The 70,213-nt window shown below is 53.5% G+C and overlaps 2 protein-coding genes and 1 non-coding gene across 4 annotated transcripts; all 3 read left to right on the plus strand.

Annotated features, from left to right (window-relative positions):
• Nucleotides 1-3,721: 3,721 nt before the first annotated feature.
• Nucleotides 3,722-30,756, plus strand: FAIM2 (Fas apoptotic inhibitory molecule 2). 2 transcript variants are annotated; one of them, XM_029072784.2, is made up of 12 exons: nt 3,722-3,892; nt 8,975-9,170; nt 10,867-10,970; nt 11,354-11,418; nt 12,176-12,229; nt 14,813-14,863; nt 15,157-15,196; nt 15,829-15,866; nt 16,295-16,382; nt 17,214-17,309; nt 19,549-19,602; nt 30,582-30,756. In XM_029072784.2, the coding sequence occupies exons 1-12, from the start codon at nt 3,878-3,880 to the stop codon at nt 30,729-30,731; spliced, it is 951 nt and encodes a 316-aa protein (XP_028928617.1). In that variant the 5' UTR covers nt 3,722-3,877; the 3' UTR covers nt 30,732-30,756. The 2 variants fall into 2 exon arrangements, with proteins under 2 accessions (XP_028928617.1, XP_028928618.1); XM_029072785.2 differs by having other exon boundaries at nt 3,725-3,892; nt 8,975-9,107.
• An 8,984-nt stretch (nt 30,757-39,740) lies between these two features.
• Nucleotides 39,741-45,042, plus strand: BCDIN3D (BCDIN3 domain containing RNA methyltransferase). Its single transcript, XM_001516522.4, has 2 exons — nt 39,741-39,991; nt 44,143-45,042. Exons 1-2 carry the CDS (start codon nt 39,743-39,745, stop codon nt 44,707-44,709), a joined length of 816 nt encoding a protein of 271 aa, XP_001516572.3. The 5' UTR covers nt 39,741-39,742; the 3' UTR covers nt 44,710-45,042.
• Nucleotides 45,043-61,203: 16,161 nt separating this feature from the next.
• On the plus strand, nt 61,204-61,341 carry LOC114814848. Its single transcript, XR_003762644.1, has one exon. It is a non-coding gene; the product is annotated as a small nucleolar RNA SNORA7 (small nucleolar RNA).
• The last annotated feature ends 8,872 nt before the right edge of the window (nt 61,342-70,213 follow it).

Below are 70,213 nucleotides of genomic sequence, written 5' to 3' on the forward strand. Positions count from 1 at the left end.
GATGAGGGAACTGAGGCACAGAGAAGTGAAGAGACTTGCCCGAGGAGACACAGCAGACAAGTGGCAGAGCCCATGACCTTCTGACTCTGAGACCAGTTCTCTGAGAAGCCACACTGCTTCTCCAAGAGACAAAAATAAGGAGACACAAACTCGGCCCTCCAGAATTTTATAGTTTAGCTGACCCTGGGAGACTCTGAGGGAAGATGCAGAGAAAGGGGAGACAAGGAGAGCGGAGAGTCAGAAATTTAAACCCTTCTTGACAGCAGGGTGTGGTGGGCTCGGCCCTTCCCTAGGCCCACTTTCCTTGACGCTGCTTGTCCAACCCCTTCTTGACTCATAACCTGTGTCCATCGAAGCCACCAGTTTCCCCTCCACCCAGCCTCTACCCCCATCATCCCCAACACCCCCAGCTCTTCCCCGTGGCCCAGCGCTCTGCACAGAGTAAGCGCTCAATAAATACATTTGCCTGACTGACTTCCCTAGGTCTGTGGGACTGGGAAACTGGGGAAGTGGAGGGTGGGGAGTGGGGGAGAGCAGTAGTAACATCAATGGTGAGCGTGTATCTCTCCCTCTGCTCTCTCCCTCCTCCTATCCAGTGCTTAGAACAGTGCTTGGCGCATAGTAAGCGCTTAACAAATGCCATTATTATTACCTGCCGCCCCTGCTTCCTCCAGGAAGTCTTTCCCACTTTCCCCCTCCCAATTCTCCCTTCCATCAATACCAACATATCATTCGTATTTATTGAGCCCTTAATGTGTGCAGAACACTGTACTAAGCACTTGGGAAAGTACAACAATAAGCAGACACATTCCCTGCCCACAACAAGCTTACAGTCAAGAGGGGGAGACAGACAATATCAAGAAATAAATTCCGGTTACATACATAAATGCTGTGGGGTTGGGAGATGATGAATAAAGGGAGCAAGTCAGGGTGATGCAGAAAGGAGAGGGGAGAGAGGAAGAGAGGGCTTAGTCAGGGAAGGCCTCTTGGAGGAAGTGTGCCTTCAAAGAGATTTTGAAGGGGGGAGTGTAATAGACACTACTTGGGGGATCTATCTGTCCATTTGGGTGGGAGGAACTGGGGAGGGATGTCTGCCCCAATAATAATAATAATAATTGTGATATTTGTTAAGAGCTTACTATGTGCCAAGTACTGTGCTAAGGGCTGGGATAGATACAAGGTAATTAGGTTGGACACAGCCCCTGTCCCACATGGGGTTCACGGTCTTAATCCCCATTTTCCAGATGAGGGAACAGAGGGCCAGAGAAGTGAAGTGACTTACCCAACATCACCCAGCAGACACATAGCAGAGCCGGGATTAGAACCCACATTCTTCGCCTCCCAGGCCTGTGCTCTTTCCACTAGGCCGCCCTGTCCACCCGTCAGGTGCGGGGGCTCTCTGAGTGCCTCAGAGAGAGCCGGCCCCACCTCCACTGGGTGTCCTGTGCAGACCTGTTGACTGATTGACGCAGGGGGAAGGAAAGTGTTGTGGGAAGGAAGCCTACAGGCTGAAGGTGGCGGCAGGATGCGGTGAGACTTGGGCTCTGGGCCAGCAGATTGAGGTTTGGCTAAATAAGAATAATAACAGGAATGTCTCTCTTGCTCCCTGTCTCAGCATCTCTGTGGGTTTGTCTCTCTCTCTCTCTCTGTCTCTCTCCCCTCTCTTTCTGTTATTCTCTCACTGTTGGTTTGCGCACGGTAAGGGCTCAATAAATAGGACTGAACGAACGAAATGGTTACTCGATGTACCTCTCTCTGTTTCTTTCTGTCTTTAGTGGATAGAGGACGGGCCTGGGAGTCAGCAGGACCTGGGTTCTAATCCTGGCTCTGCCACTTGTCCGCCGTGTCACCTCGGGCAAGTCACTTCACTTCTCTGGGCCTCAGTTACCTCATCCGGAAAAAGGGGGATAAAACTGTGAACCCCATGTGGGACAGGGACTGTGTCCAACCCAATTTGCTTGTACCACCCAAGCTTTTAATATGGTGCCTGGCATATAGTAAGTGATGAACAAATACTACAATTAATATTTATTATTATTATTATATAACTTGCTCTCTATCTCTGATTCTGTCTCTCTTTCCTCTCTCTGCCTTTTTCCCACTCCACCTTTCTCTCACTCTCTGGCTCTCTCCGTCTGCCTCCAAGTCTCTTCCCCCTCCTCCATTCTGCCTGTGTCGGTTCTGATTCCTTCTCCCCCTCGGTCTTTCTCTTAGAAACCGATTTTCAGGAGTCTCCTTGGCCATACCTATCTGTGCATCGGTGTCTTGGTGCCCGCCGAGGCAGAGGCTGACGTGGTTGAGTTTGGCAGGGCCCGTTTCCCCTGGAAGCTTCCACCATCTGCAGAATGAAGGTCTTTGCTGCTCAGAGTGGAGACAGCTCACCCTGCACCATCCACACTCTCTCTGGAGACAGTGATTTCTCTCTGCAGCCAGTCCTCCTCCTTCTCTTCTCCTTCCCACCCCCACGCTAATCAATCACTCATATTTGTTGAGCATTTATGATGTGCAGAGCGCTGTATTAAGCACTTGGGAGAGTACAATAGAACAGAATTAGCAGACACATTCCCTGCTCGTAATGAGTTTACAGTACCCACCCCCAGGAAAAGCATACTGGAAGGAGCCCCCCGCCCCACAACCATCTGACCCGACCCTCTTAGTGACCAGAGCTGACCCAGTGGAACCCCTGAGCTGAATCAACACACCCTGAGTCTTGAGACAAAGAGGGGAGGAAGGAATGAAGAGAACGTGGATTGTTAACTTCCATGAAGGCATGGATGGTGTCTAGGCTATCGGTGCTCTGCATTCAGTAAGTGCTCAATAAATACTGTTGACTGATTATTTTTTAACCGCTTAATTGACTGGGGGTGAGGGGAAGGAGAGCAAGAGAGGAGAAAGGGGAGAGTCAGAGAGATGGAGTCCTAGAGAGACAGAGACCCAAAGGGGTAGAAAGTGAAACCGAGGCATAGCAATCAATCGTACTTACTGAACGCTTACTCTGTGCAGAGCACTGTACTAAATGCTTGGTAGAATAAAACAGAATAAGTAGACCTGTTCCTGTCCATAACGAGATTACAGTCTAGAAGGGGAGGCAGACACTAAAACAAATAAAAACGAGAAACAGATGGCCAGAGACGGAAAAATCCAGAGCCATAGTGAGGGCTAGGGGGTGAAAGACAGGAGAGGCACAGGTTGGCAGAGACAAGTAGAGATAAAACGGGAGGTCGGAAGGGACGGAGAGAAAGGCAGCGGCTGAGCCGATGGCCCCTCAAGAGGAAGCTGTATCCATCTGATGTAGTGGATAGAACCCGGGCCTGCAAATCAGAAGGTCATGGGTTCTAATCCTGACTCCGCCACTTGTCTGCTGCGTGGCCTTGGGCAAATCACTTCATTTCTCTGTGCCTCAGTCCCCTCATCTGTAAAATGGGGATTGTGACCGTGAGCCCTACGAACGACAGGGACTGTGTCCAACCCGATCTGCTTGCATCCACCTCAGCGCTTAGTACATAGAAAGGGCTTAACAAATACCACAGTTAAAGGTCTGCTGATCCTCGCAGGGGGGATGGGGGAGGAGGGACGAGGTCCCCCTCCCTCCTGTCCCCCTCCCCCCACACATGGACTCCTCCAGAGCCTGCTGGACCATTCTCCCGGTGGGGGGGGGGGGCAGGAGGGGGGTGTCACGGGGCTGGAACCGGGCATCCCCCCCGCCCCGCAGTGCCGAGATGGAACAGTCCCCCAGCTGGGGCCGGGCTGCGGTGCATGGTGGTAGAATCCTTGCGAAGGTAGCAGCCGCCGAGGAGGAGGAAGAGGAGGAGCTGCCGCGGGAGCGGGTAGCGGCTACCTCGGGGACCCCCCCTCCCCATCCCAGAGAGACGACACCATGACCCAGGGAAAGGTACCCCGACCCCCCCGATCCCGCCATCCACTAAAATTCTTACTGACCTGGAGGGGAGGGGTGGAGGTCCAGCTGTGGTTTGGGATCATAGGGTGTAGGGTGGACCCCATTAAAAGGGAAGGACCCCGAGATGGGGACCGATCTCCTCCCCGACCCCGGTCCCCTGCTACAGCACGTCCTCCCCATCCCCTCCCCGGCATGTTCCAGAGACTGGGGGCAAAGGGGAGGGGGAGAAAGAGATCGGGAGGAAGGGTCGTGACCCCCTGCTAGCCCCACCTCAGGTTTCTCTCGCCCCCAGCAGGAGGACAAGGGTCCCGGTACCCCCAACCCTCCACCTGACCCTCTTACCCCCCCCCCCCCCGCTCCCCGCATCTGGTTGTGGTGCTGACGCTGGGGTTGCCATGGCAACTCAGCATCACGGGGCTGAAGGACTGACCAGGATTTTAGGATGGGGCTGGGGAGGGTGGGGGGGAGAGGGAAATGGGGTGCAAAAGCCCCTTCCCTTCTTTGGGCAGGTCGATATGACGTCGGTGGCCAAATGGGTGGGGGGTGGAAAAGAAGCTGGGGGGGGGGGGCGTGGTTGGCAGGCAGACAGATGGGCTAGAGGTGGGGGGCTTCACCCTCCGCCTACCAGACAGTGGCAGCCGGTCGGCAGGGAGCCACTGCCCTCCCCCCCGACCCCCAACCCCCGACCTTGGGGGCTAGCTCATTTTCCCCCAGACTGATGGGGTTGCTATGACGCCCCCTCCCCATTGGTCCGAGCTGGTAGCCCGGGGTCTCTTTTGGCTGGGAGAGGAGATGCCGTTTGGGTGTGACGGAGCTGGGGGAGGGAGAAGGTGGGATTGGACGGGGCCTGACATTATGTAAGTGTTGTTGTTCACGGTCCAGTGGCCGCGGGGAGGGGGGGGGGGCGGTTGCATCCAGAAAGGCCTGGGAGAGACCAGGGAGGGGAGGGGGAAGGGGTGAGGGAGAGGTGGGGAGGGGAGAGGAGGATGAGAGGGGAAGCAGCGTGGCGTAGTGGAGAGAACACGGGCCTGGGACTCAAAAAATCATCGTTTTAGTCCTGGCTCCGCCACTTGCCTGCTGGGAGGCCTTGGGCAAGTCGCTGCGCTTCTCTGGGCCTCAGTGACCTCCTCTGGAAAATGGGGATGAAGACTGTGAGCCCTATGCGGGACAGGGACCGGGTCCAACCTGATCTGCTCGATTTGCTGATTTGCCGATCCACTCCATCGCTTAGTACAGTGCCCGGCATATAATGTGTTTAACCAATACCACAGTTATTCTCATTATGAGAGGGCTGATTATTCCAGCTCACCCTGTAGACTGTAAGGTTTCCCTGTCGTGTGGGCAGGGAACGTGACTTCTAAATCTGCTGTATTGCTATTTATTGCTATTGTTTTTGTCTGTCTCCCCCGATTAGACTGTAAACCCGTCAAAGGGCAGGGATTGTCTCTATCTGTTGCCGATTTATACATTCCAAGCGCTTAGTACAGTGCTCTGCACATAGTAAGCGCTCAATAAATACTATTGAACGAATTGAATGTACTCTCCCAAGTGCTTAGTACAGTGCTCTTCACGTAGTAAGCGTTCATTAAATGCCGCTGATTGATAGAGAGAGGGAGGGACGAAGAGTCCTATCCTGATTATCTTGTATCTACCCCAGCGTTTAGAACAGTGCTTGGTACATAATAAGCGCTTAACAAATACCATAATTATTATTTGGGGAGTGGTACCCCTGGCCCAGGGATGGTATTTCTTAGAAGTGTCCCGGGTCCATGCACTTCTTCCCCAACGTTCTCCTATCCTCCCTCCCCCGACAGCCACAAGCCCTACAAATGGAGAAGCACCGGGAGCAAGTGGTTAGAGCCTGGGAGTCAGAAGGACCTGGGTTCTAATCTCAGCTCTGCCACTTATCTGCTGTGTGAACTTGGGGAAGTCACTTAACTTCTCTGTGCCTCAGTTACCTCATCTGTAAATTGGGGATTAAGACTGTGAGCCCCAGGTGGGACAGGGACTCTGTCCAACCCTATCAAGTTGTATCTACCGCAGCGCTTAGAACAGTGCCTGGGACATAGTAAGCGCTTAACAAATACTATTTTTTTAAAAAATCCTTCCCCAGCCTACCGAGTCACCCCATCTGCTGCCCTCTGAATGAAAATCCAAATCATAAGGGGTGGCTCAGACTCCCATACATATTTACGGTATTTGTTAGGCACTTACTATGTATCAAACACTGTTCTAAGCGCTGGGGTAGATACAAGGTCATCAGTTCTGTTGCAGGTATTTATTTGTTGAGCGCTTACTGTGAGTCAGATGCTGGGGTAGATATCATTTAATCAGGTTGGACACAGTCCATGTCCCACAAGAGGCTCAAAGTCTAAATAGACGGGAGAACAGATAGGAAGCAGCATATCTTAGAGAATAGAGCACAGACCTGGGAGTCAGAAGGACCTGGATTCTAGTCCCGGTTCTGCCACTTGTCTGTTGTGTGACAAGTCACTTAACTTCCCTCTGCCTCGGCTATCTCATCTGTAAAATGGGGATTAAGCCTGTGAGCCCCATGTGGGACAGGGACTCTGTCCAACCCGATTAAATTGTATCTACCCCAGCGCTTAGAACAGTGCCTGGCACATACCTTAACAAATACCATAAAAAAAACTGGTATTGAATCCCCATTTTGCAGACGAGAAAACTGAGGCACAGATAAGCGACAATCCCCTCCACAGCTGGCCTCTGACAGTTTCTCCCCATCCTCTTCATTCCAGAGCTCTACTTGAACGTCTGCTGTGTGATCTTGGGCAAGTCGCTTAGCTTCTCTGTACCTCAGTTCCCTCATCTGTAAAATGGGAATTAAGTCTCAGCACCACGTGGGACATGGACCGTGGCCCACCTGATTAGCTTGTATCTGCCCAGCGTCCGATACATAGTAAGGGCTTAACAGATACATTTTGAACAAAGAGAGAAAGGAAGGGTCGAATTCAGGGGGCAGGAGTAATAATAGCAGGGATGAGGTTTAAGCCTTAGTCTGGGAAGGCGGGGTCCAGAGGCGGAGAGGTGGCTCTTTCCCACCGGGAGCGGAGGAAAGTAATAGCTGCGGTGGAAATTAAAAGCTAAGAGATGCTCCCTCACTCTCTCGCGGCCACTTTACCCTGCTGGGCTGACTGGATCGATTCCACTGCTTTTGTAAATAGCTTGAAACGTGCTCTCTCGCTTTCGGGCTCCTTCTGTCTCTCACTCTGTATCCCCTCTCACTCTGCATTCTGTCTCTCACGGTCTCTTCACTCTTTCGGTGAGTCCATCTCTGTGCCTTTTCTTTGTCTCTCCCTGCCTTTCTATCTCTGACTCTGTGTCTTGGTCTCTGTCTCCCTCTCTTTTGTTCTCCATGTCGATGTCCCTGTCCCTCCTTCCCAGAAAGACTCCAAAGTTCAGGGGAGCGCTGGGGAGGAGAAGAGATTTCCACTGACTCGAGGCCTTAGGAGGAAAGAGGAATCGATCATTCAGTCGTATTTATTGAGTGCTTACTGTGTACAGAGCACTGTACTAAGCGCTTGGGAGAGTACTATATAGCAATAAACAGGCACATTGTGAGAGGCAACCTGGTTCATCCCTTAACCTCCACGCTCCCATCCTTCGGAGTCAGGAGAGAATCTCTACTGGGCCCAGAGACCTCCAGAGAAGAAGACTTCACAGCTTCCCCAGGTCCTCCACTCCAGGATGGAGCTGCCCTTCTCAGTCCCTAAATCTAACCTAAATCCATCCTGCTGCTGCCTGAGTCCACTTCTTTCTGTTCCACCTGCCGAGCGGAGGTGTAGAGAACCACAGACTCCTCGACCTCAAGGCTATTGGGAGACCGGTTCTCAGCCTTCTCTTCTTTAGCCTGGGGGACCCCGGTTCCTTTAGCTCTTTTTTTTTTGTATTTAAGTGCTTATTTTGTGTCATAATAATAATAATAATAATGTTGGTATTTGTTAAGCACTTACTATGTGCAGAGCACTGTTCTAAGCGCTGGAGTAGAACAGGGTAATCAGGTTGTCCCACGTGAGGCTCACAGTTAATCCCCATTTTACAGATGAGGTAACTGAGGCACAGAGAAGTTAAGTGACTTGCCCACCATCACACAGCTGACAAGTGTCAGAGCTGGGATTCGAACCCATGGCTTCGCTCCTGCACTCTAATAAGCGCTGGGGCATATCCAGGCTAGTCAGGTTGGACACAGTCCCTGTCCCACATGGGGTTTACAGTCGTAATCCCCATTTTACAGATGAGGTAGCTGAGGTACAGAGAAGCAAAATGACCCAAGGCCACACCGCAGACAAGCGGTTGAGCCGGGATTAGAACCCGGGTCCTTCTGACTCCCAGGCCAGTGTTCTATAAACTAGGCCACGCTGCCTTTCCTCCCACGATCTTATGGGAGACCCCAAAGCGGTGTTGAGGAGGATGGGTCGACTGATGCGGGATTGGAAATAGTCATGGCATCTGGTGGGGTGGGGGGACTCTTCTGGGCCCCACCCCTTTCTCTTCCCCCTCTTCTGTGGCAGAGTTTTTGGGAGTCACAGGCTCAAGGAAAGGAAATTAACAACTAGGATCTTTTATTGAGAGGCCTGAGGAGAGATTGTGGTGGCGGGGTAGGTCAGGGAAGAGGGTGTTTAAAGGTCAGGGGATCCCACTGGACCTCAATCATCATAATCTTCCTCCTTCACACCCCCACCCCCACCTATTTTCTTCCCATCCTCCTCTTCCCCCTCAGGTTTCATTTCCCCTTCTTGAGCATGACCTTGAGTCAGTTACTCAACCTCTCTGGGCCTCTCCTTGCCCTGCCTTACCCTCCTGGAGCTGGGGCGAGGACCCTTGAAGTCCAAGTGGCAACTGTAAGCTCACTGCAGGCAGAGAATTTGTCTGCTTATTGTTCTATCGTCCTCCCCCCAGCGCTCAGTACAGCGCTCTGCACATAGTAAGTGGTCGATAAATGTGATTGAATGAGCGAATGAGCAAATGGGATTTCAAGGACTTTTTCTGTGGCTCACGGTGTTTCTCTTTCCCACCCTCTCCCCACCTCCCCACCCCTCCCCACCCCCCCAACAGCTCTCGGTGAACAACAAGGCACCAGTGGCCGACGGGCAACAACAGACGAATGGCGAGAAGAAGGAGCCAGTGGTGGTCCCCTCCGCGCCCCCTACCTACGAGGAGGCGACGGCGGGGGAGGGGCTGAAAGCCGGTGCGTTCCCCCCGACTTCCCCTGCCGTCCCCCTCCACCCCAGCTGGGCCTACGTGGATCCCAGTGAGTCTTCACCGTCCCTTTGGGGGACGTTGCGGGAAGCAGCCGGAGAAGACGCGACTGCATTGGGAACATCCATTTGTTCATTCGATCGTATTTAAGCGCTTACCGTGCGCAGAGCACTGTTCTAAGCGGTTGGGAAAGAACGGTACCTCAATAAACAGTGACAATCCCTGCCCACAATGAGCTCACAGTCTAGAGGCGGGGAGACAGACATCAAGACAAATAAATAAAATGACAGATACATACATAAGTGCTGTGGGGGTGGGAGGGAGGGGAAGAGCAAAGGGAGCAAGTTAGGGCGATGCAGAAGGGAGTGGGAGATGAGGAAAAGTGGAGCACAGACTTGGGGGGAGGAGATGTGCCTTCAATAAGGCTTTGAAGGCGGGGAGAGTCAATGTCTGGTGGATTTGAGGAGGGAGGGTGTTCCAGGCCAGAGATAGGATGTGGGCTAGGGGTCGGTGTGAAGACAGGCGAGATGGAGGCACAGAGAGAAGGTTAGCACCAGAGGAGTGAAGTGTGTGGGCTGGGTTGTAGAAGGAGAGAAAGGAGGTGAGGAAGAGGGGACGAGGTGATGGACTGCTTTAAAGCCAATGGCGAGTTGTTTTTGTTTGATACGGAGGTGGACAGGCAACGACCGGGGATTTAGAGCAGGGGGAACACCGGGGGGTGGGAGGAAGTAGGGCAGAAGAGGAGGGTTGTAGCGTGTGGTTGTTGCCCCAGGATTTACAGGGACGATGCCCCTCCCTCCAACTGGACAGAAGTGATTGGGCTATGGCCAAGCCTCTCCCCCATTGGATTCTCGCCCGCCAACTGCTGGTTTATTAGGACTTTACCCAACCTTTGCCTGTCTCCTCCATACCCACCCCCCCCGAGGCAGCCCCACACTCTAGATTGTTCAAACAGTGATGTCCAAGAGTTAGCCTAGGTGGCTATGAAGGGCTGGGGTGGGGTGGGATAGACGTTTAAGGGAGGTAAGAAGTAGGGGACTGTGGTCAGGTATGGGGCAGGAGCTGGGAGCCAGGAGTGAAGGCAAGATACAGCAGACGGCGGCCGAGGAGCATTCATTCATGCATTCATTCATTCATTCGTTCATTCCCCACTCCCCATTCCGCCACTCTTTGGCTGCTTGACCTCGGGCAAGACACTTCACCTCACTGTACCTCAGGTTCCTCATCTGTAAAAAGGAGATTAAGGCTGGGAGCCCTAATGTGTTCAACCTGATGAACTTGTATTCACTCCAGCGCTAAGTACAGTCCCTGGCATGTGCTAAGTGCTTAACGCATACCACGCAAAAAAAAAAGAGGGCTGTGTGACCCTGGGGGAGTTGCTGCCCTCTCTGGGCCTTTGGTCTTCCCTGCTTAGACTGCTGGTCTCGAAATCCCAGAAGGTAGGCCAACACCAAAGGGCAGAAGCAGTGTGATCTAGTGGATAGAGCACAGACCTGGGAGACAGAAGGACCTGGGTTCTAATCCCAGCTCGACCACATGTCTATGGTATGATCTTGGGCAACTTATTTAACTTCTCTGGGCCTCAGTTACCTCATCTGGAAAATGGGAATTAAGAGTGTGAGCCCCATGTGGGACGACGGGGACTGTGTCCGATCTGATTGACTTGTACATACCCCAGTATTTCGGACAAATACCATAATAATAATAATAACGATAAGATGTTCTGTCTGCCCCCTCTGTTCCCACAGGCACCAGCCCCGGATATGGCAGCAGTGGGTACCCCGGGGACACCGAGATCCTTACCACCTTCAGCTGGGATGACCGGAATGTCCGCCGAGTGTTTGTCCGAAAGGTAACAGGGAGATTCCTCCCCTGGTCTCCCCTGGGTGGGAGTGTAGAACCTTCATTCAGTCAACGGTATCTATTGAGCACTTACTGTCAGTCTGTCAATCATATTTATTGAGCACTTAGTGTGTGCAGAGCACTGCACTATGTGCTTGGGAGAGTACAGTATATCAATAAACAGACACGTTCCCAACCCATAATGAGCTTACAGTCTAGAAGGGGAGAGAGACATTAATAAAAATAAATAGAAATAAATAAATTAGAGATATGTACGTAAGTGCTTTGAGGCAGAAAGCACCCAATACCATTGACTGATTGGTTGATTGACGCCCCCCCCCCCGGAAAATCCATCATGTCTTGACCTGAGCATCTGTTTCTCTGCTCCTCCAGGTCTACTCCATCGTGACGATTCAGCTTCTGGTCACCGTCAGCATTGTTGCTCTCTTCACCTTCTGGTGAGTCTTGGGGCTCCTCCTCGGCCAGGTGTGGGGGAGACCTGGACCCCAGAGGGCATGGGGGGGTGGAGTTACTGGTCCACACAGCTCTGGGGGCCTGAGGAGCTCACCTGCAGAGCTGTCTTCCCTCACTCCCCTTTGTGACATTAGGCAATAGCCTAAAAGAAATCAGGTGGCAGGCCTACCAGACTTTGGGTAGTCCCAAAGCCAGACAGCAGACTTCGAGGAAAGCAGGCAGGGGGTACCCCAAAATCCAGGTAGTGGACCTAAAAGATACTACTCAGTGGGAGGGGCCCTAAAAGAAATCAGGAGGCAGTCCTAAAAGAAGCAGGATGTGCTGCAGATTCCTCTTTATCAGGTTTCTGTGGGAATTTGGATCCTATGGGGGGGTGGGGGTCGGGGTAGGGGATCCTGCTTGCAGCCTGGGAAGGGGTTGCTTGGCCAGAGAGGGGAAAGACCTGGAGGCCCTTCCAGTCTGGACAATATGGATGATGCTCTGCCAGCCAGCTCCTTGCCCACTAGCATGAGTGGGGAGGTCCAAGGAGGAGGTGTGGGTGAGCAAGTTGGAGTGGAATGGGGGTAGGAAGGGTGAGAGAAAGGAAAGGCAAAAGCTGATGAATGAAAGGAACTCAACCTGTCTCCCTCTCTTTCTGTGTGTGTTTGTGTATGTGTGTGTGTGTGTATATGTTTGTCTTCCCTTCTCCTTTTTTCCCATCCCCTCCCTCTGGGGTCCTGTGCCTGTCTCTCTCCTCCACAGTGAACCAGTCAAATTTTACATCCAGACCAACCCAGCCTGGTACTGGGCTTCCTAGTAAGTACAGGAAGGGGCAGGGGGAAGGAGGGTGGTCAGGGAAAGCTAAGAGACCTCGGGGAAGCAAGAGGGATGAGGGAGTAGGGGGGGAATTAGAGTTCTAGGGGGGTGGATGGGGTTAATCTTCCGCTGTTATTCCCTCTCCCAGATTTCCCCCTCTAAACCCTGTTCCCATTCTGGTCCATTCTGGTCCATCCTGGGACAGGTCTGACCTAATGGCAATGACTATGCTAACGCTAATGTTGATATTTAGTATGTGTTTATTCCATGGCAAACATAGTGCTGAGCACTAGGGTCGATCCAAGATAATGAGATCGGACCCAGTCCCTGTCCCCCAAAGGGCTTCCTGTCTAAGAGGGAGGGGGAGCAGCAATCTTATCCCCATTTTGCACAGGAGGAAAGAGAAATTAAGTGTCTTTCCCCCATATTGGTCACCCAGTAGCCAGTGGCAGAGTTGGGACAGAGAGTTTCAGTCTCCTGAGTCACCAACTTGTGAAGCAGCTTGCCCTAGTGGAAAGATCTTGGGCCTGGGAGTCAAAGGCCAGGGATTTTAATCCCGGCTCTGCCACGTGTCTGCTGTGTATCTTTGGACAAGTCCCTTCATTTCTCAATGCCTCAGTTACCTCATCTGTAAAATGGAGATTAATAATAATAATAATAATAATGATAGTATTTGTTAAGCGCTTACTATGGGTCATACACTGTTCTAAGCACTGGGGTAGATACAAGGTCATCAGGTGGTCCCACGTGGGGCTCACAGTCTTCATCCCCATTTTAATAATAATAATGTTGGTATTTGTTAAGCGCTTACTATGTGCCGAGCACTGTTCTAAGCGCTGGGGTAGACATAGGGGAATCAGGTTGTCCCACGTGAGGCTCACAGTCTTAATCCCCATTTTACAGATGAGGGAACTGAGGCACAGAGAAGTTAAGTGACTTGCCCACAATCACACAGCCGACAAGTGGCAGAGCTGGGATTCGAACTCATGAGCCCTGAATCCAAAGCCCGTGCTCTTTCCACTGAGCCAATTTTACAGATGAGGTAACCGAGGCACAGATAAGTTAAGTGACTTGCCCAAAATCACACAGCTGACAAGTGGCAGAGCCGGGATTAGAACCCATGACCTCTGACTCCCAAGCCCGTGCTCTTTCCACTAAGCCATGCTGGCACCGGGACTGTGTCCTACCTGATTATCTTGTACCTACCCCAGTGCTTAGAACAGTGCCTGGCACATCATAAGTGCTTAAAAAATAACCTTATTATTATTATTGTTGTTAACTTGTCCTCTTTCCAACGGGCCACACTGCCTCCCCAGGGTCAGTAAAGGGGTCACCACATATTTCCTGAAGAGCCAGGGACCGATTCTAGGGCTAATTGGTGTCTTGGGGGAACCCCAGCCACCAGGCTGGGGACATCGTTAATGAGCTGTGAGAATCCCAACACCCCACACAAGAGCCCGGGGCTAGTTGGCATGGTTCCCTGCTCAGGTGCCCTGGGTACCAGCCCCACCTCGGGCCAGCCACGCAAATGCCCAACAGAGATCCAGACCGGGGTCCTGTTGGAAACCAGGCAGCGGGCTGAAAAGACCCCAGGCCTAATGGCAATCAGGTGGGAAGTTGAAAAGAAATCAGTCGGCGTGGATCTCTGCTTTGTGGGCCAGAGATGTCTCAGCCAAAGACCAGAGGAGTCGGGGGACCAGCTACCAGCTCTGCCGTCTGCTCCTTGGCCTCCTGCTCTGACTCATCCCGGTCCCCAGGGCCAGCCTGACAGAGGAGCACCCTGGTCCCCCCTCCTTTCCTCTTGTCAAACGTCATGAGCACCTGTTCCCCGCTGCCAGGCCAAACCCAACCCGGGGGCAAAGAGAAAGACCAGCGAGCGGGCGCTGACCATCCGAGAACACTCTTCCCGGTGCTAACCTCAGTCCTTCTTACTGCAGCCCCGCCCTTCTGGGGAAGGGCTGTGGGGAATGTGGCTGTGGTCAGGAACCCCTGTCCCCAAGAAGCTGTCACCGCTGGAGACTGAGGGACAAAAATGCAGTGAGCCGGGCAGGGCGGGATGCAGTGATCTGTTAGCGTTGGGCACGGTGACGGGCGCAGTGTGGGACAAAGTGAGCTGTGCAGTGTGGGATGCCATGCACAGTGTGGCCTCGAATGCAGGTAGCTGGAGTGGGGAATGTCATGAGCTGGGCATTGCAGGGATCCACTGAGCCATGTAGTGTGGGATGTCATGTGTAGGGCGGTGTGGGGCGCAGTGACCCATGAAGCGCAATCTGAGGTGTCACATACTGTGCAGTGGGCCATGCAGTGAGCCAAGAGTCTCACGTGCAGTCGGCAGGGCAGGAATGTCCAGTGCTTCGGGGGACCAGAGTAGTGCAGATAGTAAGCGCTCAATAAATACGATTGAATGAAAAGATAACCAGTTTTGGCTCGGCAGGGAGGCACTGTAGTTGTCCCTGAGTGGGATCCTAGAGGAGCCCCCTGCCCTCCACCCCATCTTTGGAGCTCCCAGAACCCGGGGGGTCTGAGGGGAGGGGGCTGGCAGAGGCTGACTATAACGCTTTAATCTCTGCTTTTCCTTCCAAGTGCTGTGTTCTTCGTGACCTACATGATCCTCGCATGCTGCTCTGGGCCCAGGTAAGGGGACCACTCCCCACTTGTTCCTTCTCCCTTTCCGCTCCTCTCCTCTTCTCCCTTCTCTCCCCTCCCACCCCCGACCGTGAATTCAATCATTCTTTCAATCGTATTTATTGAGTGCTTACTGCATACAAAGCACTGTACTAAGCGCTTGGGAGAGTACACTATAACTCTAAATGGACACATTCCCCGCCCATAACGGGCTCACAGTCTAAAGATGGGGTGACATGCACTGCTCTGGCTCTATCTCTGGGGCTTTACCACTTCACCGGCCTCTTGTGCTTGTTTTGCAGGAGATATTTCCCCTGGAACCTGATTCTTCTGAGCATCTTCGTGAGTCCTGAGTGGCTGGACGGGGAGGGTGGGGAGGAGGAGGAGGAGGAGGAGGAGGAGAAAGAGGGTGTGGAGGGGGAAAATGGAGAGGGCCTGTGGGTGAGGATGAGGAAGGGGGAAAACGGAGGAAGGAGGATGGGGAAGAGGAGAAGAAGGGATTAAGATTGTGAGTCTCACTTGAGACAATCTGATTACCTTGTATCTACTTCAGTGTTTAGAACAGTGCTCGGCACATAGTAAGCGCTTAACAAATACCATTATTTTTAATATTATTAAGGAGAGTGGTTTTGGGGAAGGTGGGGAGAATGAGGAGGATGGGCTGGATGAGGGGAGAGGTCTCTGCATGCCTCGGTCTTTCCCTCTCCCTGCCCATGCATCCCTCTCTTGTGCCTCCGCAGAAATCAAAGAGGGCCACCTGGCAGAGGTGGGACCAGAAGGAATGAAGGGGGATGGGAGAAGGGGGCGAAGGCGGAAGATGGGGGGAAGTGAACGGGGGTCCACAAAGGGAGGTTGGGCCTGAACGGCCTGGCACAGTCACTGGAGAGTGGCATCTCGACCTCCCCTGCCCCTCCACCCCCAATCCGGCTCCCAGCCCCCTCCCGCATCCCCCGACCCCGTACTTCTTCTTTCAGACTCTCTCCATGTCGTACCTCACCGGGATGCTGTCAAGGTAATCGACCAATGGATGGCCAATCCATGGTATTTATTGAGCACTTATTGTGTGCCGAGCACTGAAGTAAGCGCTTGCGAGAGAGTCCAGGTAAAGCAGGGAGGGAGCTGGGAGGGGTGTCTTGGCCCCGCCCCTTCACTCCATGGCCACGCCTCCTCACTTGTGGGGTCCAGGCTGTCATTTTGACTGGGGTCCCTGCTCGAGGTCTCTCCCCACCCCCCACCTCTCCTGCCACCCTTTCCCTTTTTCCGACTGACACTCGGCCTTCTGGGTCCCGCCTTCTGGGTCCCCCACCATCCCGTCCTCTTGAGGCTCGGTTGGGAATGGGGAGGGGATGGAGATGGGAGGAGGGGGAGGGAGGGAGTTTCCCCCCCCCCCATACCCCGGCCCTGAGCCCTCACAGGCCGGGTTGCCCGATTGCCCATCAGCTACTACAACACCAAGTCGGTTCTGCTGTGCCTGGGGATCACGGCGCTGGTCTGTCTGTCGGTCACCATCTTCAGTTTCCAGGCCAAGGTCAGCCCCGGGGCCAGGCCCTGGGAGGGAGGGCAGGGGATGGGCTGGGAGGGCCAGGCCCTGGGAGGGAGGGCAAGGGATGGGCAAAGAGGGCCAGACCCAGAGAGGGAGGGCCAGAGAGAGCAAGGGATGGTCAGGGAGAGCCAGGCCCTGGGAGGGTGGGCTGGGCAGGGGAGGGGCAGGCCCTGGAAGGGCCAAAGGGGAGGACGGGGAGGGGCAAAGCAGGGGTGCAGAGGGCAGGATAGAGGCAAGGGGAGAAGGGACCCGGGTTGAGTTTGTAGAGGAACCAATCAATGGTATCTGTTGGTATCGGAGAAACAGCACGGCGTACTGGATAGAACACTGGGCCTGGGTTTCAGAAGGTCATGGATTCTAATCCCCGCTCCACCACTCTTCTGTCTTGTGACTTTGGACAAGTCACTTCATTTCTCTGTGACTCGGTTACCTCATCCGTAAAATGGGGATTGAGACTGTGAGCCCCACGTGGGACGAGGGACTGGGTCCAACCCGATTTGCTTGTGTCCAGCCCTTAGTATAGTTCCTGGCACATAGTAAGCGCTTAACAAATACCACGGTTATTATTATTATTGAGGTTTCCACACCCAAACATCTCTGGCCCTGCCTGCATCTGCCCCTCCTTCTGTCCCAGCCTCTATCCCTGCCACCCCTGTCCCCAACTAACCTCACCCCATCCTCTCCCTCCCAGCCATGCCCACTATCAGCGCCCCCTCATCTCCCACCCTCCCGCGGGCAGCTGGAGGGGGGTGGCATCGGTCCGGTCGGGGGTCCAAGCTGACCCCTTCTGTTGTCTGTCTTCCTGCCCCTGCCCAGTTTGACTTCACCTCGTGCCAAGGCGTCCTGTTTGTGCTGCTCATGGTGCTGTTCTTCAGCGGGGTCCTGCTGGCTGTCATCCTCCCCTTCCAATACGTGAGTCCTTCCCGCTCCATCCTACCCTTCCTCCTGCCCGTTCGGGGCTGGGCCGGTGGGGGTGGGACGTGGTTGGGGGGGGAGGGAGGACCAGTAGGGGCGGGGCCAGTTGAAACTGGGCCAAGGGGTGGGTGACCCATTTAGGCTGGACCTTTGGGCAATGGGAATGGGTCTTCATGTGGGTGGGGGGCCACGGAGGGGACTGCAGTTCATTGGTCGCCTGTGATGCTCGTTGGGATGGTCGTTGTGGACAGGGAATGTGTCTGCCTATTGGTATATTGTATTAATAATAATAATAATAATAATGGTGTTCGTTAAGCGCTTACTATGTGCCGAGCACTGCTCTAAGCACCGGGGTAGATACAAGGTAATCAGGTTGTCCCAGGTGGGGCTCACAGCCTTAATCCCCGTTTTACAGATGAGGGAACTGAAGCCCAGAGAAGTTAAGCGACCTGCCCAAAGTCACACAACTGACAAGTGGCAGAGGCGGCATTAGAACCCACGTCCTCTGACTCCCAAGCCCGTGTTCTTTCCCCTAAGCCACACTGCTTCTCTTTGCACTCTCTCAAACGCTTAGTACAGTGCTCTGCAAACAGTAAGCGCTTAATAAATACGACTGAGTGGAGGAATGAATGAACCCCAGCCACCCCCTGAGGCTGGAAAGGCAATTTTCACTGTTTACTATTGAACTGTACTTTCCCAAGCGCTTAATACAGTGCTCGGCTGACAGTGAATGCTTAACAAATACGATTGAATGAATGAATGAAGTGTGGGATGGTTGAGGCCCCCGTTTCCCCTCCCTTCCCCCAAGATCCTGGCAGGCGCCCCTTTCCTCCTCTCCCACGGGAGTTGGCATGGGCACCGTTTATGTTGGCTCCGAGAGTGAAGGCAAACAAGGCTGCTGCCATTGACAGCATCTCCCGTCCTCCTGGCACGGCCTTCGCGTCCGGTTTCACCATTTAGGTCTCCTCTTTAATAACAATAATAATTAAAGGTATCTGTTAAGCGCTTACTATGTACCAGGCACTGTACTAAGCACTGGGGTGAATACAAGCAAGTCGGGTTGGACGTAGTCCCTGTCCCGCATGAGGCTCACGGTCTTAATGCCCATTTTATGGATGAGGTAACTGAGGCTCAGAGAAGTGAAGCCACTTGCCCAAGGTCACAAAGCAGACAAGTGGCAGAGCTGGAGTTAGAACCCATGACCTTCTGACTCCCAGGCCTGGGCTCTATCCATTACGCCATGCTGCTTCTCATCCTTTTGGGGGAAGGTGGGGAGGAGGGAAGATGAAGATGGGGGGAAAAGAGGGAGAGGAAAGGGGGGAGAGGAGGTGTAGAGACACCAGTTGCTGGGGGGGGGAGGATTCATGCCCCACCCTGGCTGGAGACCCAGGGATCCCCTCTCTCAGTCAATCGTATTTATTGAGTGTTTACTATGTGCAGAACACTGTATTAAGCTCTTGGGAAGGTACAATAGAACAATATAACAGGCATATTCCCTGCCCACAATGAGTGACGGTCTGGGGTGGGGGTGACAGTCATTAATACAAAATAAATAAAACGACGGATAATAATAATAATTATGATATTTGTTAAGCGCTTACCCTGTGCCAAGCACTGTCCTAAGTACCGATGGACAGAAAGTACTGCGGGGCTGGGGGGGGGATGAATAAAGGGAGCAAGTCAAGGCGACGCAGAAGGGAGTGAGAGAAGAGGGAAGGTCCCAAGGTACCAACCCCTGGACCCTTGGGATGGAGCAGTCAGGGACTGAGGGGTTCAGGGTGGAGGGAGAAATTGTCTGGTTTGGAGATGGGTAGGGAACCAAGATGACTTCATGTGGTGAGGGAGGATCTCTCCCTCTGCCAGTCGTGAACCCCTCATCCTCTGCCAGAGTCAGGGGATGTGGGATTCAAATTTCAGCCAGGACAGAGGCTGCAGGGATCAGCCACCTGGGGTGGCATTCGAACCCCTGGCTCCGGGTGCCCCCCATTCCGGGAGGGCTCTGGTTTCTGGACGATCTGTTTCTGTGGATTATCCTCATGTGCAGATTATATCTCTGTGTGGGTTATTCGTGAGTTTGGATTATCCGTGACTCCTCCAGGAAAGCAGCCTGTTCTCCTTTAGTGGAGATTGGGGGAATGGGGCTATTTGCTCAGGAGTGAAACAGGTGGGGGCTAGTAAGGGCTCCTGAGCTAATCGCCCCATCCTCCAATCTCCCCTCCCATCCCTTCTCTTCCAGGTCCCATGGCTTCATGCGATCTACGCGGTGTTGGGAGCGATCGTCTTCACGATGGTGAGTCGAGGGACGCAACTAGGCAGCTGTGGGGGACTCAGGGGAGATTGGCCCCAGCGCACTGAACTAGGCGCTTGGGAAACAAACGAAAATTAGTCCCCATTTCTGCCCTCAAGGAGTTTACGGTCGAATGTGTCCTCCTCTAGACCGTACGATCGTTGTGTGCAGGGAAAGTGTGTACCAACTCTGTTGTACTGTCCTAAGCGCCTAGTACAGTGTTCTGCACACAGTCAGCGTTCAAAAGATACCATTGATGACGACTGGGGGAGGCAAGTGGACCTCAAGAAACATACCATAGAGCAACGCTTTCTGCTGCTCCAAGGAGACACTCTTTCCACCCATAGGACTGATTATTAGGATTATGATCATTATGGAATTTATTAATCATTTCCTTATGAACCAAGCACTTGCTGAGAGTCAGAAGCAATTAATCAATCCCTGGTATTTACTGAGTTCTATGTGAAGAGCACTGTACTGAGAGTTCAATACAATAGAGTAAGCAGACAGGTTCCCTGGCCACAACAAGCTTACAGTCTAGAGGGGAAGACGGACATTCATATGAATAAATACTTTATAATGTATAATTTTAAAGATGTGTTCGTAAGTATTGGTGGGGTTGAGGGTGGGGTGAATAACAAATGCAGGAGACTTTGAGTTCCAATCCCGCCTCTTGACTGCTGTAAGACCTTGAACAAGTCACTTAATTTCTCTCTGCCTCGTTTTCCACATCTGTAAAATGGGGATTCAATGCATGGTCTCCCTCTGCCTTAGACCGAGTGTCCCATTTGGTACAGGGACTGTGTTTTATCTGATTATTTTGTATCTACCCTAGCCACTAGCAGAGTGCTTGACACATAGTAAGGGCTTAATTACTACCATGATTATTTTATAGTTGTTATTATTATTCCTATTATTTTTAATAAGAATAATCGACAGTTCATGGTGTAGTGGATAGAGCGCAGACCTGGGACTCAGAAGGTCTTGGGTTCTAATCCCGGATCTGCCATTTGTCTGGTATGTGACCTTGGGCAAATCACTTAACTTCTCTGGGCCTCAGTTACCGTATCTGTAAAATGGGATCGAGACTGTGAGCCTCACGAGGGTCAGGGATTGTATCCAACCCAATTTGCTTATTTCCACCCCAGCGCTTAGTACTATGCCCGGCACATAGTAAGCACTTAACAAATACCATCATCATCATCATCATCATTATTATTATTATGCCACCGGGGTGCACATTCTTAGATGGAGGAGGAGCAAGATTCTTATCCCCACTTTACTGAGAAGGAAACTGAGATCCAGAGAGGTTAAGTGACTTTTTCAGGGTCACAAAGCACACCAGGGGCAAAGCTGGGGTAGAATCCCACTCTCCTGATCCCCCAGACATCTGCTTTTACAATGGAGGGCTGGGGGCAGGCACCTCATCCCCAACCACGCTGTGTGTCCCCAGACAAGTGTCACCCTATCTCTGGTCTTCTCTCAGCGCCCCCCCCCAGCCCCCCCACTTCTTTGGCTTGCCGAAAAGACCCTCCCCTTGGCCCTGGATGGTCTGGGATGCCCTCTCTGCCCTATTCCAGATGGGCCATCCCGGGACCCCGGACCTCTTCGGGGGTCGGGGAGCGGGGGCAGCTGTTTCAAACTGATCTAACCGCTCACCCTAAATGAAATATGTCTCTGAGTCACCTAGAGGGGTGGGGATGACACGGGGTTAATAACCCGTCAATTGTCTCGTTCCCTCGGGGGTCCTCGCGATCCACGGGGATCCGGGGCTGGGTGGGGGCCTGGGGGGAAGGGAGGGGAGAGGAGGCGTATCCAGGCCCGGTTCTTGGAAAGGAAAGGAGTTTCCACCTGACCCTCCTCTGCTCCCGCTCCACCCACCCACCCGGGTTCCAGGAAAAAGAGAGATGGTGAACTGAGAGGACACGGGAAGGGAGGGAAGGGGAGGGGAAGAAGCTCCCCCATGGGCCTGTGGGGATTTTCCATTATAATAATTGTAGTAATAATGGTTTTGGTTAAGCTCTTATTCTGTGCCAAGCACTGTTCTAATCGCTGGGGTGAATACGAGGTAATCAGGTTGTTCCACGTGGGGCTCACAGTCTTAATCCCCATTTTACAGATGAGCTAACGGAGGCAAGAAGTGAAGTGATTTGCCCAAGGTCACACAGCAGACAAGTGGCAGAGTCGGAATTAGAACCCACGACTGCTGACTCCCATGCCTGTGCTCTTGCCACTAAGCCTCGCTGCTTCTCTACGCAGAGGATCTCTTAACTAGAGGGTCCCCCATCCCCCCCAAGATGTCCCTCCCCTTGACGACTCCTCCTCTCCGTTTCCCTTCTCTCCCTCCTTTCGACGTCTCTCTCTCCCACCGCCCATAATAATAATTATGGTATTTGTTAAACGCTTACTATGTGCCAGGCCACTGTTCTAAGCGCTGGGGTAGTCCCCGTCCCACACGTGGCTCTCAGTTTGAATCCCCACTTTACAGATGAGGGAACTGAGGCACAGAGAAGTGAAGTGATTTGCCCAGGGACACACGGCGGACAGGTGGCAGAGTCGGGATTAGAAACCATGATCTTCTGACTTCCATCTCTTCCCCCTTTCGACATCTCTCCCATCCCGTCTCCTATTTCCTCCTCCCCTTGACGTTTTTCCCACCCCATCTCTCCTCATTGATTCTCCCTCTCCTATTTTTTCCTTTAATAATAATAATGATGATGATGATGATGGTATTTGTTAAGCACTTACTAGGTACCAGGCACTGTACTAAGTGCTGGGATGACCTTGATATCAATCAATGGCTATTTATCGAGCACTCACTGTGTACTGGCACCGTATTAGGCGCTTGGGAGAGAACGATACAATAAAGTTGGTAAATGTGATCCCCATCAACAGAGCTTACAGTGTTAAGGAGGAGACAGACATTAAAATAAATTGCAGTGTAGAAAGTGCTACAGGGCTTGGGGTGGGACAAATAGCAGCCAATCAATCAATCAATGCTATTTATTGAGCATTTACTATGTGCAGAGCACTGTTCTAAGCACTTGGGAAAGTACAGTACAAGAGAATAAGCAGACACATTTCCTGCCACTATCAAGTGCTTAAGGGGTACAGATCCAAGGGCATAGGTGAATAAGGGAAATGAGGGTTTAGTCAGGGATTGACAGTATTGATGATAATAACAATAATATTATTAATAATAATTATGGTACTTGTTAAGTGCTTCCTTTGTGCCAAGCATTGTTCTAAGCAATGGGGTAGATACAAGTTAATCAGGTTGGACCCAATCCCTGTCCCACATAGGGCTCACACTCTTAACCCCATTTTACAGATGAGGTAACTGAGCACAAAGAAGTGACTTGCCCAAGGTCACAGAGCAGACATACAGTGGAGCTGGGATTAGAACCCAGATCCTTCTGACTCCCAGGCCTGTGCTCGATCCACTAAGCCATGATAATTCTCATTGATTCCTTTCTGCCTTTTCCAGATCCACTGTCCCAAACCTGCCCTGGGCAATAATAACAGCAGTAAATGAGGTGCCTAATAAGCACTTACTCTGTGCCAACCACTGATACAATCCAATCAGATACAGTCCTCGCAGCCTAACGGGAAGGGATTCCCCATTTTTCAGATGACGAAATTGAGGCCCAGAGACGTTAAGTGACTTTCCCAAGGCCACCCAAAAGTCAAATGGCGGAGCCAGGATCAGAACCCAGAACTCCTCCCTCCTAGTCCCGTGCTCTCTCCATTAGGGACACTGCTTCACAACAGCTCAGCATGGCACAGTGGATAGAGCACGGGCCTGGGAGTCAGAAAGTCACGGGTTCTAGTCCTAGCTCTGCCACCTGTCTGCAGTGTGACCTTGGGCTAGTCACTTCACTTCTCTGTGTCTCAGTTACCTCGTCGGTAAAATGGGGATTGAGATTGTGAGCCCCAAGTGGGTCAGAGACGATGCCCAATCCGATTTGCTCATATCCACCCCGGGGCTTAGGACAGTGACTGGCACATAACTAGTGCTTAACAAGTACCACAATTATTATTATTATCATCATCATTATTATTAAACCAGTTTGTAGAAGGCATTGGGCAGCAACTCTGTGAAATAAACAAAAAGACAAAAAACAGGCATAAGAACCAGTGGAAACGAGGTTTAAAAGAAAACAGGCTGTGGGTGACTTGAGAAAAGTGAGCAAGGGGGCTGAAATAAAACAGAATCCACCCTGCTTTCTTTCCCATTTGGGTCTGGTTTCCTGAGGAATCTGTCCCTGCCTGATTCCTCAAGTGGAGGAAGGCTGAGAGTGGGCACAGGGGAATGGCTGAAGAGGGGGTGGGGCTTTGGCAGGGTCTGGGTTCAGTGGGTCTTGGATGTATGTGGGGAGAGATGTGCCAGGCAGATGCCAGGCGGAGAGCCCAAACCGCACCCCCTCCCAGCTGCCTCCCTCCAGCCACACCGCGGAGGAGGGAAGTGGTGTCAGAACCCGAATCCGGGTAATCGGATAATCCCCAGGGATCTTCCAACCCAGGCCCCGCTGTCAGAGGAACCCCAAGGCTCTGGGCCCTGCCATCCGGAGGGGCGGAACTGGGCCAAGCAGCCATCTGCGGTCACGTGGCAGGGCCGGGATGGGAACTTGGGACTCTAGGCCTGAGGGGGGCCCTGTCAATCAATCATTAATAATAATAATAATTGCGGTATTTGTTAAGCCCTTATGTATGTGCCAGCGACTGGACTAAGCACTGGAGTGGATACAAGCAAATGAGGTTGGACACAGTCCCTGTCCCACATGGGGCGCACATTCTTAATCCCCATTTTGCAGATGAGGGAACTGAGGTGCAGAGAAGTGAAGTGACTTGCCCAAGGTCGCACAGCAGCCGGGATTATAACCCAGGTCCTTCTGCCTCCCAAGCCCTTGCTCTATCCACTAAGCCCTGCTGCCGTGCTGTAGTAGGTGCTTGGGAGAGTACGATATAACAGAGTTGGTAGACACGTGCCCTGCCCACAACGAATTTGCAGTCTAGAGGGGGAGACAGACATCAATATAAATAAATTATGGATAATTATGGATTCCCCTGGGCTGACAGGACCCGCCGGGCCAGCTCAGCCACCCCCTCTTCCCTCAGGCACCTCAGACGGATCGGATCGCACTCTCTTGCCTTTATTTCATTCATTCATTCAATCAATCATATTTATTGAGCTCTAACTGTGTGCAGAGCACTGACTAAGCGCTTGGAAAGTACAATTTAGCAACAAACAGAGACAATCCCCGCCCCAACGGGCTCACAGTCTAGAAGGGGGAGACAGACATCAATACAAGTAAACAGGCATCAATGGCATCAATATAAATAAATAGAATTATAGATATATACATCATTGATGAAATAAATAGAATTATAAAAATGTACATATATACACACAGATGCTGTGGGGCGGGGAGGGGGGTAGAGCAGAGGGAGCGAGTGGGGGCGATGGGGAGGGGAAGGGGGAGCAGAGGAAATGGGGGCTATTTCTTCTCCAGTCACAGCGGTATTATTTGTTTTAATGGTACTTGCCAAACGCTGGGGTGGATACAAGATAATCAGGCCCGTCACAGTCCCAGACGGGGTTCGCAGTCTAAGTAGGAGGGAGGAGGATTTAATCCCCATTTTACGGATTCTTTTGGGTTTATCCCCGTTTTTTTTCCCTCTTCCCCAGCCCGCTGGACGAGGGCTGGGCGGTGTGTTCCCTGGGAGACGTCCTTCTCGAAGTCTAACCTCAGTCCTTCTTGCTGCACCCCGGGAGACTATTCGTTTAGTTTTGTTGTCTGTCTCCCCCCTTCTAGACTGTGAGCCCGTTGTTGGGTAGGAATTGTTAATAATAATAATGAGGAGGAGGAGGAGGATGGTATTTGTTAGGCGCTTACTATGTGCCAAGCACTGTTCTGAGCGCTGGGGTACATACAAGGTAATCAGGTTGTCCCACGTGGGACTCACAGTCTTAATCCCCATTTTCCAGATGAGGGAACTGAGGCCCAGAGAAGTCACCCAGCAGACAAGTGGAGAAGCAGCGTGGCTCAGTGGAAAGAGCACGGACTTTGGAGTCAGAGGTCATGAGTTCGAATCCCAGCTCTGCCACTTGTCGGCTGTGTGACTGTGGGCAAGTCACTTAACTTCTCTGTGCCTCAGTTCCCTCATCTGTAAAATGGGGATTAAGACTGTGAGCCCCACGTGGGACAACCTGATTCCCCTATGTCTACCCCAGCGCTTAGAACAGTGCTCGGCACATAGTAAGCGCTTAACAAATACCAACATTATTATTAAGTGGCGGAGGCTTGATTAGGACTCACGACCTCTAACTCCCGAGGCCTGGCTCTTGCCACTAATCCACAGTGGCAAGAGCACTTAGTACAGTGCTCTGCACACAGTAAGCGCTCAGTAAATACGAATGAACTGGAGGTGGGGTGGGTCAGCCGGCCTGCCAGTCCCCGAGAGGGGTGGGAGGGGAGGGTGGAAGAGGGGTAAAGGGGGAGTTGTCCTGAGGGCGAGGTGCGTGTGCCGGGTAATTGATCCCGGCCAGGGGGAAAGGGCATCGTGTTCCCCGGCGTTTCGCGGGCCGCCCCGCCCCTCACACTTCCACAGTGTGAACAAACAGGCCTTAATCCGCCCCCGCCCTCTCCGATGGGGTGAACTGAGCGGCACTGGTGGTGGGGGGAGGGAACACCCCAGATCAGAAGCGGGGGAGCCGCCCAAACCGACCTCTGTCTCGCCCCCATCCCGCCCGCTGCGGCTACTTGGGTTTGTGTGTGAGGGTGGTGAGGGGGGATGTCGGGGGTGGGGGATCACAGCCTCAGGGGGACCCCCGGGACGTGGGGTCTGAAAGAAACAGGGCGGCAGGATGGAGGGAAACCAAGCAGCGTGCCCAAAGGCTTGCAACAAACTGTTGACAATCTCTTTTCCGGGTTGGTTTAGTCATTTGTCTGCCCCGAGGCAGGGGGCTGGATCGGGTGACCTTTCAAGATCGCTTCTCCATCGGGGATCCGAGGTTCTGTGCGTGACACGGGTACACGCCCACACGCCTGATCCCGGCCTCAGACACCTACATACATAACCACATACAGACAACACTCATATTCACATGCGCACATACATTCACATGCAGGCAAACCTTCCCCTTTCAGACACACAACACACCCACACACAAAACCTTCACACTAACACACTCATTCAGACACGGACAAACCTTCCACCCTCACACACGCACACACTCAAAACCCTCAACTGCCATATTCATTCACACACAGTCAACATCCCCCCAACATACGTAATATAACCCTCGCACCAAAGACACGGACAATTCTGAACTGAAACACAAATACATACCCACATACATACGGTCCCGTACACACTTCTGATCACTCTCCCTGCTTCCACTCAATCACACAATGCCTGCAGCCTTGCCAACCCACTGCGCACAAAATTGACTACAGGCCAAAACCCTTACACCTGTGTTCTCCCAGGCACCCAAGGGAATGTGTCTATTGTTATTTTGTACTCTCCCAAGATCTTAGTACAGTGCTCCACACACCATAGACACTCAATACATTCAATTGATTGAATGAAGAACCCTTTCTGCACCCACATTCGCTCACTCATGCTGTCACCCATGTAACCCCCTCCCACCCCGCCTCACCTTCTCACACCGTCTCACATCTCTACAAAGATTCCTTGATTTCCGAGACCCTGCCCCAAATCGAACTTCAAATCTCTTCACTCTCCTGCTCCTCACCCCCACTTCTCTAGTTCTCACCCCTCCACACACCCCAGCACCCCCTCTCCAGCCCAGCCTGCTGTCCCTTCCCGTCCCCCCAACCCTCAGCGTGGCCTGCTCTGTCCCTCCCACAACCCCCATCCTCTACCCCGTCTGCCCTCCTTTCCCCAACGCCCCCCGGCCTGGCCTGCTCTCCCTCCCACCCCACCGAAGCCTGGCCAGCCCCCTCTCCGAGCCTGGACTGCTCTCCCCGCCATCCCAAGCCCGGCCTGCTCTCCCTCCTCCTCCCCCCCAACCTGGCCTGCTCTCCCTCCCCAACGGCCCCCCAGCCTGGTCTGATCCCCCCATAGTCTGGACTGCTTGCTTTCTCTCTTCCCCACTCCAAGCCCAGCCTGCTCTCCCCCTACCCCCTACCCCCTACCCTGGTCTGCTCTCCCTCTTCATCCCTGCAACCTGGCCCCAGACTAGACTGCAGTCTCTCACCCTTACCCGAGTCCAGCCTGCTCTTCTTCTCATCCTCCCGCCCCAACCTGGCCTGCTATCCCTTCCAACCCCCAAGCCTAACCTGCCCCACCCCCCATCTTGGCCTGCTGTCCCTCTCCCCTTCCCCTCCCCCCACGACCTGACCTGTTAACCCTCCCCAACCCTAGCCTGGCCCCCCACCCTCCCAGCCTGGCCTGCTCTCATTCCCCACCCCCCCAGACTGGCTCACCCCTCTTCTCCTGGACTGCTCTCCCTCCCTGACGCCCCCAGCTCGGCCTGCTCTCCCCCTGCCCCCAAGCCTGGGCCATCTCGCCATGGTCCCGCCGCTTCGTCATCATCGCCCGACTGGGTGCCAGGACTCCCGCCCGGCGTTCCCCAGCTGGAAGAGAGTAAATCGCTCATCTCCTGGGCTTGGCACTGAGGGCGGGGTGGGGTGGGGAGGGGTCTGGGGGACGCTGAACCTCCCAGAGGGAAGGGACCCACCCCGGGACCTTGAGAGCCGTTGGGACCCAGTGCCCCAGTGCCCTCAGGGGCAAGGAATATGTCTGTTATATTGTACTCTCCCAAGAGCTTAGTACAGTGCTCTGAACACAGTAAGGGCTCCTTAAGGACGATTGCCTGACTGATGGGGAATCTCGGCAGGAGGCGAGGGGCTGGGAAAAGCCGAGGTTGGGGTGACTGGGCAGCTGGGGAGGTGGTGGGGATAGTGCTAGCAGTGGTGGAATGGTGGTGGTAAAGGAGTAATGGTAAGCACTGTTCTAAACGCTGGGATTGATTCCAGATAAGCAGGTTGGACACAGTCGCTATCCCACGTGGGGCTCACAATCTTAATCTCCATTTTATAGATGAGGTCACTGGAAGCACAGATAAGTGAAGTGACTTGCCCAAGGTCATACAGCCGAGGAATGATGGAGCCAGGATTAGAACCCATGATCTTCTGTCTCCCAGACCTGTGCTCTTTCCACTTCACCATGCTGCTTCTCCAGTAATAGCCTGCATACAGAGGACCAGATGTAGGCAGGACAGGCGAGCAACCTTCAAATAACAGGGCATCTGAGGCACCTGGGACCCCAGATTTGTTCGATCGTATTTATTGAGCTCTTCCTGTGTTCAGAGCACTGTACTAAGCGCTTGGGAGAGTACCATCCAACAATAAACAGACACATTCTCTGCCCACAGCGAGCTTGTAGCCCAGATCCCCAAGGTCCCCCAGTTTCTTGGAGTCTATAGGTGCCCATCATTTGTGGACGATGCTAAGGGTCTGGGGGAGTGGCCGGGCGACTGCCCTAGAGCCTGAAGGGCAGAGAGACCCCGGTTTGGGGACCCTGAATGTTCCCAATCTGGCCCGAGTTTCGGGGTGACCATGGCTGGGGAGTGGGCACTGGTGGGGGTCTCTCCCTCCTTCTTAGACTGTGAGTCTCAAATGGGACAGGTTCTGTGTCCAGCCTATCTTGTCTCTACCCCAGCACTTAGTGGCCTTGGGCAAGTCATTTCACTTCTCTGTGCTTCAGGTACCTCATCTGTAAAATGGAGATTGAGACTGTGAGCTCCACATGGGACAGGGACTGTGTCCAACCCAATTTGCTTGTATCCACCCCAGCTCTTAGTACAGTGCCCAGTACATAGTAAGTGCTTAACAAATACCACAATTATTATTATTACAGTGCTTGCTACATAATGTGTGCCTAACAAATTTCATTTGGCATTTTATTTTTGGCAGGCTGTTCCTGGTGGATGGATTTCCAAAGTTTCGGGGGGAAAGGGGAGGCAGCTGGGATGGAGGGGGGGTGACTGGCTGGGGTGGGCTTTGAAAGCCCCATTTAGGGATCAGTCAATCAATTGATTGAGTTGGGAAACAGCAAAACCTAGTGGAAAACACCAGTCTGGTAGTCAGAGGACCTAGATTCTAATCCTGGCTCTTCCAGTTGCCTGCTCTGTGACCTTGGTCAAGTCACTTAAGTTCTCTTTATCTCAGTTTCCTGAACTGTAAAATGGGGGTTGAAAACCTGTTCTCCCTCCTTCTTAGACCAGGAGCTCCATATGGGGCAGGGAATGTGTCCGACCTGATTAACCTGTATCTACCCGAGTGCTTAGAACAGTGCTTGATGCATAGTAAGCGCTTAACAAATACCATTTAAAAAATGATCATTATTTATTGAGCACATCTGTGTGCAGAGCACGATGCTAAGCACTTGAGAGAGTACCATACAACAGTCTGTAAGCTCATCGTGGTCAGGGAACCTGTCTACCAACCTATCAACTCTGTGAAAAAATAATAATAACAACAATAATAGTAATAATATGGTACTTGTTTAGCACTTACTGTGTGCCAAGCAGTGTTCTAAGCCCTGGGGTAGATACAAGTTAATTAGATGGGACACACTCCCTGTCCCACATAGGGCTCACACTCTTAAGCCCCATTTTACAGATGAGGTAACTGAGGTGCAGAGAAGTGAAGTGATTTGCCCAAGGTCACACAGCAGCCAGGTCCTTCTGGCTCCCAGGCCCTTGCTCTATCCACTAGGCCACACTGTTTCTCATCGTGTACTCTTTCAAGGCTTAGTACAGTACAGTGCACAGAATAAGCACTCAAGGAGCACTGATTGATTAACAGTTGATAGATACATTCCCTGCCCACAAGGAACTTACAGTCCACAAGGCTGGGGTTTTGGGAAGGGGCGAGTCCAGGAAGACTTCCTGGAGGAGGCAGGGGAGGCCACCCTGAGCCAGTCTCTCTTTCTCTTTCACTCCCCTCCAGTTCTTGGCCTTCGATACGCAGTTGCTCATGGGAAACCGCCGCTATTCCCTCAGCCCCGAAGAATATATCTTTGGAGCTCTCAATATCTACTTGGACATCGTCTACATTTTCTCCTTCTTCCTGCAGATCTTCGGCTCCAACCGCGAGTGAGGGGCCCCGCTTCTCCCCACTCCCCGCCGCCCCACCAAGTTCTCACCTACCTCCCTCCTTGCCTTCCCAGCAGATACCGAACTCCGGTCACTACCCCGGCACCCCCTCGCGGCTTGTACCCAACGCTGAAGACCCTCTGCAGCTCGGGGGGCAGAGGGGTGGAGAGATTGAGTACCCCTCCCCTTAGCCCTCCCTTGGTTGCCCCCCTTCTCTGCGACCTCCCAACCCCTGCTGCCTTGAGGAGATTGGGGTGGGAGGGGGTCCAGGGTCTCCGATGGGGACACGGTCTTGTCCCCAGGCAGGGCAGGTGGCCACGGTCGCTCTAGGTCCCTGAGATCTCTCCCCAGTTGAGGGTCTTGTGGGAGGGGGTCAAGGGGTCGGCCCCCAACCCCGATCTTGCCACCCGATGGACGTAGACTGTTTTTTGAGCGTTTGGGGGTTGGGGGAAACTGTCCCTGTCCTCACCCATTTTTCCTCTAATGGCCTAGGCCTTGCGCTCTCAGTGTACCTGCCTGCCTCTGCTCTCTAACCCCACTCAGTGCTCCTCAGCCTGCTCTTTGAGACCTCTCCCTTAAGGGGTTCCCCACACACTCTGGGCACAGGGTGGGATGGCTGGCGGCGGAGACCCTCTGCCTCTCTCCCAGACCCCCCATCTCCAGCAGGCCCGGCCACAGGTCCCTGCTCTGCGCCCTCTGCCCATTTATCTCCCCATCTCCCCAGTGCGGATGGTTAACTCCACCCTGATAAGCTCTGGGGGCCGGGGCCGGGACCCCCGGGAGCGCCTTATCGGAGGCCTCCGTGCGTCAGAACCAGAGCTCGAGCCCCCACCCAGGGGCCCCACGAGGCGGAGCTGGATCCAATCATTCCCAGGCCAGTGGAAAGTTACCAGGCACAGGAGGGCCCTGGGGTTAAGCTGGGTCCCGGACGCCTGGGTGCCTCCCCCTTAGGGCTGCCTCTCCCACTCTCTTGGCCACCCTGATCTTTTCACTCCCCAGCTGGCTCCCTGTACCCCCCCGTCCCCACCAGACCCCCAAGTCCCACCCCCACAGCTCTGAGATGATGGGAATAATAATAATGTTGGTATTTGTTAAGCGCTTACTATGTGCAGAGCACTGTTCTAAGCGCTGGGGTAGATACAGGGTAATCAGGTTGTCCCCCGTGAGGCTCACAGTTAATCCCCATTTTACAGATGAGGTCACTGAGGCACAAAGAAGTGAAGTGACTTGCCCACAGTCACACAGCTGACAACTGGCAGATAGACAAGGAGATTCAGAGCGAGAAGGACAAAAGTAGTGACCACCCCACACTGACCAGAGCCTGGACACCAGACGCACAGAGACCCTAAGTGGGGTTCGGGGGCCAGGATGGGAGGAAAGGGGGAGATCTGGGCCACCAGGGCCTATGGAGACCAAACTGGGAAGACTTGCTGGAGGAGGCGGGCTTGAGTTACCCATTAGTTGGCAAAGAAGAAGGGGATAAGACTGTTCAGGCGAGGGATTGGCCTTCACAACTGACCACGGTCACCCTCAGGGAGGGTGGTTGGACAGCCCCTACCTCCTCCTTCCTCGGGGGAGGGGGGGAGTGTCTCCAGGTGAAGAGGAGGCCCAGAGAGTCTAGTACACTGGCCCAACGTCACTCAGCACTCAAGGCCATAGTCGGGGAGGCGGGGGCCCAATTTTCCTCGTTCTTAGTGGGCGCTCTCCTCACGTTTTGGGGGTACGCGAGGGGGTGGGAAGGGCAGGGGGAAGTGGCCAGAGCTGTGAAAGAGGAGCTCTGGAAACACCTGGAGGAGATTTTGAAGGAGGAAGGGGGAGGGGACAGGAATGCGGGTTTACAAGAAACAAGGTGAGAAGAAGTGGAGGGAGGGATTGTGGGGAGCCCGGAGGACCGTCCCAAACATTTTTGGTGGGGGTGGGGCCGGGGGAGGCAGGTCAGATTTTTTTTTTTTCTTATAATCAGAGGAGAGGAAGGCTGGAAATCCAACTTTAACTGTCCGGGACAGGGGTAGAGGGGTGGGAGTCATGGGGGCGGGAGGGAGAGAGAGAGTTTCTGGGGTACCAGGGGCCCAGACTGGGTGGGGGGATTCGAGGGGAATGTAACCCTCCCCACGGAAACCCCTCCACCATCCAGAATTTTTTTAAAAACGGTATTAGTTAAGCGCTGTGTGCCAAGCGGGGGAAGGTACAAACTAATCCGGTTGGACACAATCCGTGTCCCACATGGGGCTCACACTCTTAATCCCCATTTTACAGATGAGGTAACTGAGGCCCAGAGAAGTGAGGCGACTTGTCTAAGGACCAGAGTAATCGCCATCAGTCCCCATTTTAGGGATGAGGTAACGGAGGTACAGAGGAGCGACTTGTCTAAAGTTCATTCATTCATTCAATAGTATTTATTGAGCGTTTACTGTGTGCAGAGCACTGTACTAAGCGCTTGGAATGGACAATTCGGCAACAGCTAGAGACCATCCCTGCCCATTGACGGGTTTACAGTCTAATCGGGGGAGACAGACGGACAAAAACAAGACAACTTAATCACGATAAATAGAATCAAGGGGATGGACACCGTTTTAACGAAATAAATAGGGTCATAAAAATCTAGACAAATGAGCACAGTGCTGAGGGGAGGGGAAGGGAGAGGGAGGGGAGCAGAGGGAAAGGGGGCTTAGCTGAGGGGAGGTGAAGGGGAACAGAGAGGGAGCAGACAACGTAGACTTGGGATGAGATAAGACCTTCAGGAAGAGACTCCAGGGGAAGAAATTGTTGTTATTATTAAGGAGGTGGGGGGCTGGGTCTCTCCACACCCCTCCGCTCCCAATTTTGCCCGCTGTCCTCCCCTCCTTCCTTCTCAGCACTTCCAGCTCTCCTCCCCATCACTCTCTGCCGCAATCGCGATACGTTTCCCCTCCAGCCCGAACCCCAAAAACCCCCAAATCTTGAAACCCGTCGAATTTTTTGTCGCAGAGGGATTTTATCCCAAGAGTGCGCTGCCCCCGCGTGGCTGCGGGCGGTTAGTGCAGGGCCTGGTGGGCGCTGGAGACGAGGGGTCTCCTGCCTCCCACCTGTCCCCCCTCCTGCTTCCCCTGGCCCGACCCCGCAGCCCCCAGCCCCCCCGGCTGAGTTCTTTTGTACGAGACGTTTTGTACTGGATGATCAGGATGGTGCAGGCATCACCCCCAGGCCCATCCCCTTCCCCCTTCCCCACCCCCTGCGACCCCCAGGGTTGGGGTCGTGACCCCTCCCCATCCCCCTCCACCATCGCTTGATGCATGATGTCTGCCGCCCCCTCGCTGTCCTCCACCGCCCCGGCTGGCCTGACCCCGGGGACCGAAAAAGGAGAATAAAATGCGGCTGTCACCCACCTCGCCGCCTGCTTTCTGCTCATTTGGGGGGCCCACCCCAGTTGGAGGGCCGGGGGAGAGAACGAAGTATGTGTACGCGTTCGTTTGTCTTCATGTCTCTCGTTGTGGGCAGGGAATGTGGCTGAGTATATTGTAGCACAGTCCTTTGCACAAAGGAAGCGCTCAGTAGATACGATTGAAGGAATGCATGGGGGTAGTTTATCCTCCTGTAGGTGTGGATGAATTAGAATTCACAACCAGGAGTAGATCAATCATTCATTCGTTCATTCAATCGCACTTATTGAGCACTCACTGGGGGCAGAGCACTGTCCTAACTGCTTGGAAAGTACAATTCAGCAGGAAAGAGAAACAGTCTCTGCCCACAACGGGCTTACAGTCCTGGAGCAGGGAGCCAGAGTCAAAACAAGTAAACAGGTATCAATGTAAATAAATAGAATTAGAGATATATACACATATACATAAGTACAGTGGGGCGAGGAGGGGTGGGGGGGAGGAAGAGCAAAGGGAGAAAGTTGAGGTGGAAGCCTGGAGGAGCTGAGGTTAAGGGGGCTTAGTCTGGGAAGACCCCGCAGAGTACCGTACTAAGCACTTGCCAGAGTACAATATAATAGACACATTCCCTGCTCGCAAGCTAACAGTCTAGAGAGGAGTAGAGGGTTTTTATGGTATTTGTTAAGTGCTTGCTTAGGTGCCAGGCGCTATACGAAGTCCCGAGGTAGATAGAAAATAATCAGGTTAGACACTGTCCTTGTCCCAAATAGGGCTCACGGTCCTAATCTCCATTTTACAGATGGGGGTAACTGAGGCACAGAGAAATTAAGGGACTTGCCCAAGGTCACACACCAGACAAGTGGCAGAGCTGGGATTAGACCCCAGGTCCTCTGACTCCCAGGCCCAGGCTCTTTCCATTAGGCCACACGGCTTCTTTCCATGGTAGAGCGAGATGGGGATACCTGGTTGGTTATAATTAGTTCTCTGGGGTGGGGAGGGAAGCTGGGGGGGGGGGATGGACAAGGGAGTTGGGGGGAGAGGGACAAGGCAGAGGCCTTGGGGAAGAGGGAATAGAGGTTGGAGAGGACTGTAGACAACTGTACAAAGGTCTCTGCTTTCTGATAAGCACTTAGTACAGTGCTTTGCACACAGGAAGCGCTCAATAAATATGACTGGACGAATGATACATTTCCCCACACAGCCAGGAAGCCCCTCCCCTTCCTTCCCTGGGTAAAGGGGGCTTCAGGCAGCCCTCAAGAGTCAACAGGTAAGTATGTCAACAACAGGAATCAGAGCTGAGGTTTTGAAAATATATTTTGATTCCATGACTTGGCACATTTTGTCCTCCAACATCTTTGGACTGGAGGTATTCTTAACCCCTTTCAGATGTGGAAACCAAGGCCCAGAGAAAGTAAGAGAAACTGAGACTCAGGGATGGAAGCAGCGTAGCCCAGTGGAAAGAGCCCGGGCCTGGGAGTCGGAGGACCTGGTGTTCTAATCCCGGCTCTGCCACTTGCCTGCTGTGTGACCTTGGGTAGGTCACTTTACTCCTCTGAGCCTCAGTTAATAATAATGAAAACAATCTTAGTATTTGTTAAGCGCCAGACACTGTATTAAGTGCCGGAGTGGATTCAAGAAATTGGGTTGGACACAGTCCCTGTATGACATGGGGCTTCCAGTCTCAATCCCCATTTTCCAGATGAGGGAACTGAGGCCCAGAGAAGTGAAGTGACTTGCCCAAAGTCACATAGAAGACACATAGTGGAGTTGGGATTAGAACCCATGTCCTGACTCCCTGGCCCATGCTCTAACCACTGGGCCATGTTGCAGTTCCCTCATCTGCAAAATGGGGATTCAATACCTAATCTCCCTCCTACTTAGACTGTGAGCACTGGAGGGGACCTGATGATCTGGTGTCTACCCCAGCGTTTAGTACAGTGCATGACACAGAGTAAGCGCTTAACGGATACCACAATTACTAAGGGACTGGCACAGAGATCACCCAGCCTGCCGGTGCCAGGGTTTGAACCCAGGTCCTCCGGATCCCAGTCCTGTCTCCCCACTGCTTCAACGTGGGTTACATTCGAACCTGTGACCGGGCATGCAAAAGGCAAACACATTCCTCTCCCCAGCCACCCCTGTCTTCCCTCATGATAACGCTCCCCCTTCACCCCTTCCACCGCCGTGTCGTCTTTAAGCACAAAAGATGGCTCTCTCCACACGCTGGAAGCCTGCGGTTTATTTCTTTATTTATTCAGGGATCTTGCTTGTGGCTGTATTTTAAGGCTCTAAAAAGTCAATATGTGCCAAGACATTAATTTGATGTTGATTGTGTGCATTTCAACCGAGAGCGAGATACCGGGGAAGGACCCAGTTTGGTCTGGAGGAGTATTTTTTTTTTTGACTTTATAAAGCAGGTAGTGTCATTGTTCGGGGCAAGAGGGCTGCACTGCATTAGAGCCCCCCCAGGAAAAACTTTTTTTTTTAGTAGTATTTGTTGAGCGCTTACTACGTGCCAGGCACTGTACTAAGCACTGGGGTAGATACAAGCTAATCAGGTTAGACACAGTCCATGTCCCACATGGTGCTCCCAGCCTTAATCTCCGTTTTACAGATGAGGTAACTGAGGCCCAGAGAAGTTAAGGGACTTGTCCAAGGTCACATAGCAGGTAAATGGCTGAGCAGGAATTATTATTAATAATAATGGTATTTGTTAGGCTCTTACTATGTGCCATACACTGTTCTAAGCACTGGGGTAGATACAAGGTAATCAGGTTGTTCCACGTGGGGGCCCACAGTCTTCATCTCCATTTTACAGATGAGGTCACTGAGGCACAGAGAAGTTAAATGACGTGTCCAAAGTCACACAGCTGACAAGTGGCGGAGCTGGGATTAGAACCCACGACTTCTGACTCCCAAGCCCGAGCTCTTTCCACTAAGCCACGCCGCTTCTCTATTAGATCCTTCTAACTCCAGATTAGTTTGTAGCTCTCCCAGTGTGTAGTAAATCCCCTCCACACAGAGTTTACGGTCTACAGGGACTATGTTTACCTGGGTTCTCTTTGCACGGATTCAGCCTCTTAATAATAGAGCCGTGAGGTCTAGTGGAAATAGCATGGGCCTGGGAGTCAGAGGACCCGGGTTTTATTCCGGGTTAATCCAATTGCCTGCTGTGTGACCTTGGGCTAGCCAATTAATATTTCTCTGCCTCAGTTTCCTTATCTCGAAAATGGAGATTAAATATCTGTTCACCCTCCTACTTAGCCCCAAATGGGACAGGGACAGTGTCTGACCTGATTGACCTCTATCTACCCCAACACTTAGGACAGTGCCTGGTACAGAGTAAGCACTTAACAAATGCTGTTATTATTATTGTTATAAGGGATGACAGATCTTTCGGGGTTGAAGCATCCGGGGGTATGGCTTCAGGGATTTTCCCCTCTGAGGTTGGCACCTATGAGAAGTGAATTCTTGAGGTTAGGGGAAAGACAGCAGTGGATTTAAACACCATCGGCTTTAAAACACTCAATCACCTTGCCCCCTCCTATCTCACATGGCTACTCTCCTATTAAAACAAAGCCCGCACACTTTGTTCCTCTAATACTAACCCTCTCGATGTACCTCGATCTCGTCTAACTCGCCGCCGACCTCTGGCCCTCATCCTACCTCTGGCCTGGAATGCCCTCCCTCCTCATATCAGACAGAAAATTGCTCTCCCACACTTCAAAACCTTATTGAAGGCCCATCTCCTCCAAGGAGCCTTCCCTGACTAAGCCCTCCTCTCCTCTTATTAATAATAATAATAATAATGATGGTACTTGTTAAGTGCTTACTATGTGAAAGCACTGTTCTAAGTGCTGGGGGGCTACAAAGTGATCAGGTTGTACCACACGGGGCTCACAGTCTTAATCCGCATTTTACAGATGAGGTAACTGAGGCCCAGAGAAGTTAAGTGACTTGCCCAAAGTCACACCCCTGACAAGTGGCGGAGCCAGGATTCGAACCCATGACCTCGGACTCCCAAGCCCGTGCTCTTTCCACTGAGCCACACTGCTTCTCCCTCTCCCTTCTGCATCACCCCGACTTACTCGGTGGGTGAGGATTACTACCATGGTGTTGTGACTAGAGCACGGGCCTGGAAGTCAGAAGGTCGTGAGTTCTAATTCCGACTCTACCACCTGTCTGCTGTGTGACCTTGGGCAAGTCATTTCACTTTTCTGGGCCTCAGTTACCTCATCTGTAAAATGGGGAAGGAGACTGTGAGCCCCAGGTGGGACAGGGATCGTGTCCAAAACGATTAGGTTGTATCCACCCCAGTGCTTAGTACAGTGCCTGACACACAGTAAGCGCTTAATAAATATCATTATTATTATTATTATTACTATTACTATTCTTGAGGGGAGCTGGAGAGGAGAGGGGCTGAAGCTGGGTACACTTTCAGGAGGGGAAAGGAAAGGACCAATAATTTTAATCACTCAGGGACATTTACTGAATTCATTGATTCATGCAGATCACATAGATTTTTGAGCCCCCTGTGGGTCTTATTCCCATGGTATATTCTTTCTCAGCGCTTCACAAAGTGTTCAGCACAGAGCAAGCACTTAATATATACTGTAAAGTGGAAAGACCCTGGGCTGGGGAATCAGGGATCATGGGTTCAAATCCTGGCTCTGCCCCTTGTCAGCTGTGTGACTTTGGGCAAGTCACTTCCCTTCTCTGTGCCTCAGTTCCCTCATCTGTAAAATGGGCATTTTTACAGCCCCACCTGGGACAACCTGATCACCTTGCATCCTCCCCAGCGCTTAGTATAGTGCCCTGCACATAGAGAAGCAGCATGGCTCAGTGGAAAGAGCCCGGACTTGGGAGTCAGAGGTCATGGGTTCAAATTCCGGCTTTGCCACTTGTCAGCTGTGTGACTGTGGGCAAGTCACTTCACTTCTCCGAGCCTCAGTGACCTCATCTGTAAAATGGGGATTAGGACTGTGAACCTCATGTGGGACAACCTCATTACCCTGTATACCCAGCGCTTAGAACAGAGCTGGGCACATAGTAAGCGCTTAACAAATACCAACATTATTATTATAACTACGATTGAATGGATGAATAATAACAAGTCGACAAATTCGGTATTAACAAATACCACCATTTATTTATTTTTTAGTAGAGCGCCCTGCGCCCAGTAAAGCGTTGGGGAAATACGATTGAATGAATGACCCCCCACTTAGGGAAGCAGGGTGGCTCTGTGGAAAGAGCCTGGGCTTGGAAGTCAGAGGTCATGGGTTCGACTCCCGGCTCTGCCACTTGTCAGCTGTGTGACTGTGGGCAAGTCACTTCACTTCTCTGGGCCTCAGTGACCTCATCTGTGTGCCTGTGGGCAAGTCACTTCACTTCTCTGGGCCTCAGTGACCTCATCTGGAAAATGGGGATTAACTGTGAGCCTCACGCGGGACGACCTGATGACCCTGTATCTCCCCCAGCGCTTAGAACAGTGCTCTGCACCTAGTAAGCGCTTAACAAATACCAATAGTATTATAGGGAGCGCTCGATCAACACGGGAGAAATGAGTTTCAGTGTGCGCACGCGCACCTGCTTTTCCCCCCGGAACTCTGGTGCTGCGGCTTCCGGGGACGGCGAAGAGGGACGGACCGGCGGGGCCAAGATGGCGGCGCCCATGGGGCACCACGTGGCGGCGATGCCGGCGGAGGAGGAGGAGAAAGAGGAGGCCGGGCCCGGGTCTTGGGAGCCCAGCGGGGCCGCCCCTTACGGGAACTTCCCTCACTACAGCCGCTTCCACCCTCCGGAGCCGCGGATCGGGCTCCTTCCCGTCGGGCTGCTGCAGAGCCTCTTCCCCGCCCAAGGTTCCGTACCGAGGCCGCTGCTGGGCCTGGACGTGGGCTGCAACTCCGGGGTGAGTGGGGGCACCTTCCCCGTCCGTCGTTCCTTGGTTTCTACTCTTTAAGAACGCACCTGATGAAAAGGCTGCCTATTTTCGTTTGTTCTCTTTTGTCTCCCGCGTTTAGACTGCGAGCCCCTTGTTGGGCAGGGATGGTCTCCGTTCATAATAATAATAAAGTCTCCCCCGATTAGACCGTAAGCCCGTCAAACGGCAGGGACTGTCTCTATCTGTTGCCGACTTGTTCATTCCAACCGCTTAGTACAGTGCTCGGCACATAGTAAGCGCTCAATAAATACTATTGAATGAATAATAATAATAATGTTGGTATTTGTTAAGCGCTTACTGTGTGCCGAGCACTATTCTAAGCGCTGGGGGAGACACGGGGTCATCAGGTTGTCCCACGTGGGGCTCACAGTCTTAAGCCTCATTTTACAGATGAGGTCACTGAGGCACAGAGAAGTGAAGTCACTTGCCCACAGTCACCCAGCTGACAAGTGGCAGATCCGGGATTCGAAACCATGACCAGTTAGACCAGAATAATAAATAATATATGTAAATGTTGCCGAATTGTACATTCCAAGCGCTGCACGTAGTAAGCGCTCAGTAAATACAATTGAATGAATGAATGAAAAGCTGCCCTGGTCCTCAGTTCCCTCCTCTGTAAAATGGGGATGAAGACTGTGAGCCCCACGTGGAACAACCTGATTACCTTGTAGAAATAATAATAATGTTGGTATCTGTTAAGCGCTTACAATGTGCCGAGCACTGTTCTAAGCGCTGGGGTTGATTGATACAGGGTAATCAGGTTGTCCCACAGCGGGGTCTAGGGGAAAGAGCACGGACCTGGGGTAAATGATGATAATTATTGTAATTATGGTGTTTGTTAAGCACTTACTATGTGCCAGGCACTGTACTAAGTGCTGGGGCTGGGATGGACACAAGCAAATCGGGTTGAACACAGTCCCTGTCCCACGTGGGGTTCGCAGTCTCAATCCCCATTTGCAGATGAGGGAACTGAGGCCCAGAGAAGTGGGGTGACTTGCCCCAGCTCACACAGCAGATGAGGGGCAGAGCTGGAATTAGAACCCATGACCTTCCGACTCCCAGACCCGGGGTCTCTCCACTACGTCGTGCTGCTTCATACTTGTCTGCTATGTGATCTTTGGCAAGTCACTTCTCTGGGACTCATTGTAAATGGGTATAAAAGTGTGAGCCCCATGTGGGACAAGGACGTGTCCAATTAACTGGTATCTACCACAACGCTTAGAGCAGTGCTTGACACATAGGAAGCGCGTGGGAGAGTACAGTACAACAATAAAGAGTGACAATCGCTGTCCACAACGGGCTCATAGTCTGGGGGGGCGGGGACGACAGACATCAATACAAATAAGCAGACATCAATATAAATAAATTAAAGTGACATATATTCATGAGTGCCGTACCAGTAACCACTACCAGAATTATTATTCTCTGTGCAGAAGTTTCATTGTCTGACTGATTAATTGACTGGTTTATTAGACTCTTTGAGGGCAAGGAGCTTGTACTCTTCAAAGTGTGCAGCGCAGTGCTCTGCACTCAGTTGCTTAATAAATGTAGATGGTTGATAGGATCCTGTGTCTTCTTTAGTTTTCTCCCAAGCGCTCCGAAAGCTCCTCCGTATTCACTAAGCGCTCGGAATCATCATCATCAATACCACTGATTGATTGGGAAGACAGTATGGCCTAGTGGAAAGAGGAGACCTAATAGAGAAGCGGCGTGGCTTAGTGGAAAGAGCCCGGGCTTGGGAGTCAGAGGTCATGGGTTCTAATGCCGGCTCCGCCACTTATAAACTGTGTGACTTTGGGCAAGTCACTTAACTTCTCTTGTGCCTCAGTGACCTCATCTGGGAAATGGAGATTAAGACTGTGAGCCCCACGTGGGACAACCTGATTACCTTGTATCTACCCCAGCGCTTAGAACAGTGCTTGGCACATAGTAAGTGCTTAACAAATGCCACCAATGTTATTAGTATTCCAGTCTGCTGGTCTGCTTTGTGGCTTTAGGCAAATCACCTAATCTTTCTATGACTCAATTTCCTCATCTGTTCACTTGCTCTCCCTCTTAGACTATGAATCCTGTGTGAGACAGGGACCGTGGCTATCTGATTATCTCGTAGTTTTTCCAACATATACTACACAGTAATAGTAATATCGTTATTGTGGTATTTAAGTGCCTACTATGTGCTAAACACTGTGGTAGATAAGATTATCAGGTTTCACACAGTGCCTAACGAGGAGAGAATAGGTATGGAATCCCGATTTTATAGATGAGGAAATTGAGGCCAAGAGAAAAAAAGTGGCTTGACCAAAGTCACACACCAGGCAAGTCTTGTGTCTGGAATTAGAACCCAGGTCCCCGGCCTTCCGGGCCCATGCTCTTTCCACTAGACTGTGCCTCTTTTCGATAAGTACGTTATTAAATACCAGAAATCAACCAACAGATGAATAAACTGCCTTCGTTCCCTGGTTCGCTGGGTTCCCGGGTTGGGCCCGTGCCTTCAGGGGCCCCCCCTTAGATTGTGAGCCCCATGTGAGATAGGACTGGGTCCACATCATGAATCATGAATTCTAATCCCGGCTCCACCACTTGTATGCTGCGTGGCCTTGGGCAAGTCGCTTCACACTTCTCGGTGCCTCAGTTACCTCATCTGTAAAATGGGGGTTAAGACTGTGAGCCTCACGTGGGACAACCTGGTGCTCGGCACATAGTAAGCGTTTAACAAATACCAACATTATTATTATTATTATTCACTTTTCTGGGCCTCGGTTACCTCATCTGGAAAATGGGGAGCGAGATCGGGAGCCCCACGGGGGGACAACCTGACTACCTTCTATCTACCCCAGCGTTTAGAACAGTGCTTGGCACAAGCACGTAGCCCAGTGCTCTGGACGCAGTAAACGCTCAATAAATACGATTGAATGAATAATAAGCGCTTAAGAAATACTTTAATTATTATTATTCCCTCGGGGCTCCAAAAATTTAGGAACAGGTCATGACGGCTTTTGTCCACTAGGCGGCACCCGAAGCCCGCGCTTTGCCCGTTGCCTGAGCGCGGAGGCTGCTGGGAGTGGCAAAATTTATTAATTCATTTAATAATAATAATGTTGGTATTTGTTAAGCTCTTACTTTGTGCAAAGCACCGTTCCAAGCGCCGGGTGAGATACAGGGTCATCAGGTTGTCCCACATGAGGCTCACAGTCAATCCCCATTTTCCAGATGAGGTAACTGAGGCCCAGAGAAGTGAAGTGACTTGCCCACAGTCACACAGCTGAGAAGTGGCAGAGCTGGGATTCGAACCCATGACCTCTGGCTCCCAAGCCCGAGCCCTTTCCACTGAGCTATGTTATTGAGCGCTTACTATGGGCAGAGCACTGTGCTGAGCTCTTGGGATATACAATTCGGCAACAGATCGAGACAATCCCTGCCCAATGACGGGTTTAGATTTAGCATCATCGGGCAGTTTATTCGATCGTATTTATTAAGCGCTTACTGTGTGCGGAGCACTGTTCTAAGCGCTTGGATGGTTCTCCCCAGGGAGACCCCCCCCCCATTCAATTGTATTTCATTCGATCGTATTGATTGAGCACTTTCTGTGCACAGAGCTCTGTACTAAGCGCGAGGGAGAGGACAATGCAACATTAAGCAGACACTTCCCTGCCCACAACAAACTTAGAGTCTAGAGTTGGGGGAGACAGACATCCATTCATTCATTCAATAGTATTTATCGAGCGCTTACTATGCGCAGAGCACTGTACTAAGCGCTAGGAATGGACAATTCGGCAACAGATACAGACAATCCCTGCCCAGTGATGGGCTCGCAGTCTAATCGGGGGAGACAGATGGACAAAAACAAGACAACATGATATAAATGAAATGACAGATATAAGCGCTGCGGGGCTGGAAGGGGGCGAAGAGCAAAGGGAGCAAGTCGAGGTGACTCGGAAGGGAGTCTTATTGTGCGCATTCATGTAATGGTATTTATTGAGCGCTTAGTTTGTGCAGAGCACTTCAGTAAATGCTTGGGAGAGTACAGAGCACTGTTCTAAGCGCTCACGTGAGTCCAGTACTGCAATGAACAGACCCATTCCCTGTCCACAACAAGCTTCCCTCCCGTTGTGCCTTAGGAGCTGAGCATCGCCCTGTACCGTCACCTGACGGCCCCGCCGGCAGCGGGCACCGGCCTGGGCCCCGCCCCCGACCTGCACCTCCTGTGCTGCGACATCGACGCGGGGCTGGTGGAGCGGGCCCGGCGGGCCTGCCCCTTCCCGGGGGCCCTGTCCTTCGTGCCGCTGGACATCATGGACCCCACGGCCCGCGAGCCGGTGCTGGCCTCCTTCCTGGCCCGCCACGGCCGCCCGGCCTTCGACCTGGGCTTCTGCATGTCGCTGACCATGTGGGTCCACCTGCACCACGGGGACGCGGGCCTCCGGGCGCTGCTGGCCCTGCTGGCATCCCTCTGCCGCTTCCTGCTGGTGGAGCCGCAGCCCTGGCGCTGCTATCGCGCCGCCGCCCGCCGCCTCCGCCGCCTGGGCCGCCGGGACTTCGACCACTTCCGCTCGCTGGGCATCCGCGGCGACATGGCCCAGAACGTGGCCCAGATCCTGACCGGGGAGCTGGGCATGGAGCTCCACAGTTGCTTCGGGACCACCCCCTGGGACCGCAGCCTCCTGCTCTTTCGGGCCGCCCCCTGACCCCGGCCTCGGCCCCCTGAACCGGGACCCCGCCTCCGGGAGGCCTCGGTTGGCCCTGCCGGGCAACGGACGCGATTCTTCTCTCTCCCGCGGGGACGGAGGGGTGGGCTTCAAGGGCTCCTCCCCACCCGGCATCCCCCTGATCTCCCCAGTGATGGGCTCGAATCGGGATCCCGGGGAGGGGTCTGTGGGGAGTGGGAGCTGTGACCAGCAAGCGCCCCTCTCGTGGAGGGTAAGGAGGCAGGGTTTGAGGGGGTCTTCTAATCAGTCAGTCAGTCAGTCGATTGTATTTATTGAGCGCTTACTGTGTAGAGCACTGTACTAAGCGCTTGGGGGAGGACAACAGAACAATAAACAGGCACATTCCCTGCCCACAACAAGCTAGCAATTTTTTTAATGGTATTTGTTAAGCATTTACTATTCATTCATTCAACAGTATTTATTGAGCACTTACTATGTGCAGAGCCTATGTGTCAGGCACCGTACTAAACGCTGGGGAACATAGAAGATCATCAGGTTGAACAAAGCCCCCATCCCATGGGGGAGCTTACGGTCTAGAGGGGAAGACAGATGTTAATATTGGCCGTCGTCTCATTGATTTATCGTCCGTTTCGAAGGAGGAGCCCCTCCTCCCCACTCGGCGTTTCCCAGACCTCACCCCGGTGATTGGCTGGAATGGGGACCCCTGAAGAGGGGTCTGAGGAGCTCCCCTCACGGAGGATAAGGAGGCAGGGTTTCAGGGGCGTCTTCTAGGGTCATCCGTCGTCCGATTGACTTATCGTCCATTTTTAAGTAAAAATCTGCATCGCTCTTTTGGAATGGGTCTCCCGTCTCCTGGACTAAGCACTCATTCATTCGTATTTATTGAGAGCTTATTGTGTGCAGAGCCCTGAACTAAGCTTTTAACCCGAACTCGTTGGACCCCAGGCCGGCGGGGCTCTCCTGGGGTCACTAGATCATGGGTGGAGATTGTGAATCCTGATTTGGGGGCATAATCCCAAACTCACAGTGTGGTGCTCTGCACTCAGGAGTCCCACAGTACAGTGCTCAACACTCAGCAGGCCCGCAGGACAGTGCTCAGTTTCAGTAGGCCTAGATTTCAATTCTTGACACTCATTAGTCTCATAGTACAGTGCTCAGCACTCAGTAGATCCACAGTAAAGTGCTCAGCTTTCAGGAGACTCACAGTTACACAGTTAAGTGTTTGGCACTCAGTCCCATGGTCGTGCTTTGTTTTCAGGGTTTTTGTTTTTTATTTTGTTGTTTTTTTAATGATATTTGTTAAGCGTGTACTATGTACCAGGCACTGTACTAAGCACTGGGGGGACATGCAAACAAATCGGGTTGGACACAGTTCCTGTCCCACATGGGGCTCACAGTCTTAATCCCTCCCTTTTACAGACAAGAGAAGTGAAGTGGCCCTCCCAAGGTCCCACAACAGACAAGTGGTAAAGCCAGGATTGGACTTTGTCCGTCCGACTCCCAGGCCCTATCCACTAGGCCGTGCTGCTTCTCCTGCACTGCCCCGCTGTGTGATATCCAGCCAGTTGCCTTACCCCTCTGAGCTTCTGTTTCTGCTCTTTCCCCACCCTTTGACAGCCGAGTGCCGAAAAGATCCAGCAGCTATTGGTTAAATGGATTTGGCCAAATAGCCAGGCCTTGGGTGTACCCGGCCCCTAATAGACGCCCCCTGCCCCTGCCTGAAATCCCCACCCCCTTGGGGTCCGGCCAGTAAGCTGGGAGTATTGTGCTTCGTCATTTTAACTCCCGCAGGATTCAAACCCAGGACCTAGCACCTTCAATATCAGTCATTCAATAGTATTTATTGAGCGCTTACTATGTGCAGAGCACCGTACTAAGCGCTTGGAATGTCCAGTTCGGCAACAGATAGAGACAATCCCTGCCCATTGACGGGCTCACAGTCTAATGGGGGGAGACAGACGGACAAAAAGGAGACAACATAATCTCGCCAAATAGAATTGTCCTTACTGGACGCAGAGCCCTTTACTGAGCGTTTGGGACTATAGTCCCTCTAGACTGTAAACTCGTTGTGGGCGGGGAATGTGATTACCATTGCCCTCTCCTAAGCGCACAGTACAGTGCCCTGTCCTCAGTAAGCGCTCAATAAATACTTTTGGTTGCCTGATTGGTTGGAAAAGGACAATTTTGCCTACAAGGAGGTTAAAGCCGGGACACTGTAGTGGGGGAGGGGGAGCTGGGGGGTTCCCTTTGCTCCCCCTCAGCCCCCCACCACCGTTTTCCGTGGGAGGGACCCCGTCCCCGTCCCCCAAGTCCCGCAGTCCCTGCGGCCTGCAGAGCTGCGGTGCCTTCTCCCCTCCGGCAGGGGGCGCTGCGATGTCTTCTCCCGGCCCTCCGGCAGGGGGCGCTGCGATGCCTTCCCTAGCGCTCCGGCAGGGGGCGCTGCGGTGCCTTCCCTAGCGCTCCGGCAGGGGGCGCTGCATTGCCTTCCCTCGGCACTCCGATAATAATCATTCATTCAATAGTATTGATTGAGCGCCTGCTATGTGCAGAGCACTATACTAAGCGCTTGGAATATACCGGTCGGCAACAGATAGAGACAATCCCTGCCCAGTGACGGAATCATGGTATTCATTCAATCGCATTTATTGAGCGCTTACTGTGGGCAGAGCACTGTACTAAGCGCTTGGAAAGTCCAATTCGGCAACAGAGACCCTCCCTACCCACCAACGGGCTCACAGTCTAGAAGGGGGAAGACAGGCATCAATAGCATCAGTGTAAATAGATGGAATTATAGATATATATTAATAATGTTGGTATTTGTTAAGCGCTTACTATGTGCCAAGCACTGTTCTAAGCCCTGGGGTCGATACAAGGTAATCAGGTTGTCCCCCATAGGGCTCACAACTCTTCATCCCCATTTTACAGATGAGGTAACTGAGGCACAGAGAAGTGAAGTGACTTGCCCTAAGTCACACAGCTGGCAAGTGGCAGAACCAGGGTTAGAACCCATGACCTCTGACTCCCGAGCCCGGGCTCTGTCCACTGAGCAAACGCTGCTTCTAGAGCATCAGTAGCAGGCATCAATAGCATCAGTATAAATAGATGGAATTATAGATATATAATAATAATGATGGTATTTGTTAAGCACTTACTATGTGCCAAGCGCTGTTCTAAGCGCTGGGGTCGATACAAGGTAATCAGGTTGTCCCCCGTAGGGCTCACCGTCTTCATCCCCATTTTACAGATGAGGTTACTGAGGCACAGAGAAGTGAAGTGGCTTGCCCAGGGTCACACAGCTGACACGTGGCGGAGCCGAGATGAGAACCCATGACCTCTAACTCCCAAACCTGTGCTCTTTCCACTGAGCCACTGCTGTCTCACATTATTAATGAAATAAATAGAAAAATATGTACATATATACACAAGGGCTGTGGGGAGGGGAGGGCGTAGAGCAGAGGGAGGGAATTGGGGTGATGGGGAGGGGAGGAGGGGCAGAGGAAAAGAGGAGCTCAATCCGGTATTTGTTAAGCGAGGTACTGTACTAAGCGCTGGGGTGGATACAAACAACACAGTCCCTGTCCCACGTGGGGCTCCCGGTCTCAATCCCCATTTTCCAGATGAGGGAGCTGAAGCCCAGAGAAGTGAAGTGACTTGCCCAAGGTCACACAGATAAGTGGCAGAGCTGGGATTAAGGCCCAGGACCTTCTGACTCTCAGGCTCATGCTCTATCCACTATACCATGTTGCTTCTCTATAGGGGGGCTTCCTGGTTTAGAGCACGGGCCTGGGAGTAAGAAGGTGCTGGGTTCTAATCCTGCCTCCGCCATGTGTCTGCTACGTGATCTTGGGCAAGTCACTTCTCTGGGCTTCAGTTCCCTCATCTGGAAAATGGGGATTAAGAGCGTGAGCCCCATGTGGGACAGGGACCGTGTCCAACCCTATTACCTTGTATCTCCCCCAGTGCGGGGAACGGTGCTTGGCACTTAGTAAGTGCTTAACAAGTATCATAATTATGAATTATTATTCGGCACCTTTTCACAGTGCTTTGGCAGGGGGCACTGCAGCACCTTTAAAAAAAACAACGGTATTTGTTAAGCCCCTACTATGTGCCAGGCACTGTTCTGAGCGCTGAAGTAGATACAAGGTAATCAGGTCGGACACTGTCCCTGTCCCACATGAGGCTCTCAGTCTTAGTCCCCTTTTTGCAGATGAGGTAAAAGGTCCAGAGAAGAATAATAATAATGACGGTATTTGTTAAGCCCTTACCACGTACCAGGCACTGTACTAGGCGCTGGGGTGGAGAAGCAGCATGGCTTAGTGGAAAGAGCACGGGTTTGGGAATCCGAGAACGTGGGTTCTAATCCCAGCTCTGCCACCTGTCTGCTGTGTGACCTTGGTTAAGTCGGTTAACTTCTCTGTGCCTCAGTTACCTCATCTGTAAAATGGGGGTTAAGACCGAGAGCCCCAGGTGGGACAACGTGATTACCCTGTACCCACCCCAGTGCTTAGAACAGTGCTTGGCACATAGTAGATGCTTAACAAATACCATCATTATTTTACAAGCCAATCAGGTTGGACACTGACCCTGTCCCACATGGGGTTCACAGTCTCACTCCCCAAGAGGTCACTGAGAAATAGAGAAGTGAAATGACTTGCCCAAGGTCCCACCGCAGACAGGTGGATTCGAACCCAGGTCCTCCGGAGTCCCAGGCCCGGGCTTTCAGAGCCTGGGCTTCGGGGTCAGAGGTCATGGGTTCGACTCCCGGCTCTGCCACTTGTCAGCTGTGTGACTGTGGGCAAGTCACTTAACTTCTCTGTGCCTCAGTTCCCTCATCTGTAAAATGGGGATGAGGGCTGTGAGCCTCATGTGGGACAACCTGATTACCCTGTATCTCCCTCAGCGCTTAGAACAGTGCTCTGCACGTAGTAAGCGCTTAACAAATCCCAACATTATTATTATTAAGTCACTTAACTTCTCTGTGCCTCAGTTCCCTCATCTGTAAAATGGGGATTAACTGTGAGCCTCAGGTGGGACAACCTGATGACCCTGTATCTACCCCAGCGCTTAGAAAAGTGCTTTGCATATAGTAAGCGCTTAGCAAATACCAACATTATTATTATTATTATCATTATTATTATTATCATTTCTCCACTAGGCTACGCTGCTTTTCTACAGCGCTCCGGCAGGGGGCGCTGCGGCACGTTCCCTTACGCCTCCGGCAGGGGGCGCTGCGATGTCTTCTCCCCGCGCTCCGGCAGGGGGCGCCGTTGCCCCGCACAACCGCCCTTCGGGGTTCCTCTGAGCCTGGGATGGGGGAGGGAAAGATGCGAAAGGAGGCAAGAGGGGGAGAAAAAGGGGGTTTCTGCCCTGTGGGGGCGCATTAATAACAATAATTATGGTATTTGTTAAGTGCTTACTCTGCGCTGAGCACTGTTGGCGACGATGATGGTATTCGTTAAGCGCTTACTATGTGCCAAGCACTGTTGAAAGCCCTGGGGTAATCAGGTTGTCCCACATGAGGCTGACAGTCATAATCCCTCCCCACCCCCCCCAGCGCTTCGTGGTTTCTAATTCCACCCCTGCCCCTTGTCGGCTGCGTGACTCTGGACAAGGCACTCAACTTCTCTGTGCCTTAGTTACCTCATCTGTAAAATGGGGATGAAGACTGAGCCCCATGTGGGACAACCTGATCACCTTTTATCTACCCTAGCGCTTAGAACGTAGTAAGCACTTAACAAATGCCATCATATTAACGTTATTACCCCAGTGCTGGAGAAGCAGCGTGGCTTAGTGGAAAGAGCCCGGGCTTGGGACTCATAGGTCGTGGGTTCCAATCCCGGCCCCTCCACTGATGGCCGTGTGAGCTCGGCCAAGTCGCTTGACCTCTCCGTGCCTCAGTTATCTCGTTCTAGGTGAATGTGACAAGTGAGAGCGGGTGCGGTATAAGGGAGGGTGCCTGGGCTGCGGTGTGCTTATCAGCGTGTTTGCGCGCTGCCGTTGCGCGGCCGCTGAGGGAGGGTGTACTGTGATTGTGTCGATGCTGTGGTTGTGTAGGTGCTGTTGGTATATACTGTGCTTTTATAGGTGCAGTGGTTATGGAATAATAATAACAATGATGTTGGTTAAGCGCTTACTATATTCCAGGCACTGTATTAAGCGCTGGGGGGAATCCAAGCAAATCGGATTGGACACACCCACGTGGGGCTCGCGGCCTCAATCCCCATTTTACAGACGACATAACACAGGCACGGGGAAGTTGGTATTTGTTAAGCGTTTACTATGTGCCGAGCATTGTTCTAAGCGCTGGGGTAGACACAGGGGAATCAGGTTGTCCCACGTGGGGCTCACGGTCTTCATCCCCATTTTCCAGATGAGGGAACTGAGGCCCAGAGAAGTGAAGCGACTCGCCCACAGTCACCCAGCTGACAAGTGGCCGAGCCGGGATTCGAACCCGTGACCTCTGACTCCAAAGCCCGGGCGCTTTCCACTGAGCCACGCTGTGAAGTGACCTGACCGAGAGTGGCAGATGGGGGGGGATTCAAACCCAGGTCCTCCTGACTCCCAGGCCCGGGCTCCATCCAAGAGGCCACGCTGCGACTGTGGTTGTGTGTGCCGTAGTTGTATAGGTGCTGGGTATGTATACTGTGGTTGTAAAGATAGTGAGTGTAAAGATGCTAAGGGTGGGGGTGTGTACTCTTTTTGTGTAGTTGCTATGGGTGTGTCAGTGCTTTGGGTGTGGATGCTGTGGGTGTGAGTGTACACTGTGGTTGTGTAGGGGGACACTGTGGTTGTGAAGGTCCTGTAGATGTACGTGTGTATTCTGTGGTTGTAGAGGTGCTGGGGGCGTGTGTGTTTTGTGTCTGTGCGTATACACCGGTTGTGTAGGTCCTGTGGCGGGCGGGTGTATTTTGTGGTTGTCTAGGCGCTTTATGTGGAAGCAGCACGGCTCAGTGGAAAGAGCCCGGGCTTCGGAGTCAGAGGTCACGGGTTCGACTCCCGGCTCTGCCACTTGTCAGCCGTGTGACCGTGGGCGAGTCACTTGACTTCTCTGTGCCTCAGTGACCTCATCTGTAAAATGGGGATTAACTGTGAGCCTCAGGTGGGACAACCCGATGACCCCGTATCTCCCCCAGCGCTTAGACCGGTGCTCGGCACATAGTAAGCGCTTAACGGACACCAACATTATTAGTATTATTGTGTGTATACTGGGAAGCAGCATGGCCTAGTGGATAGAGCACAGGCCTGGGAGTCAGAAGGTCGTGAGTTCTAATCCCCGTTCGGCCACTTGCCTGCTGTGGGACCTCGGGCAAGTTACTCCACTTCTCTGGGCCTCGGTTCCCTCGTCTGTAAAATGGGGAGGGAGACTGGGAGCCCCGCGGGGGACAGGGGCTGCCGCGTCCAACCCGATGTGCTTGTATCCACCCCAGCGCTTAGTACATAATGTGATTATGATTATTATGAGAGAGGAGCGGGGCCTGGGGCCCCTGGAATCTCCGATGTGGGAGCCAAGCGGCTGTCGGAGGCCCGTCCCGACCCCACGCGCCCAGGGGTGAGCTCAGGGAGTGTTTGGGCTCCTTCCGGTTTGCCCGGGTCCTCGGTGACCATAATAATCATCATGGTGCTTGTTAAGCGCTTACTATGTGCCAAGCGCTGTTCTGTGCGCCGGGGTAGATACAGGGTAATCAGGTTGTCCCATGCTTTAATTCCCATTTTACAGATACCCGAGGCACAGAGAAGTTAAACGGCCTGCCCGAGATCGCGGCTCAGTGGAAAGAGCCCGGGCTTGGGAGTCGGAGGTCGTGAGTTCGAATGCCGGCGCTGCCACTTGTCAGCCGGGTGACTGTGGGCGAGTCACTTCACTTCTCTGGGCCTCAGTTCCCTCATCTGGAAAATGGGGATGAAGACCGTGAGCCTCACGTGGGACAACCTGATGACCCTGCATCTACCCCAGCGCTTAGAGCAGTGCTCTGCACAGAGCAAGCGCTTAACAAACACCAACGTTATTATTATTATTATTACAAGCGGCGGAGCAGGATGAGAACCCACGCCCTCTGAGTCCCAAGCCCGGGCTCTTGCCGCTAAACCACGCGGCTTCACAGGAGGGGGCCGGTCAGGGTCAGCCTTGCTTCTCTCCGGTGGCCTCTGTTTCTCCTTTCGCCGCCCTGTCCCTCCCGCCCCGGGGTCCTGCGACCACCAGTCGGGGGTTGGGGGCGGGAGAAGGGGGCAAGATGGTGCCACGGCCTTGGTGCCGTGGGACTGCCAGCCTTGGCTGATTTCAGCAAATTCCTGGGGCCTGAGTTAGGGAGGGTGGAGGCGGGGCGGGGACTCCTGCGCCTGCGAGCTCTGCCCCCCCTCCCCGGCCTCCCTCCCAACAGGCCCCGGCCCGTCTGCCCTGCGTGTTTTCTGGAGCTGGGGCCCCGGGTGCGAGTGCTGACGACGGCTCTCTGCGGGTGGGAGACCCGGGGGGGGGGGCCTACCTAGGGGACCGGGGACCCTCCCCTTCTCCCCCTGCCCCCCACCGCAATCCGTCTGGGCCTCCCAACTTTGCCACGACGCGGTCCCTGTTCCGTTCAGTTGCCTCCTCGGTGAGGAGGGGCGGGCCGGGAGGCTGGCGAGCGGAAGTTGCCGGGAGAAGGGCTGGGCCGGTCACCCCTCAGCCTGGTCGAGGTGGCCAACTCCCCTCGGACCCTGTCCTTCTCCCGCCCCGGGGGGGGCCACATACCTAGCCCGGAGCTTGGCATGGCGAAGCGACCCGGCGTAGAGCATAGAGTCAGACGGTCGTGGGTTCTAATCCCCCTCTGCCGCTCATCTGCTGTATGACCCCGGGCAAGTCGCTTCACTTCTCTGGGCCTCGGTCACCTCCTCTGTAAAATGGGGATGGAGACTGTGAGCCCCACCTGGGGCAAGAACTGAGTCCAACCCGATTTGCTTGTGTCCACCCCAGCGCTCGCTGGCACGGCGCTGAACAAATACCCCGATTATTATTATTAGAAGGGCAGCCATGCCAGTTTCCAGTGAGGTGGGGGGACTGGGGAATTCCAACGGGAAGACACGAGGTATCGGCTCTGGGGAGGGGACTGGGAATTTGGGGGCGAATGCAAGGAGGGAGCCTGGGTCAGATACGGCCGGCAACTGAGAGAGGAGGAGGGGATGGAGCAGGGCCGGTCGGCTGCCTGAGCTTGGCCGACGGCGGACGGGGTGCCCCTCGGGCCTCGGCGGGCGGAAGGACCCCGGGGTCCGTGCCCGTCGGGGGCAACGGGGCCAGAAGCCGGGACCGTGGGGAGAGGTGGGCCGGGGGCTCCGGCTGACCCGGTGCCGGGGAAGAGCCAGGAAGAGCCGTGAGGTGGAGCTGGATCAGCAGGCTCGTCTACGGTGGGGTTTCGGTGCCCCGGTCCGCAGCCCCCAGCCCCGGGGAGGGAGGCTCCGGTCCCGCCTTACCTCCGGGACGGGGTCCTCCTTCCCTCCTTGAGGGGCCCAGCCCGGTGCGCCTAAGCCTGTGAGGGGACTCAGAGAGGATGAGCTTGCTCTCTGGAGACACACAGCACGGCCCCAAGGATGGGTTTGCGACAGAGAAGGGGAAGGGGCCGATGAGTTTGGGAGAGAGCAAGTGGGGGGAAACTGGGGTGGGGGGAGAGACCCAGGCGTCCGTATTTCACTCAGAGCGGAAACCTCTCCGGGCTTCGATTCGGGAGGGCACGGAGGCGTCGAGTTGGAGGGGGTCACCAGGCCAAGTGGCCAGCCGGGAGGGCCCCTCCCGCGGGATCGGGGGTCGCTGCGGGGAAGGGACGGAGTCTATTGCTTCCCCCGGTCCTCGGCACATCGGGGAAAGAGCAGGCAGGTCCAGGGGGGCTTCAGATCCAGGAACGCGGGGCGGGGGTCCGATAAGAACAAGAATAATAACTGAAGTCTCTGTCGCGTGCTTGCTATGCGCCAAGCACTGAATTAAGCGCTGGGGTAGACACAAGATATACAGGTCGGACATAGTCCCTGCCCCTCGAGGAGCTCACAGTCTAAGGGGGAGGGAGAACAAGTATCAGAGCCCCATTTTAAAGATGAGGAGAACAGAGGCACAGAGAAGTGAAGTGACTTGTCCAAGGTCACGCGGCCGGTGCGTGGCGCGATGGGGATTAGAACCCGGGCCTCCTGAGTCCCCGGTCTCTGGTCCTTCCGGTAGGCCACGCTACTTAACTCGACCAGCCTAAACCCAACCTCGGCAGGAGGCTCAATCGGACCTCAGTGCAAATGGAGACTCAACCCTGGAACAGAGCGGCCTAGCGGAAACGGCCCGAACCTGGGAGTTAGAGGACTTGAGTTCTAATCCTGGCTCTTCCGTTGGTCTGCCGTGTGATCTTGGGCAAGTCATTTCACTTCTCTGGGTCTCAGTTACCTCCTCTGTAAAATGGGGATTAAATACCTGTTCCTTCTCCCCCTTCGACTGTGAGCCCCATGGGAGACAGGAACTGTGTCCAACCTGATTACCTTGTGTGTACCCCGGCGCTTAGGACATAGTAAGCGCTTAACAGATATCGTTAAAAAATGATCCCAATCTTCCCCCCCAGCCCAGTGCCTACGTCTCTCCAACCCTTTTCCTTTCCTCTCTCTCCTTCTCTCCTCCCACCTACTCTCCCTTCCCCCTGGCTGAGTCTCCTTCCCCTGGGTTGGACCCCCAGCTCACCCTCCAGTCCATAAACGCGTCCTCTAGACCGTAAGCTCGTTGTGGGCAGGGAACGTGTCCGTTTATTGTCGCAGCGTCCTCTCCCACGCGCTTAGTACAGCGCTGCACACACAGTGAGCGCTCAATAGATAGGTTCGAATGAACGATGAATGGTAAAGGCAGGGCTCTGGGCCGAGAGTCCCCCCGCCCGCCTTTGCCGGCCTTTGAAGGCCGGGGTCCGTCCGTGCCTGCCGCCCCAGCCCCGGACCCCTAGGATGGGCACGGTGGGGGTGAGGGTGGGTGCTCAGGAGGGGCTGCGGCCCAGTTTGCCCCCCCTGCCCCCCCCGCGCCCAGGGGCGGAGCTGGCCAGGGGTGAGTCAGGTGCATGCCAGAGCGGTGAGCTGGATGCTTCTCTTCTCCTGCCAGGGAGGGCCGTGTTTGAAGCCCTGAGTCAGAGGGTGGGGCCGCTGGGCCCAACACACACCGAGCCCTTCTTCCCCCTCCCCTCGGCCTGGGTGTGCGCACACACACACAAACACACAGACCTTCCCCACCCCAGACCCTGGGCATACACACTGACACCCACACTCGCACCCACAAACACACATCCCTGGAGCTTCCCGTCCCCCCGTTCCTGGGCCAACCGTTCACACACCCTTCCCCCTCAGAGCCCAGACCCGCATACACGTGGGCACGTACGTCTGGGCCAGAAAGGTCAGGGAAGCCCCTCCGAGGACTGTATTTGTTCAGACCTTTCCAGCTCACACCTAAACCCGCTGGATTCTCGCACCTGCGCCCCAATTTCTCCTGCGTGTTCCGTTCCCCCGAGATCGGGAGCCCCTGGGAACCGGATCGGGGCCACGGCAGATTTAGGGATTTAGCTTTATTCTGCACAGTCCTAGTCCGGTGCTCCATACAGTGCCTGCCCAGCGCTAATCAGGCACTCCTCAAATACCTTTAGAATTACTACGCTTATTCTATGTGCGAAGCACTGTTCTAAGTGCTGGGGTAATGAGGTTGTCCCACGTGGGGGCTCACAGTCTTCATCCCCATTTTTCAGATGAGGTAACTGAGGCTCTGAGAAGTTAAGTGATTTGCCCAAAGTCACACAGTTGACAGGTGGCGGAGCCGGGATTAGAACCCATGACCTCTGCCTCCCAAGTCCGGGCTCTTTCCACTAAGCCACGCTACTAGAAATAGTATCTCTGCTATCACTTCATGGGAAGCAGCGGGGCTTGGTGGCAAGAGCCCGGGTTTGGGAGTCAGAAGACCTGGGTTCTAATCCCGGCTCCGCCACTCGTCTGCTGGGTGGCCTCGGGGAAGTCACTTCACTTCTCTGTGGCTCAGTTCCCTCATCTGGAAAATGGGGATTAAGACCGTGAGCCCCATGTGGGACAGGGACTGCGTCCAACCCGATTACCTTGTATCTAGCCCAGTGTTTAGAACAGTGCTTGGCACATAGTAAGCACTTAAAAAAACACCATAACTGTTCATTGCTATGACTACTATTGCCGCACACGGATTTATTTATTGCACACTTATTAGGTGCAGAGCACTGTACTAAGCATTTAGGAGTGCAGTATAACTGGGTTGGCAGACACGTTCCCTGCCCGCTGCTCCTCCTATTCCTACTGCTACTAATAATGGGATTTTTAAGCACCTACTCTGTGCCAGGAACTGTACTAAGCGCTGGTTTGGATAGAGGCAAATGCAGTTGGACACAGTCCCCGGCCCACGTGGGGCTCACGGTCTCCATCCCCATTTTACAGAGGAGGTAACCGAGGGCCAGAGGAGTGAAGTGACTTGCACAGCGGTCGAGCGGCGGAGCCGGGATTAGAATTCTGACTCCCGGCCCTGGGCTCTGTCCACGATGCCGTTCTGCTTCCATGCCACCGTTGCTTCTGCTGTTCCACTGCTCCTCTTACTGCTTTTACTGCCATTCCAACTGCACGGAGACAGACATACACAGTCACACGCCCCAACGCACATCCAGTCGTACACACAGACACCCCCGCCTCTCGGACCCAACCCCGAAACGCTGGATTAGAAAGACCCCCCCGGCCCCCCACCCGCTCCGACCTCCCACCCCCTAGAGCCACCCTGCCCTCAGCTCTGCCCCCCTCCCCACCTCATGGTCCATCCCTCATTCCTCCAGGATCCTCCCTGCACCCCCTCCGCAGAAGGACTGGCAAGATGATGATGATGGTTTTTGTTAAGCGCTGACTATATGCCAAGCACGGCGTTGGGGTAGCTACAGGGTAATCAGGTTGTCCCACATAGGGCTCACAGTCTTAATTCCCATCGTACGGACGAGGTAACCGAGGCCCAGAGAACCAAAGTGACTTGCCCCAAGTCACACAGCTGCTAAGTGGAAGAGTCAGGATTAGAACCCACGACCGCTGACTCCCAAGTCCTTGCTTTTTCCACTAAACCGCGCCGCTCCTCTGCAAGAATGGAGGTTGGTGGGAAAGGGGTGGGGGCAAGGATGGTGGGCCTGGGATTCCCCTCCCTTCCCCCCCTCCCCCCAAAGCCCTTTCACCCAGGCAGGGTCCTCTCCCACGGGACGGGGCTTTGTGGGGGGTCCTGGGGTAGGAAAGTGTTTTGGCTTTTGGCTCAGAGAGGGGGAGGAGGAAGAGGAGGAGGAGGAGGGAGGAAGGGAGGGAGCCGAGAGATCACCTTATATGGTCACAAAACCCAACACACCAGGTGCGGGCACCTCCACCCACCCCGCCCTCCCCAGCCCGGAAAAATGCTGGCAGGAGCGGGTTCCTCCCTCTGTGGAGTTTTTCCCATGATCCGGCACAAAGTCTACCCCCTCTCCCTCCCGCTGCAATCCTGGCCGCTGGCCATGATGGCACTGGCGGTTGGTATGTGTGTGTCGCCCTCCTGGTTCCAGTCTGCCACCCACCCTCCCTTTACCGTGGACTTGCTGTGTGACTTTCCAGAAGTTCTTGCCGGGCTCTGGGCCTCTGAGCCCCCTTTCCCACCTGGGAACACCGAGTTGGAGGCTGGAGGGAGAAATCCCCACTTTTTCCCAGCCCCAGACCCCGAGGGGCAAGAGAATTGTCGGGAGAACCCAGCCCTCTCCCCATGGAGAGTCAGAGGTCGTGGGTTCTAATCCCGGATCTGCCACTTATCAGCTGTGTGACTTTGGGCAAGTCACTTTACTTCTCTGTGCCTCAGTTACCTCATCTGTAAAACGGGAATTAAGACTTTGAGCCCCGTGTGGGACAACCTGATTACCTTGTATCTACCCCAGCGCTTAGAACAGTCCTTGGCATATAGTAAGCGCGTAACAAATAGCATAAATGTGAATAAGCACAAAGGGAGAGACGGACAGAAAACAGGATAGAGACCTAGGGGTAGAGGCAGAGTTAGATAGACTTGGAGAGAGACAGGATCAGAGGACAGAAGCGGAGAAAGGCACAGAGAGAAGATGGGGCAGCCCCCCTGCTCTGTCTAAATTTGACTCAGTTTCCCAGGGACCCATTTTTCCAACTTGAAATGGAGGGACCCATGAAGTTTCAGAAGACAACTTCTGAATGCCTGGGAGCTTTGTGGGTGCCTGAAATCCATCAATCAATCAATCAGTCGGTGTATGGCAGCGTGGCCTAGTGGATAGAGCCAGAGCCGTGTGTGTCAAGCACTGTTCTAAGCGCTGGGGTGGATACAGGCTAATCAGGTTGGACACAGTCCCTGTCCCGCATGGGGCTCCCAGACTTAGTCCCCATTTTACAGGCGAGGTAACTGAGGCACAGAGAAGTGAAGCGACTTGTCCAAGGTCTCACAGTAGACAAGTGGCAGAGCCGGGATTAGAACCCAGCTCCTGACTCTCAGCCCCGTGCTCTCTCCACTAAGCCTGGTGGTCTAAGAGGGAGGGGAAACAGGGATCCTAGCCCGTTTTGCAGAGGAGGAAATGGAGGCTCAGAAAGGTTGAGGGACTTGCCCGAGTTCCCACGACAGCCCAGGGGCAGAGCTAGGACGGGAAACCCTAATTTCCTGATTCCCGGGGCTGGGCTCTCTCCCCATTAAGCCACACTGCCTCTCCTCGTAGGGGTTCAGAGACAAATGGGGTGAGCACAGGATTCATCTTGGCTTCTGACTCCAAGGTGGAGGAAGGAAAAGCTTCTCACCTGAGTATCTCAATTGGGACAAAGATTCTTCAAGATTCTCCCCGCCCTTCAGCAATTTCCTCCTCCCTCCCTTTCTCCCTCCCTCATTAATTCAGACTCTTGACTGACCCATTTCTCAGGCACAGAATTTTGCGGGTGGCTGACACGGCACTTCTGATCTACTCAAGGAAACAGAAGGCTTGTCACGGGCCGGTGAGGTGGTGGCTTCCCTGAGGTCGTTTCGTCCATCCCCCTGCCCTGGCCCAGGCAGATGAGGTTCTGCCCTGTAGCCCCTCAACGGATGGACCCTCCTCCTGGCCGTCCCCTTTCCACCCTCCTTGTCCTGAAGTTCCTTCAGGTGTCTAACCCAAGTCCCTCCTGCTGCGGTGTAAACCCATCAGGGGTCCCCTGCGGATGAGGGCCCTCCGGAGACGGAAACCCTCCCTCAAATCCAACAGACAGTTACGTTCCCCTCCTTCAAAGCCTTATTGAAGGCCCCTCTCCTCTAAGAGGCCTTCCCTGAGGCCTCCTTTCTTCTTCTCCCACTCCCTTCTGCGTCGCCCTGACTTGCTCCTTTTATTCATCCCCCCTCCCAGCCCCCCTTACGTTCGTATCCGTCATTTATTTATTTCTATTAATGTCTGTCTCCCCGCTCTAGGCTGTAAACTCGTAAGTCGGGGAAGGCCTCTTGGAGGAGACGTGCCTTCAATAAGGCTTTGAAGGTGGGTAGAGGCAGGGAAGCAACCTGACCCGGTGGAAAGAGCAAGAGTCTGGGAGCCAGGAGGCCTGGGTCCTAACCCCAGCTCTGCTCTGGGCCTGCTCTGGGACCTTGGCTAGTCAGTTATCCTTTTGTGGCCTCAGTATCCCCACCAGTAAAATGGGGACTAGATCGCTGCTCTCCCCTCTTGGACTGAACCCCGTGAGGGACAGGGACAGTGTCCGATCTGACTACTCTGTATAATAATTGCGGCATCTGTCAAGTGCTCACTAAAGTGCTTACGATCTGTTGCCGACTTATCTGTTGCCGACTTGTTCATTCCAAGCGCTTAGTACAGTGCTCTGCCCATAGTAAGCGCTCGATAAATACTATTGAATGAATACGTGCCAGGCACTGCTCTAAGCGCTGGGGAGGATACGAGCAAATCAGAGTGGACACAATCCCCGTCCCGGGTGGGGCTCACAGTCTCAATCTTCATTTTACAAATGAGGGAACTGAGGCACAGAGAAGTGAAGTGACTTGCCCAAGGCCACACAGCAGACAAGTGGTGAGCTCGGGCTCTAACCGCTTACGCCATGCTGCTTCCCGGCTTCCCATGCTCAGTTCCCTCAACTATAAAATGGGTTTGAGACTCTGAGCCCCACGTGGGACTTTGTCCAAGTCGATTTGCTTGTATCCACCCCGGCGCTTAGTACAGTGCCTGGCACATAGTAAGCACTTAACAAATGCCGTTATTGTTATTCTTATTATCCGTGTTTCAGGGACTGCTTGGTACAGAGGAAGCGTTTAATAAATATTATTAAAAAAGTAAAGACGGCTCACCCGAGCTCCTGGTTTCTATCTTCACCCTCCTGGGGGGCTGGGGAGTGGTCTGTAGGGTTTGGCCCTTTCCCTGGGTGGGTGGCGGGGTCAGAGGAGGAGGGATCGATAGGACGGGGAGAGGAGGGGCTCCGCGTATTTTCTCCCAGTGTTCAGTACAGTGCTCTGCATACGTTACATGCTTAATAAATACCGTTACTACTAAGCAACCCCTCTCGAGATCGCACCTGGAGAGTTTCCAGTCCTCTACCAGTCTCGGCTACGGGAGGGAGAGTCAAGCGGAGGCCTACCCATTCCATTCCTAGCCTGGGCAGTGGCTAGCGAGCGGCGGGCAATCTGCTACAAGTCAAAACTCACCCGTGCTGGGCCGCGGCGGCGGCGTGGGAGAGAGTCGAGGGCGGAGACTCCGGTTCACTGCGCGGAAGAAGGCGATGGTAAACCGCTTCCGGATTTTGACCGAGAAAACTCTGGATCCACTACCCGAACGATCGCAGATGGAGGAGGGGTGTCCTGGGAGAGATGTGTCCGTGGAGTCGCTGCGGGTTGGAGACGACCCGACAAAATAAGACCAGCCAAATAAGCGAATCATACCACGTGGCTTCCTGACTGACTCTGCAGCTCTTGGCTCAAAATGAGGATTTTGGATTATCTGTGCATTCCAATTATCCTCCCCGTTTGCCCAGAGTCTGCCCCCCGATTCTCTCCCTCCAGCAACCCCAGCCCCTCTTCATGCCCCCCGCTTCGCCCCTCTCTCTGCCCCGCCCTGCCCGACCAGAGTAAACCACCCAGCTGGCTCCGAGCCAGAGGGAAAATGCCACTCCAGGTGCCAGTCTGCCCGTGGCAGCCCAGCCCCGTCTCCGGTGGTGTGTCACCCCGGGACCCAGGCCTCAGAGAGCCCAGGTGTCTGTTGTGTGTGTCGGGGAAAGGGTGGGGCAAGCAGTTTGGGGGCAGAATAATAATAATAATAATAATAATAATAATGTTGGTATTTGTTAAGCGCTGGGGTAAACACAGGGGAATCAGGTTGTCCCACGTGGGGCTCACAGTCTTAATCCCCATTTTACAGATGAGGGAACTGAGGCACAGAGAAGTGAAGTGACTCGCCCACAGTCACACAGCTGACAAGTGGCAGAGCCGGGATTCGAACTCATGAGCCCTGACTCCAAAGGGTCCCGGCCCGAGCTAGGCTTCTCTCCGTCTCCGCACTTCCTTCCCATCAGTCGATCAATCGATTGTATTTATTGAACACTTCTTGTGTGTAGGGCACTGTACTAAGAGGTTGGGAGAGTAATGATAATTGTGGTATTTGTTAAACAGGTACTGTGGGTCAGGGACCGTTCTGAGCACTAGGGTGGATACCAACAAATTGGGTTGACAGTTCCTCCCGGGGCTGACGGTTTCAATCCCCACTTTACAGATGAGGGAACTGAGGCCCAGAGAAGTGAAGTGACTTGCCTAAGGTCACGCAGCAGATAAGTGGCAGACCGGGCTTAGAACCTATGACCGTCCGACTGCCAGGCCCATGCTGTATCGATGAGAGGACAATGTCAGTGCAATGAGACAATATAACAGGAATGTTCCCTGCCCACGGAGCCCACCAGCAGGCCGGTGGGGGGTAAAGTTGGGGGGGATACCCAGCAGGAGGGGCCTGGGGTACAGGTATGGGTGCAGGGGCAGGGCTGTGGAAGAAGTCAGAGCAGAGGCAGGCAGAGACACAGAGATAGCTCGCTGTGGACAGGGACTGTGCCTCTTGTTCTAGCGGACTCTCCCGAGCACACAGTACGCGCTCAATAAATACGATCGAGTGGCTGAGATAGGCCCAGAGACACGCACGCTAAGGCACGCTTTCGCTGTGCCTCGATCTCGCCTGTCTCGCCGCCCACCCCCGGCCCGTGTCGTACTTCCGGCCTGGAACGCACTTCCCTCCTCAAATCCTCCAGTGCCCCTCCCCTGCCTTCAAAGCCTTCCCGAAGGCCCATCTCCTCCAGGAGGCCTTCCCTGACTAAGCCCCACTTTTCCTCCTCTCCCACTCCCTTTGGCGTCGCCCTTTGCTCTCCCCCCCCCCACTCCCCGCCCCGCACCACTTTCTGTATCTATCTGTCATTTCATTTATTTATATCGCTGTCACTCTGTACCGATGTTTGTCTCCCCCCGGCAAACCACGAGCTCATTGTGGACAGGGCTTGTCTCTCTTTGTGAAAGCATTGTGCTCTCCTAAGCGCTCGGTACAGTGCTCTGCACGCAGTAAGCGCTCAATAAATATGACTGAATAAGGCGGAGGCTCGTTTTGGGGCTCTGCAGCGACCGCGGATGACCGCGCCGGGGCGCCGGGGGACCGGCTTTGGGCCCGTGGGGAGCGGGCGGGCGGGCGGTCCCTCCTCCTGCTCCCCCCGTGCGGTCAGGCCTCGCCCAGTCGGATGAGCCCCGACAGCTCCCCGTGGTCGCCCTGCCCCGGCACGTCCCCCGAGAAACAGGCCCCGGGTGGCACCTTCTCAGCACCGGAGCTGCAGCCCCCCGCCATCCCCATCTACCTTTTGGGGGACCCAGGCATTCGGGGACCCGACCCCCCCCCCCCAGCTCTGCCTCCTCCGTAAAAATAGAGGGGGGACCGGGCAAAATGGCGTTACGGCCTACTCTTATTCATTCATAGAGAAGCAGCATGGCTCACAGAGCACGGGCCTGGGAGTCAGAAGATCGTGGGTTCTAATCTCCGCTCCGCCACTTGTCTGCTGTGTGACCTTAATAATAATAATATCGGTATTTGTTAAGCGCTTACTATGTGTACTCTTATTCATTCATAGAGAAGCAGCATGGCTCATAGAACGCGGCCCCGGGAGTCAGAAGATCGTGGATTCTAATCTCCGCTCCGCCACTTCTCTGCTGTGTGACCTTAATAATAATAATATCGGTATTTGTTAAGCGCTTACTATGTGCAGAGCACTGTTCTAAGCGCTGGGGGAGATACAGGCTCATCGGGTGGTCCCGCGTGAGGCTCATAGTTAATCACCATTTTACAGATGAGGTCACTGAGGCACAGAGAAGCGAAGTGACTTGCCCACAGTCGCACGGCTGACAGGTGGCAGAGCCGGGATTCGAACCCATGATCTCTGACTCCCAAGCCCCGGCTCTTTCCACTGAGCCGCGCTGCTTCTCTTGGGCAAGTCACTTCACTTCACTGGGCCTCAGTGCCTCAGCTGTAAAACGGAGATCAAGACTGTGAGCCCCATGTGGGCCAGGGACTGTATCCAACCCAATTTGCTTGTATCCACCCAGCGCTTGGTACAGTGCCTGGCACATAGTAAGCGCTTAACAAATATTATGACTATGCAGTCGTATTTATTGAGCTCCTACTGTGTGCAGAGCACTGAGACTTCTTCAACCTCATCCCGGGGGGCTGTGGAAGACTGTATGGAGACGCTGGCTCGACGGGTGGGGAAAAAAAATCTGACGTTTGGAGTATCCGTGACGTTCGAATATCCATGTCCGGGTAGGATGGAGCAGTGAGATGGAAAATCTTAGCTGCTGTATGGGAGCACCCAGCTGGCCTCTCCCACTCTTCCTCCCTCTTCCCTTCTCCCTGTTCCCAAGGGGCAGCTGGGTTTGGGAACAGGAGAAAGATTTGTGTCCCCGAGGGGCAAAGGTCAGATAGTTCCCAGTCTGGGCTGCACCCACTGGGAGATGGGTGGGGCAGGGAAGGACAGAGGGAGCAGGAGACAAGGAAGGTCCTGGCCCTTGAGGGGCTCCCAGGCTAATGGGGGAGGCGACACGCAAACACACACTGAGAAGCAGCGTGGCTCAGTGGAAAGAGCCCGGGCTTTGGAGTCAGAGGTCGTGGGTTCGAATCCCAGCTCTGCCACCTGTCAGCTGTGCGGCTGTGGGCAAGTCACTTAACTTCTCAGGGCCTCAGTTACCTCATCTGTAAAATGGGGATTAACTGTGAGCCTCACGCGGGACAACCTGATGACCCTGTATCTCCCCCAGCGCTTAGAACGGTGCTCTGCACATAGTAGGCGCTTAACACATACCGACATTATTATATACATACACACCTGCTACAAGGGGACACAAATTGTCAGTAAAGGAGGAAGAGACGGCTCCAGACCCACCACAATCCAGACACTAGTCACACAGTCACAAAAAGGGGAGAGTGGCCTTCCCCCACTGAGGGGGGGCGGGGTGAGCGGAGCTGGGGTGGGATCGCTAAAGGAAGTCTTCCTGGAAGAGGAGGGCTAGTGGCAGAAAAGAGGGTGGAAGGTTATCCCGGTGGGAGACAGAGATCGGTGGCTCCGGGGCTGTGGGTTCCAATTCTGGCCCTCTCTGGGATAAGCTCTAAACTCCTTGTGGGCAGGGGACGTGTCTACCAAATCTGGTATATTGTTACTCTCCCAAGTGCTTACATACCATTGACTGATTGATGGGAGGGGGGTTTGGAAGGAATTCGCTTGGGGGGCCGGTGAGCAGGACCAAGTGGAGCAGGAGACAGGATTCAGCCCCGAACGCAGGGTCCACCCAGCCAGCAGGAGTAGAGATCGTATCTCCCCTTTTAGTTGTATTGTTGCCTCCCAAGAGCTTAGTGCAGTGCTCAGTAAGCACTCAATAAATACCCCTGATTAATTGGGAGGTGCAGAGAGAGGAGGCGCAGCCTGGGTCCCTAAGCTCGTTGTGGGCAGGGATTGTATCTGTTTATTGGTGCACTGTACTCTCCTAAGCGCTTAGTGCAGAGCTCTGCTCACAGTAGGCGCTCAACAAATAGGATTGACTGACTTGACTCAGCTCTGGAGGGCAGAGAACCTTAGACCTTGCTTAAGAAGTCATCTGGCCCAGCCCTCTGTCCTCAGGTGGTTTGTCGTCTTTAGGGAAAGACCCAGAGACGCATCACTAAGCGCTTAGTACAGTGCTCTGCATATAGTAAGTGCTCAATACCACGGATAATGATCACCCAGCCTCCACTGTGCTCCCATGTTGAATCACTCAAACACTGAAGAAATTCTTAGTCCTTCCTTGAAAAGCAGCGTGGCCTAGTGGAAAGAACTTGGGCCTAGGTGGCAGATGACCTGGGTTCTAATTCCGGCTCTGCCACTTCTCTGCTGTGTGATCTTGGGCAAGCTACTTAATAATAACGTTGGTATCTTGTTAAGCGCTTACGATGTGCCGAGCACCGTTCTAAGCGCTGGGGGAGATACAGGGGAATCAGGTCGTCCCACGTGAGGCTCACAGTTAATCCCCGTTTTACAGATGAGGTCACTGAGGCCCAGAGAAGTGAAGTGACTCGCCCACAGTCACACAGCTGACAAGTGGCAGAGCCGGGAGTCGAACTCATGACCTCTGACTCCGAAGCCCGGGCTCTTTCCACCGAGCCACTTCTCGGTGCTTTCGTTTCCTCATTTGTAAAATGGGGCTCAACTCCTACTCCCTCCTACCGAGGCCGTGAGCCCCGTGTGGCACAGGGACTTTGTCCAACCTGAGCATCTTGTATCTGCCCCAAAGTGCGGTGCTTGACACATAGTAAGCACTTAGCAAATGCCCTGATTATTATCCCAGCTTCCTCTTGCTCTAATCAAAACCAGGGAGAACTAAATCCCAGCTCTGCCACCTGTCAGCTGGGTGACTGTGGGCGAGTCACTTCACTTCTCTGTGCCTCAGTTACCTCATCTGTAAAATGGGGGTGAAGACTGTGAGCCTCATGTGGGACTACCTGATTACCCTGTTTCTACCCCAGGGCTTAGAACGGTGCTCTGCACATAGTAAGCGCTTAACAAATACCAATATTATTAAACCGAATTAGGGCCCGTGAGCCGACCTGGAGTAATTTACAGTTGGGTCCTCCTTGGGGTTCCTTCATTCAGTCGTATTTATTGAGCGCTTTCTGCGTGCAGATCAGGGGTCTCCACCCTCCTCCTGGACCCCCCTTTTCCTCGTCTAATCCCCAACCCTGCACCTAACCCCCTTCCTACCCAGAGCGATCCCGTGGGAACGGGTTGTGAGGCAGGACGCTGTCAGAAATCCACAGTAAAGCTCAGGGAGGTGTGTGGGGTAGTCAGCCAATTGTATTTATTGAGCGCTTACTGTGAGCAGAGCATTGTACTAAACGTTTAGGAGAGTACACGCATTCCCCGCCCACAACACTTGTACAGACTAGAGGGGGAGGGGGCCGGTCACCCCCACCCGGAGCTTGGGGAGGTTCAGCGCCTCTCCTGCCTCCCCCCGAAGTTTGCCCCTACTGTTATTTCACCAATGCCCGGGTGTGATGACTGAGGGTGTGTCTACACTAGAAAAAGATCAGTGGTATTTTATCAGTGGCATTTATTGTGTGCTTCCTGTGTGCAGAGCTCAGGCGTAGTGCATAGAGCAAGGGCCTGTGAAATGAGGCTGAAGGCTGTGACCACATGAGGGACAGGGACTGTGTCCAATCTGATTAATCTGTATCTACCCCAGTGCTTAGTACAGTGCCAGGCTCATAATAAGCGCTTAACAAATATCATTTTTAAAAAGTGAGGGGAAACATCTCTGGGCTTCAGTTTCCTCACCTGTCAAGTGAGGCTGAAGGCTGCGACCACATGTGGGACAGGGACCGTGTCCAACCTGATTAATCTGTATCTACCCCAGTGCTTAGTACAGCGCGTGGCTCATAGTAAGCGCTTAACAAATATCATCTTAAAAGAGTGAGGGCAAACATCTCTGGGCCTCAATTGTGTCATCTGTCAAGTGAGGCTGAAGGCTGTGACCACATGTGGGACGGGGACCGTGTCCAACCTGATTGGCCTGTATCTACCCCAGTGCTTAGCACGGTGCCTGGCTCATAGTAAGCGCTTAATAAATATCGTTTTAAAAAAGTGAGGGGAAACATCTCTGGGCTTCAGTTTCTTCATCTGTCAAGGGAGGCTGAAGGCTGTGACCACATGTGGGACGGGGACCGTGTCCAACCTGATTGGCCTGTATCTACCCCAGTGCTTACCACAGTGCCTGGCTCATAGTAAGCACTTAACAAATATCATTTAAAAAAAGTGAGGGGAAACATCTCTGGGCTCCAGTTTCTTCATCTGTCAAGGGAGGCTGAAGGCTGTGACCGCACGTGGGACAGGTTCTGTGTCCAACCTGATTAGCCTTTATCTACCCCAGTGCTCAGCACAGTGCCTGGCTCATAGTAAGCGCTTAACAAATATCATTTTTAAAAAAGTGAGGGGAAACATCTCTGGGCTTCAGTTTCTTCATCTGTCAAGGGAGGCTGAAGGCTGCGACCACATGTGGGACAGGTTCTGTGTCCAACCTGATTAGCCTGTATTTAGCACAGTGCCTGGCTCATAGTAAGCACTTAACATACGGCATTAAAAAAAAAAAAGTGAGAGGAAATCCAACCCCAAGGAGTCCCGGGGTCGGCCGCACCCTGCCGACTGCCCTCCCGGCGTTAGCACCCCCCTAAATCACGCTGTGTGACTGTGGGCAAGTCACTTCACTTCTCTGTGCCTCAGTTCCCTCATCTGTAAAATGGGGATGAAGACTGTGAGCCCCACGTGGGACAACCTGATTCCCTTGTGTCTACCCCAGCGCTTAGAACAGTGCTCTGCACATAGTAAGCGCTTAACAAATCCCAACATTATTATTATTATTATTACAGTCTCCCCATTGTTCCCGCAGCAGAACCGAGCCCCTGGGCGGCGGCAGGGAGGGATTCCGGACGGCAGGGGGCGCCCTGCACCCAGAGATGGCGCCTCCCCCGCCCCCACCCCCTCCATCCAGCCAGTCACCAGCGCTTAGCACAGTGCTTGGCACAGAGCAAGCGCTCGACAACTACCAGCCTTATTATTCCATCGTTGTTTATTGAGCGCTTCCCGTGTGCAGAGCACTGTGCTAAGCGCTTGGGAGAATACGTCCTAACAACAGACAGCGTGGCGCAGTGGAAGGAGCAAGGGCTTGGGAGTCAGAGGTCATGGGTTCGAATCCCGGCTCCACGGCGTGTCAGCTGTGTGACTGGGGGCAAGTCACTTCGCTTCTCTGGGCCTCAGCGATCTCATCTGTAAAATGAGGACTAAGACTGTGAGCCTCACGTGGGACAACCTCATTACCCTGTATCTACCCCAGTGCTTAGAACAGTGCTCTGCACATAGTAAGCGCTTAACACGTACCAACAGACGCATTCCTGCCCACAAGGAGGCCCGGGCTGCGGACACCCTTCCCCCCTACCCAGAGAGGGGCTCCCCTACTTGCCCCCCCACCTCCCTTTTTGCCCTCCACAGTGGTCTCTCCCTGATTCATTCATTCAATCGTATTTAGTGAGGGCTTACTCTGGGCAGAGCACTGTATTAAGCGCTTGAGGAAGTACTACAGTGTCACATTCCCTGTCCGCAATGGGTTCACAGCGTAGAGTCCCTCCCCTCGCCCCCTCTCCCTGGGCCGAGCCTCGGACCTCGCTCTTCTGGTGTCACTGACTCCCTTCCCTCTTCCTTCCTCACCCGCTATCAGCCAGTCAGTCCATCAGTCGTATTTATTGAACGCTTATAGAGCACTGTGCCAAGCCCTTGAGAGAGTACAGTATAACAATAAACAGACCCATTTTCTGCCCACAGTGAGCTTACAGGCTAGAGATTCATCACACGGGATACAGGCACCCACACACATCCCTGAATATGCACACACGCCCGCCCAGGAAGCTGAGGGTGCTGGGGGTTAGGATTCATGCCCCCACACTCTTCCTCGTTATCCTGAACCCCTCCTTGGACAGCTACCCTCCCCAGCTGGCCTCCCCAGGGCCATGGTGTTCATAATAATGTTGGTATTTGTTAAGTGCTTACTATGGGCAGAGCACTGTTCTAAGCGCTGGGGTAGACACAGGGGAATCGGATTCTCCCACGTCACAGTCTTCATCCCCATTTAACAGATGAGGGAACTGAGGCACAGAGAAGTGAAGTGACTTGCCCACGGTCACACAGCTGACAAGTGGCAGAGCTGGGATTCGAACTCATGACCTCGGACTCCAAAGCCCGTGCTCTTTCCACTGAGCCACGCTGCTTCTGGTCATCAGCAGTGGAGCTCATAGGCCAGGCTCCTCCTCCCCCGCGTCCTCTCTCAACCCTGAAAAGAAGTGGCCTGTCTCCCGGGAGGTGGGGAATCCAGGAAGCAGCAAGTTTATCCTGTAAAACCGCCAAGATCGCACAGATGGGAGGAAACCGGAAGATGGGGAAGGAAATGTGGGCGATGGGCGGGCAAAGGGGGAGATGGGTG

This window comes from Ornithorhynchus anatinus, chromosome 10, assembly GCF_004115215.2.
Source record: "Ornithorhynchus anatinus isolate Pmale09 chromosome 10, mOrnAna1.pri.v4, whole genome shotgun sequence".
NCBI classification, from domain to species: domain Eukaryota; kingdom Metazoa; phylum Chordata; class Mammalia; order Monotremata; family Ornithorhynchidae; genus Ornithorhynchus; species Ornithorhynchus anatinus.

Coding starts and splice junctions, on each gene's coding strand:
- FAIM2 (XM_029072784.2), top strand. Junction 9,171..10,866: donor CTGGGCCTACGTGGATCCCA/GTGAGTCTTCAC, acceptor CTGTTCCCACAG/GCACCAGCCCCGGATATGGC. Junction 12,230..14,812: donor GCCTGGTACTGGGCTTCCTA/GTAAGTACAGGA, acceptor TTTCCTTCCAAG/TGCTGTGTTCTTCGTGACCT.
- BCDIN3D (XM_001516522.4), top strand. CDS start 39,743: ATGGCGGCGCCCATGGGGCACCACGTGGCGGCGATGCCGGCGGAGGAG. Junction 39,992..44,142: donor ACGTGGGCTGCAACTCCGGG/GTGAGTGGGGGC, acceptor GTTGTGCCTTAG/GAGCTGAGCATCGCCCTGTA.